Source organism: Meles meles, chromosome 21 (genome assembly GCF_922984935.1).
Source record: "Meles meles chromosome 21, mMelMel3.1 paternal haplotype, whole genome shotgun sequence".
Lineage (NCBI taxonomy): Eukaryota > Metazoa > Chordata > Mammalia > Carnivora > Mustelidae > Meles > Meles meles.
The window spans coordinates 35,849,068-35,921,156 of record NC_060086.1 but is presented as its reverse complement, the minus strand read 5'-3'; the positions used below and the strand labels follow the sequence as shown (position 1 = coordinate 35,921,156).

At 39.8% G+C, this 72,089-nt stretch overlaps 1 protein-coding gene across 2 annotated transcripts; it reads left to right on the top strand.

The window, feature by feature from the left end:
- The first annotated feature begins 22,918 nt into the window (after positions 1-22,918).
- Positions 22,919-62,567, top strand: ATF7IP2 (activating transcription factor 7 interacting protein 2). 2 transcript variants are annotated; one of them, XM_045994000.1, is made up of 10 exons: positions 22,919-23,744; positions 24,811-24,935; positions 28,658-28,792; positions 29,547-29,645; positions 33,211-33,371; positions 50,948-51,021; positions 52,129-52,190; positions 52,776-52,830; positions 61,461-61,546; positions 62,117-62,567. In XM_045994000.1, exons 1-10 carry the CDS (start codon positions 22,919-22,921, stop codon positions 62,528-62,530), a joined length of 2,037 nt encoding a protein of 678 aa, XP_045849956.1. In that variant the 3' UTR covers positions 62,531-62,567. The 2 variants fall into 2 exon arrangements, with proteins under 2 accessions (XP_045849956.1, XP_045849957.1); XM_045994001.1 differs by lacking the exon at positions 52,776-52,830 and having other exon boundaries at positions 52,129-52,184; positions 62,117-62,160.
- The last annotated feature ends 9,522 nt before the right edge of the window (positions 62,568-72,089 follow it).

Below are 72,089 nucleotides of genomic sequence, written 5' to 3'. Positions count from 1 at the left end.
AGAAGTCTGTGCATGTATGTAAACAGGAAAAAGTCTGGAAAGTCAAGCTGGAAGGTTAGAGTAGGGGTGTGGGTAAGTTCAGTGGTGAAGAAGGGATTTCAATGTTTTATCGTATAGAGTGCTATTTGGCTTGCATTTCATAAGGATGCATATGAATAATAACTGGGTACTTTAAAAAAATCAAAGGCATAAAACGGACTTGTAGTGGTTTTAAAATAAGCCTACGGGGTGCCTGGGAGGCACAGTTGATTAAGCATTCAACTCCTGATTTTAGATCAGGTCACGATCTCATGGCTGCTGAGATCAAGCCCTGTATCGTCTCTGTGCTGGGTGTGGAGCCTGTTTGGGATTCTTTCTCTCCCTGACCCTCTCTGCCCCTCTCCACGCACTCCCTCTCTCTCCCTTACTCTCTCTCTAAAGAAAAAGAAAAGAAGCCTACAAATTCTAGAATATTCCATTTAAGAGGTAAAATTTAATTCCCGTCATGAATATCGGATGATCCAGGTTAAAAGATACTCTCCTGGATAGATGTGGAATCAGCTTTTCTTCCAAGAAGCTCTGGTTTCTTGCAGTGGAAAATTAAAGAATAAACACTGGATTGATGATGTTCGTTCTAGAATGCCACCGGATTGGTCATTGTTTCTTGGCTTTTCTATGGGGAAATTTAGAAATACATTATTTCTTTTGTTTTCAAAAGAAAACATTATGAATTCAGAGTGTACAAAAAGCTATTTGGACGAAGGTGCTTTCATGAGGTAGATGAATAGGCAGTTCCCTATTCTTTTCTCAATGGTATTTTTAAAGTTTAGTTGCTAAGGACACACCATCAAATAATTTTTTCTTGTGGTAATGAATCTTCTATTTTAGTTGGAAAGACAGAAACAATTATCCTCTCTTTTTCTAATATAGTTACTTGTCTCTGAATCATTCAAATTAAATTGAGCTGTTGCATAACCAAAATTAGTATCTTTTTTTGGTCTAGCTAAATATTTTTAAAATAATATTTTTGAGACAGAAAAGTAAAAAGAACAAAAGTATTCTATAATCCTGGCACTCAGAGGACCACTATTACTATTTTTAATAAAAATTATACATATACATGATAAACAGTACTTGTCAAAGCATTAACTACTTATGGTTGGAAAGACTCGATATGGTTAAGATGTCAATTTTCCCATATTTGCCTATGTATTCAAAACATCAAAATCAAACTCACTGCAGTTTTGTTTTTTGGGTTTTTTTTTACATAAAGTAACAAGTGGATTCTATAATGTTTATGGACCCAGAATAGGCAAACGATTTTGAAAAAGAAGAACAGATTTTTCAGGATTTATACCTTCTAAATTTGAGGCCTATTATAAAGTCATAGCAATCAATGCCGTGGGATATTGGCAGGAGAATAAATACACTAATCAATAGAAACACAGAATCCACAAATAGATCCATACACATGTAGTCAATTGTTCTTGATAAAGGTGCCAAGTAATTCAAAGAAGAAAAGAACAGTGTTTTCAACAAATGTTACTGAAACACGAAAAAACAGTCTGAACAAAAAAATGACCCTTGATCCTAATCTCACACCATCTATAAATATTAACGGAAAACTGATCTAGATCTAAATACAAAGTTACAGCTATAAAATGTCTAAAAGAAAAGATAGGAGTGTATCTTTGCAACCTTGATTGCCAGGGTTCAGCAAACTATGGACTACAGACCAAATCTGACCCACTACCCATTTCTGTTAATAAAGTTTTATTGGGACACAGTCATGCGCATTCAATTCTGTACTGTCTATAGTTGTTTTTACATTACAATAGCTGACTTGAACACTCATAACAGAGACCATACGACCCACAAAGCCTAAAAATATTTGCTTTCTGGCCCTTAGAAAAAACTTTTGCTGACCTTTGAAGTTAAGCATATATTTATTATATGACCTAAGAGTTCCACTCCCAGACAGGAAAAAAACAACCAAAAAAAACATATTCCCTGAAAGACCTGTATGCAAATGTTCAGGGCAACTGTATTCATAATAGATGAAACTGGAAATAATCCAAATGCCCATCAGCAGGTAACTGGATAAACAAAGTGCAGTTCGTCCATACAATAAATGCTATGCCCCATTAAAAGAGAAAAAAAATATTAAACACGAACAACGTGGATGAATCTCAAAAACATTATGCTGAATGATATAAAAGAGTATATACTATGTAATTCCATTTATATGAAGTTCTAGAATAGGAACGACTAATATATTTTTTATTGAAAGCAAATCAGGGGTTTCTTGGGACTGGGGATCAGAGTTAGGGTGTGACTGCAAGAGTATTCTCGACCATGGTGGTAGTTACGTATCTCAGAACTCACTGTAACTTAAAATGTATGAATTTTATTTAGTTATTTTTATACTCATAAAGTTGATTTAAAAAGTAAAAAAGGGGCATCTGCGTGGCTCAGTGGGTTAAAGCCTCTACCTTCAGCTCAGGTCATGATCCCAGGGTCCTGGGATCGAGTCCCGCATGGGGGTCTCTGGTCAGCAGGGAGCCTGCTTCCTCCTCTCTCTCTCTCTCTCTCTCTCTCTCTGCCTGCCTCTCTGCCTAGTTGTGATCTCTGTCAAATAACTAAATAATCTTTTTTTTAAAAAAAGATTAAAAAAAAACCCCAACATTGTGACTGACTCGAACTTGAACTCATACAACAGAAATAAATATTAAAGCAAGGTCGCACTTCAGTACAACACTTGCAATCATCTATGCAGAAATGGATTTCGGTTCTGAAACCTACTTGTGATAAAAGCACTTTGGAATTAACCTTCGATCGCATTAAGAAACTGGTCAGGAAGGCTGAGTTGGTTTGTGCCAGTTACTAAATGACAAGCATAAAATAACGTAAATGTTTTGGGTTTTGCTGTATAGATTTCTCATCAAACACATTGGAGATCAGAGACAGAAGAAGCAAATGGTAAACAGGCAGACGTATAATGTAAGTCTTTCTTCTAGGGAGGGCTATAAGGGTATAAAAAGTCTTTCAGGTCAGGAGAGGGGAAAAGAAAAGCCTGGCAGAATCCTCGTTCTAGTGGGGGCCTTATCATTCACAGCCGTACAACCACAGGAAGGCCAGGGAACCAACAGGTGGTATCTTTGCCTGTTTGCGTGTGTTTCCATAAACTTGGTCATCAAAGATACCTTACATTCTGTAACACTATCTGTGGGCATCTTTTAATCCCATCACTCTCCCTAACTCTGATACCCATGTGTGGTGAATCCCCCCCCAAAAAACGAGAACTTTGACAGGAATAGAATAATTTCGGAATTGGCAGGCTGAATGCATCCTAAACATATCTAAGCTCGTTCTATTTTGGTTGCTAAATGGATCATCCTTGATCAAGATTAGACTTGAAATATGTATGCTTTGTTGTCTGGGAAGTCAGTAGGAAAACACAAGAGTAAGACAATTCTATAGCCCCAATACCCTTGTATAATTCTATTTTCTGTTCTCTATTTCATCTATCTCCGCTCCAATTGTTATTATTTCTTTCCTTCTGCTGGCTTTTCATTTTAGTTTAGGAACTTCCTCCAGTTCTTTAAGGTATAAAGTTTGGTTATTTATTTGAGATCTTTCTTCTCTTTTCATGCAGGCATTTAGAGCTCTAGATTTTTCTCAAAGCCCTGTTTTTGCTGCATCCCCTAAGTTTTGGTATTTTGTGTTTTCATTATTACTCATCCCAAAGTGTTTTCTGATTTCTTTTCTGATTTCTTCTTTGGTCCATTGGTTGTTTAAGAACATGTTGATTAAGTTCCACATACGTGTGCGTTCTTCCAGTTTTCCCTTTGTTACTGATTTCTAGGTTTTTTTCCCACTGTTGCCAGAAGAGATACTTTTGTGATTTCAATCTTCTTAAATGTTTTTGAGGCTGGTATTGTGGCATAACATCTGGTCTGTTCTGCAGAACTGTTCCACATGCACTTGAAAATGCTTATTTTGCTGTATTGGTATGGGATACCCTCAATAGGTCTGGATTAGGTCTGGTTGCTTCATACTGTTGCTCAAGCCCTCTAATTAATTACTGACCTTCTTCTGGTTGTTCTATCCATTGTTGAAAATGGTGTGTTAAAGTCTACAATGATTCTTGCAGAATTTTCTATTTCTCCCCTCTGTACTGCTCATTTTTGCTTCATATATTTTTTAGCTCTGTTGTAAGGTATGAATATGTATATGACTGTCCCGTCGTCTGGATGGATTGACGCTTTTATCAATATATAATGTCCTCCTCTGTCTCTTGCAACAGTTCTTGACTACAAATCTATTTTGCCTGATATTATTATAGCTACCCAACTTCTCTTTCGGTTGCTGTTTGCCTAGAATATCGATTTTTATCTATTTTTAATCCACTTGTGTCTTTAGATCTCAGCTGTGTCTCTTAGACAGCATAGACTGGGATCATGGCTGCTATTTTCTAATCTGTTCTGTCAAACTAGCTCTGCTTTTTTTTTTTTTTTTTTTTTTTTGAAGACTTTATTTATTTATTTAGAGAGAGAGTGGGGAGAAGCCAAGTGAGAGGAAGAGGGAGAAGAGTCCCAAGCAAACTCTCTGCTGAGCACAGAGCCCAACCTGGGACTTGATCCATGACCCTGTGATCATGACCTGAGCTGAAACCAAGAGTTGGACACTCAACCGACCGAGCCCCCAGTCATCTACCACTACTATCTACCACCACTACATTTAAAGGGAGTTTAATCCATTTACATTTAAAGTAGCTACTGACAAGGAAAATCAATTTGCTATTCTTCTCAGCTTGCTATTTTTTTCTTTTTTTTTCTTATTGTTCTTCAATATCTCTATTCCCTTCTTCTGTGTTTATACGATTTTTTTATGGTGTACTATTTTTATTCCTTTCTCATTTCTTTTGTCTGGAAATGTTAAAAGTTATTTTCTTACTGGTTACCCTGGAGGAATTACAATTAGACTCATACCTATTACAATCTACTTTGTATTATTATCATCTTAACTTCAGTAGTATACAGAAAACTTGCTCTTACACAGCTCCTTCTTTCCCCTGTATATTAACACAAATTTCATCCTTACACCTTGCTCTTACACAGCTCCTTCTTTCCCCCTGTATATTAACACAAATTTCATCCTTACACCTTGCTCTTACACAGCTCCTTCTTTCCCCCGTATGTTAACACAAATTTCATCCTTACACATTGACTTTACATGAAGTCAACTAATTCATAGCTGTCATTAAATCTAAAAACATATTTACAGCAACATCTTGAATAGTATTTGACAAAACAACTGGGCACACAGCCTTGCTAAGTTGACACATAAAATTTAACCATCATAATAATCGTATTAAAAACAAAACTTCAAGATAATAAGAGATTGTCTAACTCCAGAGACACTTTTCACAATTGACAGTGCTGAGAACTATAAATAATCCTGACTTCCTTTTTTTTAAAGATTTATTTATTTTAGAGAGAGAATAAGAGAGAGTGATAGACCGAGAGCATGCCAGCGTGGGGGGAGGGACAAAGGAAGAAGAGAATCTGAAGCAGACTCCCCACTGAGAGTGGACCCTGATGCTTGATCTCACCACCCTGAGATCAGGACCTGAGCTGAAATTACCAGTCCAACATTTAGCCAGCTGAGCCACCTGGGCGCCCCTATAATCTTGGCTTCTAATGTTGTACTTTATGCCTGCTAAAACTCTCCAAAACACAAAGTAGTGACAATGTGTTTATGTCTTTTTCTAATCTTTTTTAAAAATTAAGTAGGCTCTACACTCAACGTGGCATTCAAACCCACAACTCAGAAACCAAGAGTCGCACGCTCTACCAATTGAACAGCTAAGAGCCCCATGTGTATATGTTTTTAAGGTAGGAATATTGATGGTAGGTTAGGAAAAAGAATAAACTGGTTTTGGTAGTACTCGTTTGGTAATCACCTGAATAGCCCTTGACAAAAAAAAAAAAAAAAAAAAAAAAAATTATTGAGCACCTACTGTGTGTTAAATGCTTTATTAAACACTGTACATGGACTCAATTCACACAATTTGATCCATGCAATAATTCTAAGGTTACCTTTTTTTTTTTTTCCTTTTTCTAAGAGGTTACGTTTTACCATGTTTGTGTTACTGGTAATTTCCACTCTCCAGATAAGGAAACTGAGACATTGGTTAGGGTACAATCATGAAAATAGAAACCCATGTAGATATTTCGAGCATAATGTTATTTAGTACAGAGAATTAGGGGCTTAAAAGCCGCTTAAAAGCCTTTTGGGCGGGGGCGAGGGGGTGGAAACCCTATGGAAGGGCTGGAGGAGCTATTGTCACAATGGTCTTCGTTTGTGCCATGGCTTCTTGGGTCCAAAAAGGAGGGAAGTTGCTACTGCTGTCAGAAAAGTTCAGAAAAAAACACTGTTGATTGTCACAGCTGCCTTATATCACTGAAGCAGGGACGGGCAAGGAAGAGAGCCAAAGCTCAAACAAAATACACAGAACAATAATTTATGTCTTTCTTCTTCCAAACCTCAGGAAGTACATCGACTTGGCAAAATATCAATGAATCCAGAACACTGGCCATAGGGCATCTGGGAAACGTAGCTCCCAGGATTCCAGGCCAGCCTTAGGAATTGCTAAGAGGAGTATGAGAAAGAATGCTAGGATTCATTTTCTACTTTTTCCACAACCAGTTTCTACAAAGTTAGCAGCTTAAAACAACACTCAGTTGTGTCATAGTTTTATAAGTCCAAAGCTCAACGGCATGCAGCTCCTGACCTTGGGGTTGTGAGTTCAAGTCCAATGTTAGGCATGGAGCTTACTTTAAAGGGAAGGGGGAAAAAAAGCCACACAAGATATACTATTACCCTAAATGAAAATGACATTTCTAAAGTCTACTTCTCACTGGTATTAAGTCTAAATTCTCATCCGACTCCAATTCACTTGCCTCCTACACCCTTTCTCTCAGCAACTCTATGTACACCCCTCTACCATGTTAGAAATTATTTTCCAAGCAAAAAACCTTGTGTAAATACTGGCATTTACATTTTTGCCTATTTCCTTAGTATTTGACTTCATACAGTTGGATTCGTGTATCTGTTTCTGCATTTGACATGCTGCAAGAGCACAATGACACTTTCCAGAAGTTTCTTGAAAATTCCACTCAACACACCTGAGACCAACAGAATGAAAAAGGCAAATAACGTCTATTATTAAAGTAATATTAACTTTGCGGACCCCTCAAAATCTCCAGACCACAGTTTGGGAACCCACTGGGTACGTTATTGTGTTCATGGCCGAGTTTTCTGGAATGTGTGGCCTCGTCTCATTCTTCTCATAGCCAACAGCTCTTACAAGGCCCACAGCGCTCCCCTCAGCAACCAAAAGGACTTTATCTCACAACTGACGGTTGAGTTCGTTCCCTGCCTTGAGCACAGAGAGGGCACTCGGGACTGACTGAACACACAGCAATCACTAGGCAGGCCATTATTTGCCTCACGAAATCTGACGCTGCCCAAGGCGACAGGATCCAGGACAATTTAGGAAAACTCAAGAAAACACAGCGGGGCTAGAACCACTCGCCTGGGTCGCAAAATTTAAGGAGTCGCCCCCAAACTCCGTAACTCAGGTAACTGAGATTTTAAAGGCAATATTCTGAAAATTCAAGTCGGTTTTTGCAAACAAAGTTTCCCTGGTCACGACTTTCGGAAAACTTTCCACCGCGTCGCGCGAGTCCCTCAGAGCAACGGCCCCGGCGCGCGGCGCCACCACCCGGCGAGCGCGGGCGACAGCCGGACAAAGACGCAGCGAAACCTCCAGCGGGATCTCCGCACCCCGCAGACGACAGCCACTTACCGGCCGCTTTTCCCCGCCCCCGCCCGGCCCACTCCACCAGGGCGCCCCTGATTGGCTGGGCCGCCTCATGTTCATTCTGCCATTGGCTGAGACGCCGGCGGGGGCGGACACGGGCAGACTTACCTCCACAGGTCCTCGCGGGAGCGTTAATGTGCGCGGCGGTTGCTGTTCGTGGAGCTTCTGTTGAGAGAAGCGGCCGGCGCGGCGCCGCCGGAGGTACGTCGGGGCCGGGCGAGAGCCCCGCGCAAGTGGCGGTTGGTCGAGTCGGCGGTTGCGCAGCGCCCCGCGCCTGAGGGCCGAAGCTCCGGGACGCGGCGCGAGCCAAGCGGTCGCGGCGGCGGGGCCGACCGAGAAGCGCCCGCAGAGTGGCACCGGGTCTGCGGCCGGGAAGACGCCCGCGACGGGCGAGAGCACGCGTCCGCGGCGCTTCCTAAGGGGGGCGGTGCGGGGAGCGACGGCGGCGGCGGCGGCGGCGGCGTGAGCCCTGCGTGGGGGTCTCGGCTGCGGAGGGACACGGCGGCGGCCGCCGCAGGGTTTTGTCCTTCGGGGTAAGTACGGGATCCGGGCCCGGCCGGACTACTTCTGGCGGCTCTGGGGTTAAGGGGGACCCCGCGTGGCGCTGAGCGGCTGGCTGAAAAAACGGGGGGCGGGAAGGCTGTCGTGGCGCGGGGGGCCCGGGGACAGAGGGGGGTCCCCAGAGATCCAGCGGCCCAGGTCCTGTGGGGCCCCGGCGCGCAAACGTGGGCCGGACACCTGTTGGCGCTTAGCGCCGGGGATGCTGTCGCCGAGTCGTCCTGGAGGTGGCTTTCCCTCTCAGGCCCAAGCTTGAATACACGTGCGTATCTACTTATGAGACCGTCTTCTCCTTCTGACCGGCTTTCCCTCCCATTTGGGCAAAGTTGGAGGATGTGTGCGGTAGAGGAAGCGTTTAGTTTGCTTCTGTCTCTCTGACTCCAGTCCGACTGTTCTTGGAAAATTGACCTCTTCCAGCTTTGCCTGATAGGCGGCCTGAAGACCAAGCCGCCAACGTGGTGAGCCGGCATCTGCCTTGGGCTCCAGGACGAGCTAGCTTTCACTGCCCTAAAGACGTCGCGTGGTCAAAATCCAGAAGAAGGAGGGTGCTCGGTGGCCCCGTAGAAGGAAAACGTTGGACGAATTTGCGTCCTGTCCACTGTAATCGGACTTCGTTTACGCCAGCCTGGGATTCCATACACCTACCGTGAGGATTTTGTCCTGTGTTTACCGGTAGCCAGGAACCGATCTGCAACATGGGTATTTGCAAAACACGGTAAAGAATGTTAAGACAAAGATAACTTGTGTCACAGGAGAGCTATTGAAAATGCAAAAATGAAGCCACCGAATCAAGGACGAATTACATCGAGTTCAGCTTTTGTCAAGATTGCCTTCGTAGTTTATCCTTCAGTCGGGCATTTAGAGACACCGAGTCTGACCCTAATCAAACTAATCTACTTAATTCTCAGTCTTACCTGCAGATTTGTACAGACCACATCCTAAGACTGACTTCTGCCTCAACAGAAATGCAAGAACAGTGTCATATTGGAAATGATTTACGTCTCAAGAACTGGTGTGTCTAGGTACATCTTGAATTTTCTGCTCTGTTTGACTCTTGAACCTCACCTCAGCTCTCAGTTCACTGTATTTCCTTGATCCTTGTATCTTGAATTTCGGTTTGAAAATACTGTGTGACCCTCCCATCTTTGTGCATATCCTATAATTCTCTTTTAGCGGGTGTTTACAGATGTATTCCATTTCATATAATCAGATTTTAAGTAATATACTGGGTAGTTGTTACCAATAAAAATAAACTTTATAACTTTAAATGTGCAAGAGTGTTCTCATTTAATTGAGTGAGATTACATTAAATATAAAACACTATCTTATTTTGTCTCATTGCACCATTTAAGTGCTGTGCAAAAAAAAAACAACTGAGTTTTTTTTTTTAAGATTTCATTTGAGAGAAAGAGCACATGGGGGGAGAGGAGGGGAAGAGGGAGAGTGACAAGCAGACTCCCTACCTAATGCTTGATCCTATGACATGGAGATCATGACCTGAGCCAGAGTTAAGACTCTTTAACTGATTAAGCCATTCAGGCAGCCCTGTTCTCTGAGTCTTAAACCTTGATAGATACCTTTAAAGGGAATTACAATAGACTCAGGTACCTAATTTTTTATCATTCTTCAGCTTTACCAATCTCAGTAAGCCAGAAAAATTGTAGTCAGGCAGTATTTGGAGAAACATAACTGACTCTCTAGGGCAGATAATCAGATGTAGTTGGCATTTTCGAACTTATGATTAAATTTCTTGGGATGTAAGGGATGTTCCTATGAACAGATCTTACTAAATTTAACAATTATATAGATGCACTAAATGTATCTACTAAATGCAGTACCATTAATATACGTCTGTGACACTGTATAGTGCTGCTGATACGAAATAGCTTAGAGATAACTATGGCAAAAATTGCTGAGGCCTGTTTTGATACTTTAAGGAAAGAATGACCCTGGCTGGCTTTCCAGAAGTTAATTTTTCTAAGTTGGGTATACATTTAAGTGGCATCTTATATAGCTGTATGAACATCCTCTTCCTGAGGATATAAAAGTAAACACACCACTCTGCCCTTAAAGCTCATCACTAAAAATATATGTTTGTAATAGGGTATTCAGATAAAGTTGTTCTCTTGAGAGAAAGCTTTTTTAAAGAGGTGATCTTTAAACATGACCTTGAAAGAATGAGGGAAAAGGGAAAACATCAATAGATGACAGTTCTGATGAATTTGAAAACAGTGAAAGGTTTATAGGAAATGATTATATATAAAATTGAATAGCTTCAGGAAAAAGAAAATATAGGAAGGATAATCCAATCATGATAGTCTGATTATGTAGAAAATACTTGCCTGTAAATATTGATTTTAGCTACAAATCTGATAAAAAGGTATAGAGAGCTAAATCTCATCTGTAAGTACAGAAATTTGATAATGGTTAGAATTTGTAACAAATAACTAGTGTGAACATATTACTTCAAAATGCTGAGCTATTAAAAAAAAACAAGTTGCTAAATTAGTTAAAATTGACTGCCACTGGACATTAAAGAGTGCTGACAAGCATCTACTTCATTTCATTATGAGCACTTTGTAATGCTTCATTTTATGGTATTACATTGATAAAAATGTTTAAAGTAAAAGCAAAATTGTACTAGCACTTAGAAGGTGGCTGATGTAGCTGGTCCGTGGACCACTTAGAGGAGTAAGGATTAGTTCATGCTCATTATGAGATGATCACCTGGCACACGATCAATTTTTGTCATTTTGTTGATCATTTATGTACCCCTGAAGATAACCCTGCCTCTTTCATAATTGCTTACCTGATTTGTACTTGTGGTACAAGATTTCTTTGTGTCTTAAGATCCTGAGTTTAAATGCTGGCTCCAAACTGTGTTTCCTGGAACAAGTTATATAACCTGGCTCAGGTTAGTTTGTTTTTAAGTTTCACTTTTAGTAAAGGTAAAGATTTGGTTCATTGGATTTTTTAAAAATATAACAAGAATTGCCATTTATTTAGTGCTTACATGTATTAAGATAACTGTCTCAATAGGAAGCATTATGAGAGATTTCAGAATGAAGAAAACCAGTCCATCACTAGGAATAGAGAAACTCAAATCACTATCTACTCAAAGCTTCAAACTACATAAAGAAAAAAGCACAAGGATTAAATCAAAAGAAACAGACAAACCCACAATCAGTGTTTTGAATAGCTGGAAGACTGAACAGCACAGCTAAAAACAATCTGAACTAGTTGGCATTTTCGTATAACACCACCACACCCAAGTGTTGAAAGACATGTTCTGCTCAAGCATACGTGGAGCTTTTGGAAAAACTGGCCATGAAGCGAGCCTCAACAAATAAAAGACTGAAATCATTTTGGAGGATATTCTCTGACTACAGTGCAATTAAGCTAACTTCCAATGAAAATACAAATGGGAATCTGCAATTGCCTGGATATTAATGCTTTAAATAATTCACAAGTCATAGAAGGAATTGTAATGGAAATTGGAAAATAGTTTGAACCAAATACTAAAATTGAGGTAGGATTTATCAAAAGGTATAGAATTCAACTAAAGCAGAACTAGAGGAAAATTTTATAGCTTTAAATGCAAAGTGAGAAGGGGAAAGGAACTGAAAGTTAAAGATCTGAGTTTTCATCTCAAGCTGGAAAAAGAACAACAAATCAAGCCTGAAGAAAATGGAATTAAAATGCCAAAAGGAAATGATGAACACTAAGTACAACAGAAAGTCAGAAAAGCCAAAAGTCAGTGCTTTGAAAACACTGATTATAAATGGACAAATTTCTAGTAAGAATGATGAAGAAATCACTAATATCAAGATTAAAAAGAGTACTACACAAGGCTCAGTGAAGCCTGGCTGGCTACAAGGGCAAAGAAGGAGCCGTGGTGGCAACAACAGTCCCTGAGTCCCTGTGCCAGGCAGCCTTGGGCCAGAGTGACTTTAGCCTCCTGGACCACTGGTGCCAGGCTTGCTGCAAAACCAACTTCCAGGGCCAATGGGTGCCAATATACTTCACTCACCATTCTGACATCTGCCCAGATGCGCTAAGAAGCTGGTGCAGGTGGTAAAACAGCTGGAGGCTGAGCCTGGCCGGAGCTGCCCCACCCCCATACATTTTTTTAAAAAGAAAAGTACTACAGATCTTGCAGATGTTACAAATATAATTAGAGAATACAATGAAGAACTTCATAAATTTGAAATTCTGTTGAAAGAGAAAAATAACTAAAGGTAACAAAGAGATGTAGAAAATATGAATGGTCCTGTGTCTATTTTTAAAAATTCAATTATTACTGAAAAGCTTTATCATCACTAAGTTAACGCCAAACCCAGATGGCATTATGGTGAATTATTTCTAACGTTTAAGGAAGAAGTAGTACCACTTGCAAACAAATTGAAAGAATTTCCAGTTTTCTGGGGCCACCATACATAACCTTGGTGGCAAAACATGATAAAGGAAAATTATAGGCTCTTCTCTCTTAATACTGATACAAGATTCCAAACAAAATTCAACTGAATTCAAAACTGAATCCAGAACATGGGAGAATATCTAGGAATAAGCTACATTAATATTTTAAAATATCAACATGATGCAAATTAATAGAGAAAGTGAGATTATGTGCTCTTCTAAATACATATGAAAAGACATTTGATTAACTTGAAAACAATCATGGTAAAATCTTAACTGAGAATGAAAGGATAATTATTAATCTAATAAAGTGTATCTAAAAATTATTACAAAAATCATATTTAGTGGGGATATAATGAAATACCACACCTTACCCAAGTTTGGTAATGAGAGAAGCATGTACACTAACAGCATACCTATTCATATACTAAAGGTTCTAAATGTAGTAAGACAAGAAAAGAAAAAAATAAGGATTAGCAAGAAAAATCATGACATTGCCTTCATAGAAAATTCAAACAAGTGAATCTGATGACTTAATTGGAGATGTGATCAGTTAAAACAGTGCTTATATTTCTCTGTAATAGGCAGATGTGAAATTTTAAAAATGTTTTATTCATTTGAGAGAATGAATTTGTAAGTAAGAGTACAAGTAGGGAGGGTAAAAAGGAGAGGAAGAGGCAGACTCTGCGCTGAGTGGAAATCTCAGTCCAGTGCTTGATTTGATCCCAGGACCCCCGAATCATGACCTGAGCCCAAGGCAGATGCTAAACCAACTGAGCCACCCAGGTACCCCAAAAGTATGAAATTTTAAAATGCCACTATAATGCATTTTAAGCTGATACCTAGGGCATTAAAGGAAGGAATAGAGGATCAAAAGATGTGAGGCATATAAAGTAAAATATAGACATAAATTGAACTATCAATAATGTCAAATGTGAATGGATTAAATGATCTAGTTACAGAGAGATTTTCGGACTGGAGGAAAAACAGCATCCAAGTATGTGCTGTCTACAGGAGATAACACCTTAGTTTGAAAAATACAAATATGTTGAAAGTGAGAGAATAGAAAAAGATCTGTCGTACAAAGAGCAACCATAAGAAAGAGTGGTTATACTGATGTCAAACAAAATAGACCTTAGAATAAAAATTTTACTAAAGGTAAAAGATGTTTTATAATAAAAGGACTAGTCCCTAAGGAAGTTGTAACAATTACATATATGTCCATAGGCGTGTGTGTATGTGTATATTATATATACCCAATAACAGCACCAAAATACATAAAGAAAATATTGACAAGAATTGAAGGGAGAAATAAACAATTCAGTACTAATAGTTGGTGACTTCAATACAACGCTTTCAAAATGGATAGAAAACTAGGCAGGAGATCAGTAAAGACTTGAGTAACACTGTGAACCAAGTAGACCTAGGAGACATCATGCAGTCAAAATAACAGCAGAAAACACATTCTTCTCATGTACGTAGAACATTCTCCGATATAGACATACTGAGCCATAAAACAAACCTCAGCAAATTTAAAAGGATTGAAATCAATGAAGTACATTCTCTGATTACAGTGGAATGAAATTAAGATTCAGTGCCAAGAAGAAATTTGAGAAATTCACAACTGTACCTAAATTAAAGAACTCCTAAGTAACCTATGGGTCAAAGAAAGTCCTCAAGAGACATTAGAAAATACTTAATGACATAACATTTCAAGACTTTGAAGTGAAATTAAAGCAATTGTTTGAATGAAATTTGTAGTCAGGGAGCCAGGGTGGCTCAGTCGGTTGAACGTCCAATTCTTGGTTTCAGCTCAGGTCTTAATCTCTGGATCGTGAGGTTGGGGCTCAGCAGCAGGCTCCACATTCAGCAGGGAGTCTGCTTGAGATGCTCTTTCTCCCTCTCCCCTACTTGTGCACGTGCGCTCTCTCTCTCTCTTGCTCTCAAATATTTTTTCTTAAACAGGAAACTTGTAGTGATGGACATCTATTTTAAAAACTAAAGTTTTGGGGTACCTGGGTGGTTGAGTGTCCAACTCAGTCTCAGCTCTGGTATTGATCTCAGGGTTTTGAATTCAAGCCCGGCATGGGATTCCTACTTTAAAAAGGATAAATAATAAAGAAATAAGATCTCAAGTCAATAATCTGACCTTAGGTCTTAATACAAAAAGAAGAGCAAACTAAACCTAAGTCAGAAGAATGAAGGCAATTATAAAGATTACAGCAGAAAGTAATAAAATTAAGAAAGGAAAAAAAAAAAAAACAGAGAAAACCAAGGAACCCAAAAGTTGTTTTTCAAAAAGACTGACAAACCTTTACCTAGACTGAATATGAAAGAGACTCAAATAACTGAAATCAGGAATGAAAGAGAGAGCATTTGTACCATCCTTCCAGAAGTTTAAAAAAATAAATTGATGAGAATACTACAGAACAATTCACTTCATACCAATCAAATAAATGGTTGAAATAGACAAATTTCTAAAGAGATCCAAATGAACAAAACTGACTCAAGAAGAAATAGAAAATCTGAACAGGCCTATAACAAGTATAGGGACTGAATTAGAACATAGAAAAGGCTATCAGATGGCTATATTGAATTCTACAAAACATAAAAATACCAATTCTTTTTTTTTTAAAGATTTTATTTATTTATTTGACAGAGAGAGAGATCACAAGTAGGCGGGGGGGGGGGGGAGCAGACTCCCCACTGAGCAGAGAGCCTGATGTGGGGCTCGATCCCAGGACCCTGAGATCATGATCTGAGCCGAAGGCAGACGCTTAACCCAGTGAGCCACTGAGATGCCCCCAAAATACCAATTCTTCGCAAATTTTTTTTAAGAAACAGAAGAGGAAGAAACACCTCCCTAATCATTCTGTGAGGCCAGGAGGCCAGTATTCTTCTGGAAACAAAATCAAAGACCTCACAAGGAAACTGCAGAACAGTATCTCTTACAAATATAGATGCAAGCATCCCCAGCAAAATACTAAAAATTTCCAGCAACCCAGAGAAAGGATTATACACCATGACTATGTGATATTTATCCCAGGAATGTGTATATGGCTGTTCTGTCTTCTGGATGGATTGACCCTTTTATCAATATATAATGTCTTCCTCTGTCGCTTGCAAAAGTTCTTGACTACAAATCTATTTTGTCTGATATTATTAAAGCTACCCCACTTCTCTTTTGGTTGCTATTTGCCTGGAATATCTATTTTTATCTATTTTCAATCTACTTGTGTCTTTAGATCTCAGCTGAGTCTCTTAGACAGCATATAGTGGGATCATGGTTGTTGTTTTCTAATCTGTCAAACTATCTCTGCTTTTTTTAAAAAAAGATTTTATTTATTTATTTAGAGAGAAAGGAGAGAGGAGCCGAGGGAGAGAGTCCCAAGCAGACTCTCTGCTGAGCACAGAGCCCAACTTGGGACTCGATCCCGTGACCCTGTGATCATGACCTTATCCCAAGAATGCAAGTCTGATTTCATATCCAAAAATATATTAATGTAATCTGCCATATCAATAGAATAGAAAACAGAGCCAATTTTGTTAATAGATGCTAAAATATTTTCTAACAAAATACAATGCTCCTTTACAATAAAAACATTAAACCAGGTAGAGATAGTTGGGAAATTCCTTATCCTGATAAAGGGTATCTGTGAAAAATCCACAGCTAGTGCCATACAGAAAGCTTAAAAACTGAAGATTTTTCCCCTAAGTTAGAACAGGACAAGGATGTCAGCTTTTGCCACCTCTTATTATACTGGGGTTTCTGGTCAGAATAGGCAAGAAAAATTAAATATAAGGCATCAAGACTGGGAAAGAAGAAATAAAACTACTGACATGTGACAGGCTCTTGTTTGTAGAAAATCCTAAGGACCCCCCCCCAAAAAAAAACTAGAGATAAAAATAAGGTCAGCAATGTTGCATGGAAGATGAATGTACAGTTTTCTGTTGTATTTCCATGTACTTGAAATGAAAAATCCAAAAACGAAATCAAGAAAAATAGTTTCATTTACAACAGTATCAAAAAGAAGTGCAAAACTCTAAAAACTACAATACACCTTTGAAAGAACTAAATTTCGAGGTAAATGGAAAGACTTCTGTGTTCTTGGATCAGAGCACTTGATAAAACTGAGGTAGTCATACACCCTAAATTGATCTGTCTAGGTTCAACAAATCCCTATCAAAGTCAAGTAGGCTTCTTTGTAGAAATTGTTAATCTGATCCTGAAATTCATATACATATTTAAGGAACTCAGAATAGCCCAAACAATCCTCAAAAACAAAGTTGAAGACTGATATACTAAATTTAAAACTAAACAGAAAGCTACAGTAATTGAGACCTACGTATCAGTGGGATAAAACTGAGAATCCTGAAGTAAACCTTAAGATTTAAATTAATTGGTCTTGACATGAGTGCCATAACAATTCACTGGGGGAAAGAGTAGCCTTTTCAAATGGTGCTAGAACAACTGTCCACATATAAAACAATAAATGGATCTCCACACTATTTATAATTAAAATGGATCAAAGCTATAAAACTTTGAGACAGGAGTAATCTTCATGACCTTGGATTAAACAGTGGTTTCTTAGATGTGACTCCAAAAGCTCAAGCTACAAATACAGAACTAGGGCACCTGAGTGGCACAGTCAGTTAAGCCTCCGATCCTTGGTTTCACCTTAGGTTGTAATCTCAGTGTCATGAGACAGAGCCACTTGTTGGTCTCCACACTCAGCTTAGAGCTACTTAAGACTGTCTCTTCCTCTTTACCCTCCCTAAGATAAATTAGTAAATCTTTTAAAAAAAATTAAAAACTAAATTTTTCAAAGCATATGACCAAGAAGTAGAAAAAGACCCACAGAATGTGAGAAAAAGGGACGCCTGAGTGGCTCAGTTGGTTAAGCAGCTGCCTTCGGCTCAGGTCATGATCCCAGCATCCTGGGATCGAGTCCCACATCGGGCTCCTTGCTCGGCAGGGAGCCTGCTTCTCCCTCTGCCTCTGCCTGCCATTCTGTCTGTCTGTGCTCGCGCGCTCTCTCTCTCTGAAAAATAAATAAATAAATAAAAATCTTTAAAAAAAAAAAAAAAGAATGTGAGAAAAAGTTCGCAAATCATAAGTGAAAAGGGACTGAAATCTAGAATATATATATATATATATAATTCTTACAAGTCAATAATAAAAAGGCAAATAATTCAATTTTAAAATGGGCAAATGATCTGAATAATTTAGACAAGTGGCCAATAAGCAGCATCATTAACCATCGAGAAATGCTTATCAAAATGACAGTGACATACCGCATCACTCTCACCAAGATGACTCCACTGGAAAGACATAATAATGAGTGTTGATGAAGAGATTAAAACAAAATCCCTCATACACTCCTGCTGTAAATGTAAATTGGTGCAGATGTTTTTGAAAACAGTTGTTCCTCAGAAGGCTAAATATGGAGTTACAGTATGATTCAGCAGTTCCATATAGTCATATAACCAAGAGAAATGATCACACAGAAACTTACAAGTGAATGTTTATAGCAGATTTATTAATAATAGCCTGTTTTGGCTCTGAAGGAGATTTAAATATCCAAAATTATTCTTGGAAGTATATCTAACATAAAAGTAAGGTAAAATCTGAGATGTAAAGTTCAAATCCTTTTTGTTTACTTAAGTAATTTCTATACCCGATGTGGTGATCCAACTCACAAGCCAGAGACTGAGTCACGTGCTTTTCCAACTGAACTAGCCAGGTATCCCTTGAACACTTTAAGATAATATATATTTAAATAATATTGTTTTACTCTTCAGTAGTTACTGAAACATTGGCTGAAATGTTGTTGTTGTTTTTTAAGATTTTATTTATTTACTTGAGAGACAGAGAGAGAGCATGAGAGGAGAGAGGTCAGCGGGAGAAGCAGACTCCCTGCTGAACAGGGAGCCTAATGTGGGACTTGATCCCAGGGCTCCAGGATCACAACCTGAGCTGAAGGCAGTCACTAAACCAGTTGAGCCACCCAGGTGCCCTGGCTGAAATGCTTTTAGAAAACTTTTAAATATACTAGAATTCATGGAATTTTGAAGCATATGTAGACCATATAAAAAGGACATTTTCATGTTTGGGTAAAATGTGGAGATAACAACCAATAGAAAGTAAAATATAATAGCTAAAAGCTGTAAAAATTATAAGGCATAACACCAAGTATAAGTTAAAGCTTTAGTGGCAATATTAAATGTAAATGGGTTAAATTCTATTAAAAGATTCGATAGGCTAAAATATTTTCAATAACTTTTATACAAGAGACCTCTAAAATTGATGGGATGGACAACAGTATGGTCAGCAAGATTTACATCATCAGATAAATGAAAGAAAACAGTTTTAAAGTCCAAACTAACAGGATTTAACTTCCCTTTTACTGGAGGTTTTACTTATTTTTCCCTAAGCATACCAATGCAGAGGTTTTACCAGTGAAAGACCTCTCCATAGTGCCCTGAGTTTTACCAACTAACAAGTTGTACGCTGTTATGACCAATTTTCTCATGTTTATAAACTTAAAAATAATTCTCTCTGAGCAAGTACTCCTATCATAGATTCACTCAGGTCTGCTTTTATGTATTTTTTATAATTGCATAACCATGGTGCAGGTCTGTGTCCTGAGATAACTTAGATCAGAAGAAGGCTTCTGTACCACCAGTTGGCCTCACTATTACCTATGTGTGGGGAAGGATTTCTCAAGAGAGATTAAACTTTAGCCGTTAAAGAAAAAAAAAGAAATCTCTCTATATTAAAGTTAGGAAGATCCAAAGACAAGCCACAAATGAGAGAAGATACTTGTAACTCATAGAACAAATGTTTGACAGAGGATTATTATTCATAATAAGTTCTCTTAAAATGTAAATGAGAAAAGATAACCGAATCAAAAAGAAAATAAGCAAGATAAAACAAGGAATTTAGCAGATAAGGAAATATGTATAGCCAATAAACATAGGAAGATGCTACTAATTAGGGAAATGCAAATTAAGACTGTGAGAAATGTATCTATATCCAAGTAGATTTGTAAAAATTCAGTCTGGCAACACCAAAGGCTTGAGAGGATGTGGATAGTGGTAACTCAAACATTGCCCATAGGGATGTAAACTGGTACACCTGCTTTGGAAAATAATTTAACTATCTTGAGAATTTGAACATTTGTATATCTTATTGCTACCCAACAAATCCACTCAAAAAATGTTTGTAGACATGCTCCTTGAAACAGTAGTCATAGCAGTAATGTTACTAAGAGAAAGAAAACTGAAGTGACTCAAATATACTTTATAGAGAACCAGATAAGTAACTTTTTTAATATTGGCTCAATGGATCATTATGATGCCATTAACATTGTATGAATTACTTCTATACACAATTTTATGAATGAGTCCGGGATATGTGTGCAGAAACATGTTAGGAAACTCTATAGTTTGCTCAAAAGTAAGCAGAATAAAACTTGATTGTTTACACATCACATTTATAATGAAACTAATGTAAAAAGTAATAGAAGTATAAACTCAAAATTTAGGACACAAAATTACCTTTGGCTGGGTAAGAGGGGGAGGAGGTACAGTGGGAAAACTTAGATAAATGCAAGTTACTGGTGGTATTTGGCTGAATGATGGGTGGTTCAAAGATATTCAGTGTTTTCATATGTTGTCATACTTAATAATTAGTGGACATTATATGTCTTGTGTGTGCATCAAATATAGAGGCATATCTACCCCAGAGTTTTCAGGGCTTTTCACTAGTTTGGGCTTTTCCTGAAGGCCCTGAGAAAGGACCATAGCAATGTATTCATAGGATTGGTAGTTTTTGTAAGAAAGTAAGATATTTCAACTATAATCATTTACAACTACTGTCGCTTTTCATCTTGATTTCTCCTTATTTTTGTATCACCTGGCAGTAGAATAGCTTCAGGCAGTTTGTGAGTGGAAATATATTTAGTATGGGTTTAATAGGATACATGTGTGGTTCACAGTCACTTTTCAATGTAGGTAATTATTGCCTGTTGGCCTGATTGTGATGGGAATATGGTCTGCAGTGCCTGGCACCTGCGATATATGAGGACTGAAAAAGCCACAAATTGAAATTTATGAAGTCCAGAAGGTAGTCAGGAAAAAAATTCCAATTACCTGATGTTTAGAAACATAAGTAGAAGATGTAATTCTCATGGATTTCTAGTCAAAAGAACTCTTTTTGTTAGAAAAATAATTGTATTAAAAAATAATAGCATATTCACTTAAAAATTCACTTTTATAGGAATTCTGTCTTTAAAATAAGAATTTTTATGTTTATAGGGCACATAGGTGTAGCAGTACCAATAAGAAGTATGTTTTTACATGAAGCTGACTGGTTTATGCATCCTCATTATCAGTTAAAATTTAATCAACCATGCTAATGGGGGCACCTGGGTGGTTTAGTTGGTGAAACTAACTCTTTCTTTCTTTTTTTTGTTTTTAATTTATTTGACAGAGATCACAAGTAGGCAGAGAGAGAGGGGGAAGCAGGCTCCCTGCAGAGCAGAGAGCCCAGTGCGGGGCTTGATCCCAGGACCTGTGGATCATGACCTGAGCTGAAGGCAGAGGCTTTAACCCACTGAGCCACCCAGGAGCCCCTAAGCATCTAACTCTTGATCTGGGCTTAGGTCTTGATCTCAGGGTCATGAGTTCAAGCCCTTCATTGGTCTCCACACTGCTGGTCATGGAGCATACTTAAAAAGAAAAAAATTAATCAACCACGCCAGAAGAAAAACTTAGTTTGTTCATTCTCTCTATGGGAAATACCGCAAAAATTGTGTTCATGAAGAGTCAATCAAATATGTAGTCCTAGAGGGGAAAACCTTATATTGAGTCAGGCCCTTAATTAATGAAGGTATGCTATTTTTTTGGATTTTGTGATTTTCTTTTTTAATACATGACAGGTCTGTTTTTGTTTTTCAGAGTTAGGCTACAAGCCCAGCGTGGAGCCCAACACAGGGCTTGAACTCATGACCTTGAGATCCAGTGTCAGTGCTAACTAGCTGAGTCATCCAGGCACTCCTAGACATGACAGACAGGTTTCTAAAATTTGAATTTGTTATGATTTTTTTTCTTATTCTAAATAAATATTCACCTCAATTTCAGGTCTCACAGATCTTAGAACTGTTCCTGATCAAATGACATGGTAAATTAAAAGGATATAGTAAAGGAAGCTTCAAGTAAGATATAGTGATAAATGAAAAAATTATTCAGATAGCCTTTGACTGGGTTATTTGTGCCTTCAAAAGTCCCAGACTCTGTCTTTTCAGTTTAGTAACTTCTTTATAGTTTGTTAGATAATTGGCCTATCATGCCTGTTCCTATGTATTTTTTTGTTGTTGTTTTTATTATGCCTTTGATTGCCTTATAACTTTATTTCCTTTAAACCATTTACCTACCTAGCTACAGCTTAGTTCAGACTTGATATAGAGATAAAGAGTAAAATAGTTTTCTCTGCCATGTAGATTTTTATTAAATTATGAAAAATAATTAAAAGCTAAATTGGCTTTCTTGTTGTGTATCTTTAAGCTCTCATTTTATACTCCTAACTATTGGGAATTACGCCTGCAGTACCATTTATTTTGGAAATTTGAACATTAGGAAAGCTTTATGAAGGTGCCACTAGGTGTAGAAAATGCAAAACTCTTCACAAAACCTTGAGTTTTGTTTTTATGAAGAAATGCAGTTAAATCTTTAGGTTATGCAAGGTATGGCCTGCTTGGATAATTGAAACCAGACTTTAATGGTTATGGCAGTAAGGTGATACAAAAAGTGGCCAGATAACATTAACAGGCTTAGTATCAAGTAGAGGCTTACTGGTGATATAAAGTTTGAATTTATATAGAATAGATTTTTATAGAAAAAAATTTAAATGACTTGCACATTTTCAGTGACTCAGGGAAATGGATGTAATTTTTAAGAAAAATAATTATCTAAATCTCTAGAAATAATCTGAACATTAATATTATAAATAAATAAGCTTTTGTCTGTTAGAGAAGTGCATTTAAATGTGGCATTTTAAATTCTAGGATATAAAAGATGGCAAGTCCAGATAGAAGTAAGCGGAAGATACTAAAAGCCAAGAAAACAATGCCTGCAAGTTGCCGGAAGCAAGCAGAGATGCTGAATAAGTCAAAGAATGCTGAAGCACTGAAAACAGCAAATGGGAATGGGTCAAGTGGTAATCAGAATTCAAGTACTGGTGTCATAAATAGCAAACATGGACATTCTGAAAATGATGCTTCTTTACTGGACTCTAACAAAAATTCAGTATGCTCAGAGAGAAGTAAAGCATCTTCTCAAAAAGTAATGAAACCACTGGAAATTGTTGATTCAGGAACAAGATTGGAATACATTGAAGAACAAGTCGTGTGCCCTTACCAAAAGCCAAATAAAACAGTAGAACCTTCCAAGAAACTCATCACACAAGAGGCAAAAGATTCACAAAACTCTTCTGAAAATGATACTGAATGTCAGACAGATGTAACAAAATCCTGTTTTGAACAACACAAAGAAGATTGTAATCTGAAATCCATTTGCTGTCCATCCAGCGTATCGAGTGGAATGGTTCAAATGCCCAAAACTACGGTAAAGAATACCTTGGATGATAAGAGAATTGGCAAGATAGTTTCCTATTTAGAAACAAATTCCAATTCTGAGTCATGTGATAAAAGACAAGGTGACATTTTAAGTTCAGATACCCGTTTTGTGTCTCTTGACAAAATACCCAAGTTGGTGAATTCAGTCATTTCCAGTAACATTTTGAGAAGTGAAGAATCCCGTAGAACCTGTCATTCCAACATTTCAAATTGTGAAAGTATAGACTCCACACGGCTGTCAGCCCTTGAGGCTGATAGAAATAACAGTAAGTGTATACTTAAGCATCTTTTGGGGAAACTAAAGTAGTCATAGTCAACTTTCCTTTTGGGGTTTGTTTTTTTAGCCTCAGATATAGAAACCATAGAGGATATAAAGCCAGGAAAAAAGTAAATGATGACAATAATCTTGTTTTGGAGTATCTTGTTTCCAGACCATTTAGGGTGAGGAGGGGGAAATGGTATCCTCCATATCTGAAGGGAAGTAAATTCTGCCAAAGAAAGAATCAGTCCTTTATCCCTTGAGAGTACAGAAAATCAAAACGTGACTTACGGCAATTGTTTGATTTATTTCATCTACATGTCTTCTTATTTTGAAGTTTTATTTATTATATTAATAAGGAGGTTAGCTGAAAGAGCAAGTTTTTTTTAACTATTAGTAAACTCATTTCTTTCCATAGAATTGACCTGTATCATATGCCAAGTGTAAGCTGATAGATATTATGTATACATATATGTAAACATACATACATGTAGGCTTGGAATGACAGAAACATCAAATAGTTAATGAAATTCTAGAGTTATAAAATCATTAAAATAGCAAAAATAAATTTCATTCAAAGTAGAATATTTTTTGTAAGTTAATGAAATATAAGAAAAAACACTTCATAGTATAAATTTTATTTGTGTTCTTGTCTAGGCTACATAGTGATTATTTAATAAGATGGATTTAAAATTGCTTAAAAATAACAGCATCACCTATTAAAAATATGTCAGACTGCCTAAGTAACTGTATAAAAATAATGTGAGAACACTTAAGTAACTAGAGATCTAAGTGCTATAATTTATTCAGTTTTTGTCAGAATTAAATAAGTATTAAATAAAGTTGAAAGGGAGGTGTATCTGATACCGGAATCCTACCTATGAACCTAAGATGATAATTTTTTTTAAAGGTTAGGTTTATCCCAATTTTTTAGACAATTACATTTCTAAAAAAATGCTGCCTTGGTCACATTTTAGTTTTTCTATTTCTTTAGACAGTCCCTGGATTAGAGAATTCCTGATTCCTTCCTTAGAAGGAATATTTTTACTTTCTGATCTTTTCATTTCCCCAAGGCCATAATCAAAAGAAGAGGATGTTTTCAGAAAACAAAGAAAGTGTTAAGCGCATGAAAACTTCAGAGCAAATTAATGAAAATATATGTGTAGCTCTGGAAAAGCAAACAGCATTGCTGGAACAGGTAAAACACTGGTGCTTATATATTTGCTTCAGAAACTTCTGGTTAGTATAAAATGATTAAAGTTCATCGATCTCCACGATGATTTAGTACAGAAGATTTTCACTTGGTGCAAAGGTGATACATGAGAACTGAATCAACCGATAGAGGTATTAAAGAAAGGTAATTGTTTACATTACCAACACATATACAGAGTAACCTAGAGAATCATGTCAGGGGGAGTGCTATAGGAGAAAGAGAATGGACTTCTTAGTCACTATTACATTTAAATCTCCCAGGAAGTCAGACACTGCATGACCTGAAGCTTTGCTGAATAATTTAGTCTCTTTTGTTTTGGTCTTGGGGTCCTCTGATCTGCAGCTACAGCCGTTTGTTTTGTCTATCTCATCGCAATTGACCTCTTACTTCACAGACTCAGACAACCCACAAGTCCTGCTGCATTCGGATTTGCTTATCCTAACTTCCAGGTTTACAGAGAGAGGTTGGATTTTCTGATACTCCACTTTATAGCATCATCAAATGCACATTTTGCTTTCATTTTGCCCTATTTTATTTCATTGTCAGACAACTTCCCATGTTCGATCAACTCTTGAGTTCAAGTGTAATGAACTTCAATTTTAATAGGTCCTGTAATGAGGACCCATTTTAATGATCATGTTTTGCTATTTTACTACCACTAGAATTATTCAACTGAAAGTTATTACATGGTAGATTAATGTCTTATCAACATTATCTAATGGACCCAAATGTCTGAAGCCAAACTATCCTGCTATTCAGAAACAGAAACACTACTGTTTTCTAAAGCAGACCATTACAGTTATATAGTTACATATTATATGAATATGTATTCACATAATAATTAAATGGAAACCTTTTTGAAAGAGTCATGCAGAACCAGCGTGAAAGGTGAGTCAACAGTTTTTCCCTTTCTACTTTTCTTTTCTTCCAGGAAGACCAAAGAAAACACTAATTTAAAAAGATGTAAATATTCTGTTATTGGCAGGAAAGGGGTAGCAGAATTATTGTGAGCATAGATTTAGCTTAAGAAAGACGTTGGGGATTCCAGCTGTGTCTTATTCCCATTGATTAGTAGTTGAATTTAGAAATAAGTCCTGATAGGGACATATAAAGACAACATTTAATCTTTGAGTATTTTGGTGTCACCGGCATGGAAAAATCACACTTTTCATTCATTACTTTAATCTGTCTCACAAACTACTTGGTCTGAGTTGACAGAGAAAATGGTCCCTCCAGCGAGGTTTGAGGAATGTGGTTTATTTTGTTTTCTCAACCACCATCTTCCCCGTCCTCGAAGTTTCTCGCACATTCTTCAGAGACAGCCTGGGTTTTAGCTAATTACTATGGTTTTACCTATCTCCAAATAGCTAGCTTTCTGTCATTTGATATTTTAATTCCTATGCAAAGAGTTAACTCTCTAAACCACATCTGTTTGGGTTTTGTTTTGTTTTGTGGTTTGGTTTGGTTTTTTTGGTTTAAATCCCAGTGGAATAAGGCCTACCATTCTGACATTATTGTTCCCTGAGAGAGTCCCAGAGCCGTTGACTCTTCTTTTTTAAGGTTTTTATAAGGATCTTGGCCTCGTTGATTCCAATTAAATTAGGAAGTGGAGGAATTTTTCTTGTAAAGTCCAAGTTACTCACTCTACCCACCATCTTAGAAAGTTGAGGCAGATTGAAAATAAATACTTGCTAGTCTTTCTCCAATCTTTAGGCTACTTTCACTGCCATCTGCAGATTATACCTAGGATTTCCATCAGCTACCATAATCTTGGAGACAGTACCATCAGCAGAAGACATTTATGAGGTATTTGGTGGAGGTTATTGTGTCTTCCTTCTTTATGAGTAACACTGCCACTAAATGAGAACACATGTCCACTCTAACCAAAAGTAACAACCAATGGTTGGAGACTTAGTCCTCTTAAATAACCCAAGTTTTAAGAGTCTGCCTCCATCTGAATCACCCGGAGTACTTACTTGTTTAAATTGTGGTTTATTGAGCTCACTAATAGTTGAAGACTGTTGTTTTAGGCTCCTCTTTTCTCAAACGTACCTAATAAAAATTACTGGTGGTACCTGTTAATTAGACAGCTTTCTACGCCTTTTTCCAGGAAATTCTGTTTGGTGAACCCAGGCTAGGGCCTAGAAATCTGTGATCTTAACAAATACCCCATGTGTTACCAGGGAAGTTTCATAAAAACTGTGTGATCTCTGCTTGTTAGCAAAACAGTATTTCCACATTCAAAATATTTAGAAAGTTTCTCCAAGATTCGTCTGAGTATGAGCTTTACATATTGACCCCAGGCACTGAACTGGCAAGCCTGTAGTAATCCATAAGAAACACACATGGGTCACAGGGGTCACCTGTCAGTAAAAATAGTGTGTTATTTTGAGCACTTAGTAGTTGAATCAAATACTTAAAAGTTTGACAATAAAAATGGTGATCATATCTAATGTTGAGAAATCACTGAAGAAATGTTAAGCGTTACAGAAAAAATCAAGTAGATGATAATGTTGAAAAGCAAGAACAGTTGAAAATGAGAAGGAAAAACCTGGGGAATACTCAAAATTGCTGAATAATCATCCCAATGATAACCAGTATAAAAGAGTCAGAAACTCTGTTCCAATTTCAAACACTGAGAAGCAGGAATTTAGGGGAAGGATACAAATATTGCTAATAAATACCTTGGGTGTATCATGACAGGTTTTGTTATTAAGAGACATTACCTACTATGTTACGAAAACAGCTTACAGGACAATACCAACTCAGCAAAAAATTACGGTGGATATTTCTGAATATATGGCTCAGGAGAGCTATTCGTATCAGTGGGCATTGAGATTAATTATGCTTCCTGGAAACAGTCCCGTCTGTTCTCTAAAACACAGCCAGCTAATGAAATGCATTAATGTTTCATGTGATCGCTACCACACTGTTAGAATAGCGTGCATTATACCAAATAGCATTAGTCACTACCTAATTAGTCCTGACTTCCCTCCATTTTAGCAGTAAAAAAGTCACCCCCTAAAAAAACCTACGCAAGTAAAGTAGATTATCTTGCACATTTATTTCCTTTATATTAATTCACTATTTTCTATTTTTTGGAGCTCTTTCCAATATTAACCTTTTATACTCTTATAAAAATCTTAACGAGCATCACATGTTCAAAATGTTGTATTACCTACCCATAGGTGGACAAGGAAGATGAAGCTGAGAGGTGTGATTTCCCAAAGGTCATAGAGCTTTGTTAATGGCTGGGTCAAGGCTCAGATTTTCATAATTTGCTTCATATCCACTATAGGCCAACCAACTATTTTCACTGGGCTTTGGCTTTCAGATAAGTGGAGCTCCTTTTGATGGAAAACTTGGTTTCAATTATGCTCATTAAAAAATACAAATGCAATATAGGCTTTAACCTTTCCTTTAATACGTATTATGGAATTAACTGAAACTGCTGCAAATAAAAATTAGTACTGGGAAAATAAATTTATGTTCTAATGTATCCGTATATTTAGATACTGGGTGTGTTTCACTAAATTTGATATTCAAACTTCTGGTAACATAAATATAAACATAAAAATGTGAAAAATGTCTATTTTATCGGTGACAGTAAATCCAGAAAAGAACAAAGCTATTTTTAAGGAGTAGAAAATAAAATTGCTTTTAAATTTGAAACATGGGGTGTTCTGGTTTTTATTTTAAAATTCTAGGTCAGACATTTGATTCGACAGGAGATCTGTAGTATAAATTACAAACTATTTGATAATAAGCTGAAAGAATTGACTGAACGCATTGGGAAGACACAGTGCAGGAATAAACATGAAGCCATAGCTGATGAACTCTTCGTAAGTTTCTGATTTCATTTGAAATAGAATCTCGTGCTATTTTACGTGTTAGGAAAGGAAAACAATAAAGCAGACCCACATCATCCTTGACAGCAAGCTTGATGTACTATGCCGTAGGTAATAGAGTCTATTAGCAATATTTTTAACAATACTTTTGGACTGTATTCTTCTGTTATCCATTATAATTGTTATCAATTACTCTGTGTCAGTTTAATAGGCTTAATATATAGGCAGTTTCTCCTAATTCAAAATATGTTCTATATTAGAGCTTGTACAGTGACTGGGGGTTTTTGTTTTGTTCTATGTTTCTAGGGCTACTCACTGATTAGTGTTTCCACCAACATTAATTTTATTATGGCTCAATTAAAAGTTTGATATCTTTATCTTTCATTCTTGTATATCATACTGGCATCAAACATTTAAATCTTTGCTTCTATAAGAATTTATTTTTTAAAAAGATTTTTATTTACTAGACAGAGAGATCACAAGGAGGCAGAGAGGCAGGCAGAGAGAGAGAGAAGGAAACAGGCTCCCTGTGATGCGGGACTCTATCCCAGGACCCTGAGATCATGACCCAAGCCGAAGGCAGAGGCTTTAACCCACTGAGCCACCCAGGCACCCAAGAATTTCTCATTTATTTGGGTAGATGCCTAAGTCGTAGAAGACTCCTTTGGCAGATACATAGATTTTTCCCCCATCTCTATGTATTATTTAGTACTCTGGTTTTGTATTTGTTTTTCTCTTTTTCTTTTAGGCAAAAATATCAAAACTTCAAAAACGTATTCAAGCAGTATTGCAGTCTCAGAAGAACTGCTTGGAACCAAATGGGTTAACCAGTAATACAGCCTGCAAGGTTGGTATAAACACAATAGAAGTTTTAATTGCCTCATTGACCCACCATTATAGGTTGTTGGATTTTAAGATATGAAATATATTTCCAAACTAAGAAGGCTTTAAAGAAAAATTTATATTCCGAATGTCCTGTGATGCTATCTCTGGAGAAGATCACCTTAGGTGGCCAAAAGTAAATGCCACTTGTATTTCTTTCAACAAGAGCGTAGAGAGGTGATTTGTGATTCCTACAGTTTTATCATGATAAAGTGTTTTGAACAGATACTACAACAAAGTTGACAAAATTTCACAGTGAACGTCTGTATACACAGCACCAAAATTCTACCTTTACTTTTTTAATATGTTTAATATTTTTGTCATATAATCTGTCAATCTGTTCATCTCCTAAGCCATCTTTATGTTTGGTGCATTCACAAGTACCAGTGTATTTTTTGTATCAAAATACACTTTGCAGCATACACTTCTAAAATATTTCAGCAGGGGTATTATTAGAGTTTGGTATCTGTTAATATTTTTATATAAAATTTAAGTAATCTTTAGTATACATTCACTGTTTTTTCTCATAGTGTCTTTATTTGCTTTGGTATCATATTTATGCTAGCCTCAGTAAATGAATTGGGAAGCATCCTCTCCCCGGTTTTTTGAGTCTGTGTAAGATTTTCTTACTTCCTTAAATGTTTGATAGAATCCATGTCTGAAGACTATCTGGGCAAAGAGCTTTCTTTGTAGGAAGATTTTTTCTTGAAATTCAGTTCTTTAATAGGTAAGGGGCAATTCGGATTTTTCTATTTCTTCTCGTATCAGTTTTGTAAATTATCTTCACAAGGAACTTTTATCTAAGTTGTTGAATTTGTTGACATAAATTACTGACAAAATTTTCCTCTCCTTTTAACATTTGTACATTATAGTGATACACTATTTCATTTCTGATACCAGTAATCTGTGTTTTCTTTTTTTCTTGATCAGTTTTGACTAGGGTTTTAAAAATCTTACTCTCTTCCATGTGTCTTTCTGTTTTTTATAATTTCCTTATTTTTACTTACATTGGATATGATTTTTCTTTTTCCAGCTTAAGAGAAAGAGCATTAATTTTTAATCTTTTCTACTAGGAAACATTTAAAGCTATGAATTTCCCTCTAAGCACTGCTTTTTCTAAGCATTTTCTAAGCATCTTCTCAGTGATTAGACATTGCACCTTTTTTTATTTTTTAAGATTTATTTATTTAGAGGGATGCCTGGGAGGCCCCGTCAGTTAAGCGGCTGCCTTCAGATCAGGTCATGGTACCAGGGTCCTGGGATCGAGTCCTGCATGGGGCTCCTTGCTCAGCAGGGAGCATGGTTCTCCCTCTGCCTGCTATGCCTACCACTCCCACTGCTTGTGAGCTCTCTCTCTCTCTCAAATAAAATCTTTTTAAAAAGATTCATTCATTTAGAGAATTCATGAGCATGTGTGAGTGGGGGTAGGGGCAGAGGGAGAGCACCTCAAGCAGAGTGCATGGTGAATATGGACCCCAATTTGGGGCTCAGTCTCACAGCCCATGAGATCATGATCTGAGCTGAAACCAAGAGCCAGACCGTTAACCACTGAGCCATTCAGGCACCCCTAGACATTGCACTTCTGACTACAGAGATTATAATCATTGATGTACTGTTTGTTTTTTTTTTTTAAACATTTTACTTATTTGAGAGACACAGCACAAGCAGGGCGAGGGGTAGGGGGAGAGGGAGAAGCAGACTCCCACTGAGCAGGGAGCCTTACATGGGGCAGATGCTTAACCAGCTGAGCCACCCAGGCATCCATTTGGTTTTCTTCAGTTAAAAATAATTTATAACTTCCCTTATGGTATTGTTCTTTGACCCATGAGTTATTTAGAAGTGTGTGTTTAATTTCCAAACATTTGGAACCTTTTTAAATATCTTATTTTTATTGATACCTAATTTAATTTTATTTTGATCTGAGAACATACTGTGTAAAATTTCTGTGTTGAGAATTATTGACACTACTTTGTAGCCCAAGATATGCTTTCCTTGGTGAATGGTCCTTGTATCCTTGACTGCTGCATATAATGTATAAATGTCACTTTTGTGTTAATTTTGCCACAGAGGTTGATAGTGGTGGATAATGACCCCCAAAAGAAATCCATGAATTAATCCCCAGAACCAATGACTGTGTTCCTTTATGTGCTAAAAGAAGCTCACAGATGGGGAGATTATCCTGGTGGGCTCAGTGTAATCACAAGGGTCCTTACAAAAAGGAGTCAGGAAGGTCAGAGACAGAAGAAAGAGATGGGACAGTGGAAGCAGAGGTTGGGATGACTGCCCTGAAGACAGAGGAAGGGGCTATGAGCCAAGGAATTCTGGCAGCTCCTAGAAGCTGGGAAAAAGGAAACACTTCCCTGAAACCTCCAGAAAGGATGCAGGCCTGCCGACAACGCTGGTACTTCAGTAGTCCTTGCCCCTGGCTGTCCCAAATGAGGGATGATGGTCCTACTGCTGTTTCAGGTGTGGAGTCCTGGGGCTTGGTCCCTGGCTGGGCTTGGCCGATACTGCTACGGCAGCCGGTTACGTCCACAGCTGCCCCACGTGTCCGGCGGGGACCAAGACGACACTAGTACGGCAGTGGATGTGCAGTGTGGACCCTGCTCTAGGTCTGGGGGGCAGAATGGGTCCCTGCATTTGTGGCACCTGGTGTAGAAGATACATGGACGACAAAAAGAAAACGAGGGAGCTCACTGTGCTTCCTCTCCGCACTCTCAGGACCCTCGGGCAGTCTGCCCTTTTCTTCCCACCTTTCAGAGGCATTTTATGATTATCTGTTGAATTATTTCCAGGGTTTTTCCTTATGCTTAGATGAGAATAGCAGGGGAAAGTGAGCCTCTTTGTCCTGGCACTGAAAGGATACCAAATATTTTTTGCTATTGTTTTCCAGTGTTGTTTGAACCTATTTCTACACATAGAATCTGCAACCTTAATAATATTTCAGAAGTCGGCCTTTGTGTACAGGTGTCTTTGTTCACATTATCCACCAGAAAAGCTCATGAGTTGGGCAACCAGTTTGACCCTTTGGTATTAAGATACACATATTCTTTAAATACTGCACATTCTCAAAGCAAGCATAGACTAAAACTTCCAAGTTTTAAACAAAACTCAAATGGAAGAGCAAGTTGGAAGTCTGAGTACTTTCTGGTCTTCACTCATTATTAGTATAGTGAAAGTGTGCTTATTACAGTCTAATGCTTCCGAGTTCCTCAAACAGTCTGATAGGAACAAAGTGTTGTCTAACTACGTCAGTATTTGTTTTTCCTTTCCACCCAAGCTAGGAAGTTGTTTTGTACTGTCATTATTTGTATAATTTGTATAAATATTTTTAAAATTCATTTTGGCAAAGACGCTGCCAACATTGTTAAGAGCCATTGAAATACATATAATGTAACATATGTTTTGCCATATGTGTTCAAGAATATTTTGAGGACATTTTGCAAGTGAAATTTTCCCTATCAATTTTGTGTGGAAGAACACAAGTGGTAACAGCCCCTTTAACTGCATTTTCTTCACCCAATTAACAGGTTACAAGTTCAGAGACGATGAATTTGGATAAGAATTCAGAGTCAGTCAGTAGTCCAGATAAAGGGAAGAATTCTGTGAGTGCTGAACCTTCTAACCCTTCAGAAGAAGCAAGTGAAAAGGTTAATTTATCACGGGATCATGATGAGGCTGTTTCGGAAAGGTAGGCATTTCTACAAAAATGCATAAAGTTTCCTGACTGTGTGCTTGTAAACATACCATTTCTCAGTTAAGAATGAAACAGTTTAAAGGTTCATGTTCATTCTTGTCTGTTACGAAGGAATGGAATTGGTTGTCCCGAGCTTATATCATGGTGGTTTTTAATAGTAGCGAATAGAGACGCCTGGCTGGTCAGTCTGTAGAGCATGCGACTCTTGATCATCTGGGCAGTGGGTGTGAGCCCCACACTGGGGGTAGAGTTTCTTAAAACAACAACAACAACAACAACAAACCCCCCAGTACTAAATAAAATTTTGAATTGGCTAGGGGATTGGGTTTTCCTCTGGTGTCTTCCAACTTTGATATGGTAATCAGAGTGATCCCTTGGTCATTCCCATGGTTTGTGATCTATACGTGGAAAAGTCAAGGTCCTATAATATAGTGGCTTACAAAAGTTAGAGGAGAGTGAGGCTAGGAAAGTAAGGGTAGGAAAAAAGTGCCTAAAAGTATTTGATTCTTATAGGTTGAAAGCATTATCATGAATCATAACTTCAAATTACAGTGAACAGGTTAATTTATTTGCTTAATTGAGTCAAAAAGCAGCCAAGACCCCTAACCTCTGATCTAGTCTAAAAGATCCAGGGCTGTTAGGGAAGAAGTCATTTAGTTTAAAAAAGAAATACGAGTGGTGATTCCTGCCTTGATTAATGTTGGGGGAGGGCCATTTTAATGAGTTCTTTCCTTTGGTCTGGTGATTTGCAAGTTTTGGAGCTTTAGAGTATTATTTTATTTTTTTATTCTTACTATTAACTCCTTAAAATGTCCTCAGGTTTTCCTTTTATGTGTTAAATTATACTCCAGCTTTTAAAAGGGGAAAAATACATAACTCAAAATAAGAAATTGTTTGAAGAACACCACCCTTTCCCCAAATAGCTATGCATACTCAAGGAGGCCACAAAATGAAGGAGAGGCATTACACACCTGTACCATTTGCAATGGATCCTTGGTTTGGGGGAATTTACATGCAGTTTTGACTCTTCGAAGAAGCCCTAATATTGCATGATAGTGAGTCCTGCATTTTAGTTTTGAACCAGGAAGCTGCTATGAAGAAGGCGTTTATTCAGTGTGTGAATGCAAGAGTCACATTTCGGTGGCTCTTTGTTGTCACCACTCTTCATGTGTGTGCTGAAACTCATGAAGTGGCAAAAAGGAAAAATAAAATGATAGTGATAAAAGTGAAAAAGTGTCCTGATGATTCACGGGCCTGTACCTCTGGGGCAAGTAATACATTATATGTTAATAAAAAAGTAACGACAGTAATAGCTTACCAAAAAAAGTGAAAAAGTGGGGACCCCATTAAGATAGCATTATTTAGACTACTAATAAGTCAAATTTATCAATGGCTTCTATCTATGACCTGAGCAATCTACCTCATGTTCTATAATGAAGGAAGAATTTATGAAACTTTTCCCAGGCAGCCACGCTAACAAGTATATATAACTTGACCCTGATGAGTGGATTCAATGGTGAGTTTTACAAAACACAGAATAAAGAAACAACACCAGTTTTAAACACATTTCCAAAAAATAAAAGAATATTTTCCAGTTTGTTTTATGAGACTAGATACTTGTGATATTCTGGTATTAAAATCAATTTTAACATTTTACAGAAATGGAAAATTACAGTCCATTTTTACCCATGAAATAGACGCAGGTATCCTAAACAAGATACTAGTAAAGCCAAGTCCAACAATCTATAAAAGTTGAGTTTGTCTCAGGAGTGCTACAAGGTTAGTTCAATAGTTTAAAATATCAGTTACTGTAATTTACCAGAATAAGAATCATTATTAACTCACAACAGAGGCAGGATTTGATAAAGTATCCTGTTTATGATTAAAAACAAATTCTTTGAGGGGCACCTGGGTGGCTCAGTGGATTAAGCCGCTGCCTTCGGCTCAGGTCATGATCTCAGGGTCCTGGGATCGAGCCCCGCATCGGGCTCTCTGCTCTGCAGGGAGCCTGCTTCCTTCTCTCTCTCTCTCTGCCTGCCTCTCTGCCTACTTGTGATCTCTCTCTCTGTCAAATAAATAAATAAATAAAATCTTAAAAAAAAAAAAACAAATTCTTTGCAAACTTGGAATAGGTAGGTAACTTCCCTAATCTGATACAGTATCTACAAAAACCCTAAAACAGATCTGATGGCCAAATATTGGAAGTATTTTCTTTGAGATACAAAATAGAATGATGCCTGCTCTCACCACTTTAACATTATACTGGATCTCTTGGCTAATGAAACAAAAAGAGGTCAGTATAGAAAGGATTGAAAAAAAAAGGAAGAAATGTTACTATTCTTGGATTATTGGGGTAAGTATATAAGGTAGGAAATCCAAAGTAACTTACAGATAAATTATTAGATTTAACAAGAAGTTAATAAGATTGCCAATCTCAGACATGTAAGAAATTATATCCTTGTATACCAGATACAAACAATTAGGGAATTAAAAATATTTTTAAAAATATCTTAAAGATAAAATATCTTGAAGATATTTTAGAAGATATGATACCCATCCAGCAGCACCAAACCTAGGAATATATTTAATAAGATGTATAATAACTGAAGAAACTTATAAAACTTTGAGAGTAAAGAAGAATTCAGTGGAAAATGAACAATGTTTATGGGTTGGACAATGCAGTATTTATAGACTGTTTTCACTTTTGTTCAAATTAATTTATAGAATGCAGTTTCAATCAGTTTTCCAGTCTATAATTTTGTGGAACTTGACAAGCTGATTTGATTCTAAAATGTGTATGTAAATACAGGGGATTAAGAGACCAAAATACCCATCAACTAGAAAAACAAGAAGGAAGGAATTTGCCATCAGGTATCAGGGCACTACAAAACCGCCGTAATTACAATAATGTGATATTACTCAATTCGAGTGACAGACAAATAGAGCAGTGTCACAGAGAATCCAGAAACCCATGCATATATGTATATGCGATATGTGATGGAGATTTTATGTCACACCATCTGGGAAATGATTGACTTTTAGTAAATGGTGCAGTTACTCTGCTATTCATGTCGAGAAAAATATGAAAGACATTGGCTCTCTGTCAGACGGCACATAAAAATCAATCTCCTGTGGATTAAGGAACTCATTATCTAAAGGAGAATTACAACGCTTTTAGAAGGGAATATAAAACGTCCTCATGAACTTAGGGTAAGGAAGGATTTCACAAATTCACAATTACCTTCGCAATAAAATAATGAAGATCTGTTTTACCATATTAAAATTAGAAACTTCTCTCAAGCCACTAAAATTTTAGTGAGAAGACAGTCCATCAAGTGGGAGAAAACACTTGCAGCAGACAGAACCACTAGGGGCACAGTACCAGAGTATATAGAAAGAACTTCAGATCAACGAGCAAAAGCCAGATAATACAAAAGAAAAATGGGCAAAAGACTTGTACATCTACTTCACGAAAGAGGAATTCCAAGTGACCAATATTAAACATAGAGAAGGTGCTCAACTACATTAGTAATCAGAGAAATGCAAATTAAAGCCACAAAGAGATACCTTTTCCTATCAGGTAAGGAAAAGTAAAACATTTTAAAATCTGACAATACTAGGTGTATTGGTGAGGTTTTGAAATAAAGGGAATTGATTTTATTTAACATTTTGTTGTTATAAGGGTAAATTGGTATAATGCTTTAGAAAAAATCTTGGCATTATCTAGAAATACTGAAGATCTGAATATCCTTTGACCTCACTGCCCCATCCTTTGATATGTACCCTCTAAATGTCCAACGGGATACATGTAGAGGAATGTTTATTAGCGTTTTCCATAATAGTCGAAAACTAGAAGGACAAAAAGCCCATCTACAGTTGAAAAGAATACACTGCAGTAAATCCATATAGTGGAATTCTGTGTATTAGTAGAAATGGACAAACTGCAGTCTCATGCAGCCGTACAAGGTAGTCCCACAAAAATATTACGGAAGAGCAGACGCAAATAGGTTTCCATTCAAATAAAGCTCAGAAATAGCCAGAGGGGGAAAAAAGTGTAGGAAGTCAAGGGTAGATGGTAAATCTCAAGACTAAAAGAAATTAGCACTACAAATGCCATTTATGGAGGAGACTTACGATATAGGATAGAGGCATGTGGGTTTCTGAAGTGCTGGTCATATAAAATGTATTACGTGAGCGGCGGCTGCAGCCTTAATAGTTACTTATTAATACACTTTTTTTTTAAAGATTTTTATTGATTTATGGATTTGAGAGAGAGCACGCATGAGAGGGGAGAAGGTCAGAGGGAGAAGCAGACTCCCCATGGAACTGGGAGCCTGATGTGGGACTTGATCCTGGGACTTGGGGATCATGACCTGAGTGGAAGGCAGATGCTTAACCAACTGAGCCACCCAGGTGCCCTACACATGTGTTTTTTAACCTAATTCGAAAATAGCTAACTACTTATTAGAAAATTTAGTGTTTTTTTTTTAAATTTGACAGATAGAGATCACAGGTAGGCAGAGAGGCAGGCAGAGAGAGAGGAGGGAAGCAGGCTCCCTGCTGAGCAGAGAGCCCGATGCAGGGCTCGATCCCAGGACCCTGAGATCAGGACCTGAGCCGAAGGCAGAGGCTTTAACCCACTGAGCCACCCAGGCACCCCAGAAAATTTAATTTATATTTAATATAACCCTACTAAAGCACGTGGGTTCATAACTACAATCTTAACTTTCTTTTATCCCTTCTATTTTTAATGGACCTTTTCCCCTATTTATGTCTGTGTATCTATCTCTATTTTAGCCTTCTTTTGGATTAATCTTTTTTTTTCTTTCCCCATTACTTCACTAATTATACATCTTTCATTGTTTCTCCTAAAGATCATGATTTAGATTCTTGACTCTAATAATTAGAATCCAATATGAATTAGTACTTTTACCATTTTTGTAGGTAATGCTTTACCCTAGAACCCTGTAACTCCACTTAACACTCACCCTCCCTCTTTTGTGTTTTCACACATTTTAATTTTACATTACAGTTGACTGTCAAACAATGTAGTGTTGACCCCATGCATGGTCAAAAATTCACACACGACTCTTGACTCCCCCCAGATTTAACTATTAATCGTCTACTGTTGACTGGAAGCCTTACTGATAACATAGTCAATTAAACATTTTGTATACATATATTATATACTGTATTTTTACAATAATGTAACCTAGAGAAAAAATAGTTAAAAATCATAAGAGAAAATACACTTAAGAGTACTATATTTATTGAAGAAAATCCATGTGTAAATGGACCTGTACAGTTAAACCCTTGTTGTTCAAGGTCAGCTGTACTGTAATCTCACAAGATGAAACTACCATCTTGTAGAGTCGTTATTCACTGAGAGCTACCCACATATTCCCCCCTCCTGTTGCTCTTCATTTATTCCTGTATTTCCATCTTCCCATCTGGGAAAATTTTCCTTCTGCCTGAAGAACTTTGTTATTTCTTTATTTAGTTTTGCTCAAGAAAAACTGTCAGGTTTTTTTGGTCTGGAAATCATTCCTTTTTGTCTTTATTTTTAAAGGATATTTTAATAGGAGCATTGAATTGTAGGTAATTTCCTTTCAGAACTTTCAAGATGTCATTACATGTCTTTTGATTCCTGTAATTTCTATTGAAAAGTTAGCTTCAGTCTTATTGTGGCTTCTTTGAAGATAATGTCTGTATTTCTGCTTTTAAGATCTACTTCCCTTTGGTTTTCATTAGTATATTATATGATGCTAGTTGTGGAGTCTTGGGTTTAGTGTTTGTTTTTTAAGTTATCTTCATAGGGGCTCACAGTTTTTCATGAGTCTGGTTTTATGTCTTCCATTATCTTTGGAAAATTCTTGGCCATTATCTCTTAAGAATTCCTTCAGCACCATTCTCTCTCTTCTCCCCCGCAGTTTTCCCATTACGTGCATTTGGTACACACCATCCTCCAGTCTGGATGTTCTCTACCAACCTATTTTCCAGTTTATGAATCCTCTCTTCAGCTGGATCCAAGGGGCCGTTAAACCCATTGTATCGAACTGTTAATTTCCGTTTGCTTAATTTTCAGTTCTCCCCTTTCCTTATTTTTTAGAGAAAAAGGGCATGTACATGCATGAGCAGTGAGGGAGGGACAAATGGAGAAGGGAAGAAGGATTCTTAAGCAGGCTCCCACCCAGTGCTGAGCCTGACACTCGGCTCCATCCCCCAACCCTGAGCTCATGATCTGAGCTGAAATCAAGATTCGGACTCTTAGCTGACTGAGCCACCCAGGCACCCTGCCTTTGTGTTCTTTTCTGTAGACAGAGGTGGTGAAATTCTTTATCTTGTTGTCCATGTGTTGAACATTTTAATCACTGTATTTTCTGATCCATTTCTCATGACCCTTGTATGCAGGTCACCTTGAGCTCTGTTTCTATTTGCTGTTTTTTCATTTTTTCCCTGTTTGTTATCGTAATTGCTAATTTTATGTGTGAATCTTGGACACTGTGTATTGAAAATTTTAGAGATTCTAAATGATGTTATCTTCCATCAGAACAGATTCACCCTATACTCTGGCAGGCAGCAGAGAGAGGGACATAGGGTCTGTTGATGGTTTTAAAATATAGACACACATTCTTCAATATACTCTTCCTTTAAAAAAGTGGAGTCTAATTTTTGTCTTGGGCTACACTTAGTGACAGCAAATAGAATATGGCAAAAGTGGCAGTATGTAACTAGATCATAAAAAGCATCATAGCTTCCTTTCTTTCTCTTGGATTCCTTGCTCTGGGGCAAGTTAACTGCCATATTAACATGGCAGCAAGCATACTTGAAGAGGACATCAAGCAGCCTGTGCAGAATCCCATATGGTAAGGCGCCCTGCCAACAGCCATGTCAGTAAACCATTTTGGAAGCAGGAACTTTAGCCCTCATTGAGCTTTCAGATGACTGCAGCTCCTGCCATCATCCTGACTGCGGTGACAGATCCTGAGCCAATACCCCCAACTATAGTGCTCCATACTGCCTTACCCACAGAAACTGAGATAATAAATGTTTATTTTTTAAACCATTTTGTTAGATAATATACTTAAATCTAATCAGGAATTGAGCACAACTGAGATTTATTTGTAGTCCTTATAAGACTCGGTCTGTTTTGATTTTACTCCATCTATGGCATAGCCCTCTAAGACTTCCACCAGAAAGATTGAAGTGTTTCCTATGGTTCCTTTTGCTGGTTGCATATTTCAATTTTTGTCTCCCTGATACAATCCACTGTGCTATCAGCCACCTTCTGCTTGGCTTCTCAGTATTCCCGAAAGGTTTCATTGACAGATGCCCTAAGAGGAACACCGTTGGCAAGTGTCTAGCCTACTTCTGTATACCCTCTTTCTCTCTGGGATCTCAGTTCCCTAAGTCCTGCCTTCTACCACAGCTTTCTGATGTCTGCAAAGATATATATATCAAGCAAATATATATGTATGTATATATTAAATTTCTTAAAATTTTTAAAAATAATAGCTTCTCAAGTTGTTCAAGTGTGGGGGTTCTGTCATAACTGTTCTACGTAGCAGTTTATGTACTTCTTTATACATATAATTTATTTAAAATTTTTCAAAAAATATTTAAGAAATAAAGAACTTTATTTTTTTTAAAGATTTTATTTATTTATTTGACAGAGAGAGAGAGATCACAAGTAGGCAGAGAGGCAGACAGAGAGAGGAGGAAGCAGGCCCCCTGCTGAGCAGAGAGCCCAATGAGGGGCTTGATCCCAGGACCCCGAGACCACGACCCGAGCCAAAGGCAGAGGCCCTAACCCACTGAGCCACCCAGGCGCCCCAGAAATAAAAGAACTTTAAAAAAGAAAGCAAAAACATGTTGCTCCCACTATTATTAAACCTCTAAAGAAAGCCAGGAGGTTTTATAATTGTTTTTTTTCTGTTAATCCCAAGTATTGAAGGAATTAGTGCCACAACTAACTTTCTATGTCTATACTAATGGTTGGATTTAGAAGTTTAAACATTTTTCTTTTGAGAATGTGTAGGAAATGGGAAAGGCATTAACAGCGGAGCTGAACAAGTTCATAGAAGAGAAGGCTTATGCACCAGAACACATGTTTGAAGAAAAGGAACTTGTTTAAATAGGAAGAAAATGCCGTTATGTGCAACCATTTCCAAGAGGGAAAAGGAAACTTCAAGTTGTAAGGCACCCAGGAACAGACTATTTCACCAATCGTGATTGAATGAAACATTAATTATGCCTAAAACATAAGCCTGGCTTTGAACTTCATGTGAAGAACTATTTGTCGAGATCGAAGGGGGAAACGCAGTGAGCAGCCACGGTATTTTAAGAAATTTCCTACAGTGTTGCATGTGCTCCTTCCTACTCATTCTTCATTAACATTAATTTAATCTTATAAAACTTCTCCCTCTCTTATAGATGAAGAAACCAAGGCAGAGTTTCTTGCCCCCAAAACCCTGTTAGTAAGTAACCAAGCCACTAAAGCCACCAGTGGAATTTAGACCCAGACCCAGACAAGTTTGTCTCCAGAACCCATAAACTGAAATTACTATATTATAACATTACCTGGAGAATTATAATTAGTAATTTTAGACACAAATTTTTTTCCAAGGGTAAAATGCATGTAGAAAGCATAGGTTAGGTACATCCAGATGAACATGAAAATCATCGATGTCTTCAGTTTCCTCTCAGACATGGTTCATTTAAAAAACAGCCATCATTGGGGCACCTGGGTGCCTCACACTTAATTTTGGCTCAGGTCATGATCTCTGGGTCGTGGGACCTTGCCCCGCATCGGGCTCCAAGCTCAGGAGGGAGTCTGCTTGAGATTCTTTCTCTCCTGTTCCTTCTGTCCCCCTTCCCCTGCTTGCTCTTGCTCTCTAAAATAAATTTTAAAAATCTTAAAAAACAAAACCCAGCCATCGTTGGCAGCAACCAACGGAACAGTTTTATAAAAGTAATGTATCAGGGCACCTGGGTGGCTCATTGGGTTGAGCCTCTGCCTTCAGCTCAGGTCATGATTTCAGGGTCCTGGGATCAAGCCCCACATCAGGCTCTCTGCTCAGCGGGGAGCCTGCTTCCTCCTCTCTCTCTACCTGCCTCTCTGCTTACTCGTGATCTCTCTCTGTCAAATAAATAAATAAATCTTTAAAAAAAAAAAAAGATAGGAATGATTCAAAAAAAAAAAAAAGTAACGTATCAATAAATGCTCACAGTATTTCAATCTTTAGTTTGCAGATAGATGAATTTTTCACGGTAAGTACTAACAACTTTACCTACACAGACATGCCCTATATATGTATATATAATTTTTAAGTAAAGGTAAATGACATAATGCCCCCTGAGAACTGCACAAACAAGTGTATTGCTTGGCAAATTTGGACAAAGTAAACACATTTTGTAAATATCTTCCAGATCAAATCAGTGGCATCCAGTCCCCCTCATGCCTCACCCTTGGTCACTAATCCCACCCCTAACACACCAACCTGAGGAATCACTATCTGAACTTTTACCACTATAAGTGGTTTTTGTTTGATTTTCATGTTTATAAAATGGAGTCATACTCAGTGAACTCTTCGGCGTCTTGCCTCTTTTGCCACCATTACGCATTGTGAGGTTCATCTGCGCTGTTGCTTAGCGCAAGTTTATCCATTCTTGTTGCTCTGTGGTGCTCAACACACGAATGTACCTCACTCTACTCACAACTGTTAATGGGCATCTGGGCTGTTTGCAGATTGGGGAAATTATGAGTAGTACTGTTATGAACATTCCTTTACATGTTTTTTGGTGAATGTACATACACTTCTGTTGAACATTTGCCTGGAAACAGAATTGCTAGGTCACAGAGTGTATGTATTTTCAGGTTTAACAAGATATTACTAAAGACTTGCCAAGGAGGTCACACCAAAGCTACATTCCCATTAGGAAGTATAATGAGGTCTTTGTTCTTCCATATCCTTGTCACCACTTGTTAATATCTGCCTTTCTTGCTTAACCACACGGGTATGTTTATAGCATCATGTATTGGTTGAAATTTTGTATTTCCTTCTAATAATGAAGTTAAGCACATTTTTATGTTAGCCATTTTCATACCTTTTATGAAGTTTCTCTAAGACTTTTGCATGTTTTCCCTTTGAGTTGCCTGTCATAAGTTTTTTGTCAGATATGTGTACTATAAATATCTTTTTCCATTCCAAGTCTTTCCACTTTTGTAGTAGTGTGTTTGTATGAATTGACTTCTTAATTTCATTACAGTCTTTTTTTCATGGTTTCTGCTTTTCTGATGAATGTTCCATCTGGTTTAACTATATCCATCTTTCCTCAATATTCTTAAAAGCATCAATCATAGTTCTTTTAATGTTTTTATTTTATAACCCCAGCATCTGGGTCATCTATGTAACTTTCCATTGTTTTTCTGTCAGTTTCTGATCATTTGGCTCTGTCTTTTGGCCTGCTTGCTAATTTCTGAAGAATTGGTGAGGCTCTGGAATAATATCATCTTACTGTAAACAATATTTATTCTCTCTGGCTGAGCAGGACCTGGTCACCTGATCTACTCAGAGATTGGTAGAGATTGAGGCTTGTTAATGTGGTAAGGCTCCTTCTGTCTCTAGTTAGTTCATGAGTCTCTTAAGATACAGACCTCTACGGATTCCCAGCTGAAAGCTTGGAGTGTTCACTAGGTTCCCTCCACCTTGGTGGGTCCCAAATTGTAATCTTTACTGCCTCATCCCAATGAAAAGCCAAAAATTCCACTCTGCTTTTTAAAGCCTTTCTGCTTGGTTTCTTAAACTCCTGAGTAATGCTATATTTGAGGTACTATAGCAGCAAGGAGAAATACTTAAAATATTAGAAATATTGGGATGCCTGGTTAGATGCCCGACTGGCTCAGTCGGAGGAGCATGTGACTCTTGATCTTCAGGTCATAAGTTCAAGCCCCATCTTGGGGGTGGAATTAAATACATGAACTTTTTAAAAACAAAAAGAAGTATTTTAGAAATGTTAAATGAAGAATTTTGAGATTGATAAGAGATTTTGACTCTAGTGTAGTGAACATCTGAAAAGAACTGCTTATGGTTAAGTAACAAACTAAATACAGTTATCAATCTATGATGACTGTTACTAGTAGGAAAAAATATACAAAATAAACTCTTTAGGTTTTGTTACAGACAAAAAATGGAAAGAAGAATGAAATATTCTTGATAAAATTTAGATCTGAACATTTGTTTTTGTTTACTGAACTTAGTAATAATGGCTGTTAGAATCTCTTATTGATAAATTTGGGAAAAATTGTTGAATTAAATCTGTTCTAAAATGTACATTAAAACAGTTCTAAAATGAATGTGTAGGAAATGTCTGCTTCTGCCCATGAAGTATGAATTGCTACAGGAATTGTTCTTTCATTGTCAACAAACAGAATACCAAACTAAAAAAGAAAAAGAATTGTGTGCGGACATTGTTCAACAGGGAGCATAAGACTCTTTCCCTGGGAGAAGGGAAACAGGTGAAATGCACCCTACCGTTGTTCAAGCTTAATGCCTGGAGGCATTTTGCAGGTAAAGGGCAGGGGCAGGAGGAGCCCAAACAGCCTCTAGAGGTCTTGCTACATTTAGATCAGAGATTGGGGGGTCTGAGTTGGCTAGAATTTGTGAGGCAGAACAATAAAGAAAGCAAATTGTGTAAAGATAGAGCTCTGATGATCCGCAGAGGGAACCTCTTGAATCATAGGCTGAATGCAGATCTGTGCCTGCAGAGGATGAAACTACAAGAGGCTGGGGAAAGACCCACTGGAAAGAAGACCAAACATTTTTGGATATTGTACAGGGCTGGGAACATTTTGCTTTCCCACTGACTATAATGAACAATGGAATAACAGGTAGAGAGTCCTTAGGTGGTTGTAGCTGTAGTGAAGCTGGCTTCATCCTAGACTAAAAACTTCAGTGGGCCTGCTCCCAAAAAACTAAAAGGATACAAAGGATGTGAGTAATCCTGAGTAATTTAACTGCATTCCACAGTGGTCCAGCACTGTTTTTCTTTTCAAGATTTTATTTATTTATTTGACAGAGTACAAGCAGGGGGAGCAGTAGGCAGAGGGAGAGGGAAAAGCAGGCTCTCCACTAAGCAGGGAGCCCAACTAGGTGCTCAATCCCAGGACCCTGAGATCATGACCTGAGCCAAAGGTAGACACCTAACCAACTGAACCACCCCTGTGCCCATGGTCCACCACTCTTTGAAAGAATGAAACATCATCCATCATTCAACAGTGTAAATTTTACAATGTCTGACATTTAATCAAAAATTACCAGACATGCAAAGTAGCAAAAAATATAATTCATAACAAGGAGAAAACTAAAATGCTAGAAACTGACTTAGAAACAATATGTTTGATGGACAACAACAACATAAAACAGCTATTATCATTGAGTATTCATGTCCCAACAATATAAAGGAAAATGTGAAAATAATAGATGTTTAAAAAAAAAAACCCAAGGTGAATTTCTAGAAATTTGAAAGACAATAACTGAGTGTGAAGAGTACACTGATTAGGATTAACATTAAAATTAGGATAATTATTGATTTTAAAAAAAGACAGTAGAATAGCAATAGTAACTATTCAAACAAAGGCATGGGGAGAAAAAAGACTAACAAAGAAGATGAACAGAGCATCAGAGACCTTTGGAACAGAATTAAGTGGTCTAATATATAGATATATATATCGCTGAAGTTTCCCCAGGCTGTGGGGGTGGGGAGGGAGGAAAGATGTAACATCTAAAATTTTTCCAAATTTGGTGAAAATTCAAAACCCATAAATGTTTAAAAAGGGGGAAAAAAAGGTGAAGGTAGTGCCTAGAAAATCTTAAAAACAGCCAGAGGGAAAAAACCTCATTACACAGAAAGGAACAAACAAATAAAATCAGGAGGCTTCTTGCTGTGCACTATGCAAACTAAAAGGCATCTCTAAAGCTCTGAAATGCGGAGGCATCTCTAAAGTGTTGAAAGAAAAACTACGTATTAAAATTTCTACACTCTGTGAAAATATCTTTCAGATTTTAGGGGAAAACAGACATTTTCAAACTAAAAAAAAGTTGGGGTGGGTGTGGAAAATATATCAGCAGCGGACCTGCACTGCAAGAAATGTTAAAGGAAATTTTACAGGCAGAAGGAAAATAAAACCAGAGGAATTTTGGATCTGTCCAAAGGTAAAGAGATGAAAGTACTGGCTATAATAAATATGTGCATAATATAAAATATTTTTCTGTCCTTCTACATAGGGTACATATGTGTATATGTCTCATACTATTCTCTCATGTTGTACATGTGTGTAAGTATGTGTGTGTGTGTATAATAAAATAAAGTCATACTATTTATAGTGTGTCTGCATATGGGCAACAAACAGAATTTCAAATTTAAAAATCAATACTGTTTACAATAATGTCAAAGAACATGATATACAAAGGGATATGATTACCAAAACATCTGTAAGACCTAACTTCAGAACTACGAAGTACATTTCAGATTCATGATCTAGCATGTAAGGAGTCATCACTCCATTCTAACAAGTAAAAAGCTCAACAAACTGAAAAAAATCAACACCTCTTCTTAGATCCATTAGAGAAGTAAGGCCACAGAGCAAAATACTGTCGCCCAAATCCAGAGAGACCAACAGGCAGAAATGGTAATCATGACACTGGAGAACTGGAGCAGAAACCCAGAAGCAGAAGCTTCCGTGGGAACCAATGCCAGTTTAGGAAAATGTAAATTGTAATTGCTGGAGGCTCGGAATAGACAAATCAAGAGTTAAAAACTACAGGGGGACACCCATAATTTTGTGTTTTACCTCCAGGAGCTCTACCAGGTCCTAATGGTGAATATTGGAGAAAAGTCCCTTCATGCTTGCAGCAGCCAGTTGGCAAAAGGAACCTTTTCAAATGTTCCAGACCACTCTGTTCTTTTTTTTTTTTTTTTTTTTTTTTTTTTTTTTAAAGATTTTATTTATTTATTTGACAGAGAGAGAGATCACAAGTAGGCAGAGAGGCAGGCAGAGAGAGAGGAGGAAGCAGGCTCCCTGCGGAGCAGAGAGCCCGATGCGGGACTCGATCCCAGGACCCTGAGATCATGACCTGAGCCGAAGGCAGCGGCCTAATCCACTGAGCCACCCAGGCGCCCCCAGACCACTCTGTTCTTAATAAGGCCTTGTCCTAGGGAGACACTACTACTAAACCCACCTGGCTGAATGAAATCCCCAACTCCTGCTCCCTCTAGCTTTCCATATGGAGGAAGTGAATACCCAACTTCAGCTGCTCCAGCCATCTGTCCCACCTAAAGCGGGTGATTGACTAAGAAGTGCTACTGAAATTCACACTCCAGGGGGATAGGCTTACTTGAAAGACTGAGAGCTAGTCATAGTATTAGTAAAACCACATCGTTACTAAAGGCTTGTTTATCACGGGTCCTTTTATGCAGTACACCATGTCCACCTGTCAACAACAAAAAAAATCACAAGATGTACTAAAAGGCAAGAAACACGATTTGAAGAGACTAAATAAGCATCAGAAATGGAGTCAGATATGACAGAAGTGTTCAACTTAGGGATTTTGAAAAACTATTTGCTAAAGGCTTCAGTGAAAAAAAAGTAGAAAAAATGCAAAAACGGGTGGATAAATATGCAGAGAAATGGAAATGCTTGAGACCAAAACGGTAACAATGAAGAATGCCTTTGATGGACTTAGTAAATAGATACCGCTGAGGAAAGCATCACTGAGCTTGAAAGTCTGACAACAGAAACTTCAGAAAAGTAAACAGAAACAAGACAACAGCAAAAATAATACAAGAACGTGGGACAAACCACAAAGGAAATAACTTAAGCATAATGGGAACACCAGAAGGGGAACGGGTGCGGATGTGCAGAGAGAAAGGAACAAAAACTGTTTGAAGCCATAATTACTAAGAATTTCGCCCAAATTAATGTTAATATCAAGCTCAGAGAACACTAAGCAGAGTAAATATCAAAAAACTGCATTTAGGCATAAGATATTTAAAATTCAGAAAATGAAAGAAGCCAGAAGGAAAAACACCTTACCCACAGTGGAGCAAAGGTGAGCATTGCATCCAGCTTCTCCTTAGAAACTACGCAAGCAAGAAGAGGGTGGAGTGAAATATTTTAAAGTATTGAGAGAACAAAACCACCAGCTTAAAATTCTGTATTCTATGGCATTGTCCTTCAAAAGCAAAGGAGAAATACAGACTTTCTCAGACAAACAAAAATTTAGGGTATTTGTTGCCTGAAGACCTGCCATCCAAGAAGTGTTGAAAATTCTGCACAGAGAAGGAAAATAAGTCAGAAAATCAGATTTATATAAAGACAAGAAGATCTTCAGAGAAGGAATGAATGAAAGTAAAACAGAAATACATTTCTTGATTTGACAAGAGTTTGTTCAAAATAATAGCAACTGTGTGTGTGTGCGTGTTTAAATGAAATGAATAACAGCAATGATACAAGGAACAGGTAGGAGAAATTAGGAATATTTTGTTATTGTAAGGTACTTCCACTACTTGTGAAGCAGTACAGTATTATTTGAAAGTGGACTTGGATTAGTTGTAAATGTATATTGCAGACTTTAAGGGAACCACCTAAAAAAGAAGTACAATTGATAGGCTAAGAAAGAAGAGAAAATAAAGTCATATGCAATGCAATTTTATTCATAATTGCCAAAATGTGGATGCAACCAAGATCTCCTTCAGTAGGTGAATGGATAAATAAATCATTACATTCAGACAATAGGAATATTATTCTGTACTAAAAGAGAAATGAGTTTTGAAGCTAGGAAAAGAACAGAGGAAACTTAAATGCGTATTACTAAATGAAAGAAGTTAGTCTGAGAAGGCTATATATTGTATGATTCCAACTACATGACATCCTAGGAAAGGTAAAAACATGGAGACAGTAAAAAGGTCAAATACTGCCAGGGCTGATGAGTAGGGATGAATAGGCAGAGCACAGGAATTTTTAGGGCAGTGAAACTATTCTGGACGATACCGTAATGATGGATATGTATCATTATATGTTGTCAAGATGCATGGAATGTACACCATTAAGAGTGAACTGTGTTGTAGACTGCGGACTTCGATCGTGATAATGATGTGTCCGTGTAGGTTTATCCTTTATAACAAGCATACCACTGTGCTATAGCATTTTGGTGGGGAGGTGTGGGTGGGAAGGCTGGTTAGGGACGGTAAATATATGGGCAAATTCATTATTAGTGTCACTTCACCCAAATCATTCTGTACATTTAATGCAGTCTCAATCAAACTCCTGGCAGCCTTTTTTATAGAAAATAACAAGCTGATTGAAAACTTAAGTGAAATGCAAAAGACCTAGAAGATGAAAGCAGTTTTAGAAGAACAAAGTTGGAAGACACACATTACCTAAGTTTAAGACTTCTATAAAGTTATAGTAATTAAGACAATGGTGTTGTCTTAGGATAGGCCCATAAATTGGTGGCCAGATTAGAGACTATTATATATTGTCTGTTGGTTTTCAGCAAAGAGGCCAAGGTAATTTATTGGAGAAAAGACCGTCAACAACTATTACAGGAATAGCCAGAGGGGAAAAGTGAACCTGCTCTTTTTACCTCACACCATATACAAAATAATTTGAAATGGAACACAGGCCTAAATGCAAAAGCTAAAAATTAAAATAATCTATAAAAAAAGTGGTATAACTGTGCATAGAAAATTCATTTAGACATTTTATGGGCTCAAAGAAATTTGTGTCAAGATCTTAAGAAAGATTTTGATGTAAATGTCAAACTCATGAAAGAGGAGTCAAAGTCAAGTGGGAGCAATAAGCATGATGGGTGTCATTTACCATCTTTTTAAGTTTAGTCAATGTGTGGTCAATTTTTTTACTACAGTGATGTAATGTAGAATTGTGGCAAGACTAATTTTTTTTTTTAAGATTTTATTTATTTATTTGACAGAGATCACAAGTAGGCAGAGAGGCAGGCAGAGAGAGAGAGGGAAGCAGGCTCCCTGCTGAACAGAGAGCCCGACAGGGATCCCAGAACCCTGGGATCATGACCCGAGACAAAGGCAGAGGCTTTAACCCACTGAGCCACCCAGGTACCCTGAGGACTAATTTCTTAATAGCCTTATTTGTCACAGTCCTATATCTGTAAGAGTCCAAGTGTCTTACTGGTGTTTTTTTTTCAGTTACTTTTCATTTTCATCAAGGCAAGTATATGTTCTAGAGTGACATTTACATATTGTATATTTATGTATATTGTATACTTACAGGTTATATATTTGGGTTCATTGTAAATGGGTCTTTAGTAGGTTTTAAGGATCCATTATTGGACACTTAACGGTCACGTGACTGGCAACACACGGGGTTTCTTGGGTATTTGGTTTTATCTCCAGTTGCCTGCCACAACTGTTAGATTAAACATGTCAGTTATGAAATGTTAAGTCAGAGAATTCTAACCATTGATTGCATGTTTCAGCCTGATAATGCATGTTTAGTTTATTTTTGTTTTTAATTTTCTTTATCATTTTAGTAACAATGATGATGTTATGTTGATTTCTGTGGAAAGTCCTAATTTGACAACTCCAAATACATCAAATCCAACAGGTATCTTAAGTTGATTAAAATATGATCTATGAAATTAGAAAGCCTCAAATCAGTATTTGTATTAAAATGGAGAATTGAATATTATCTTTCAATAAAATAAAAATTTTAATTCTACTTTCAAAAATGTTTTTATATCCATAATTAATATTATCTGAATAAATAAATGTTCCTTAATTTAACTGAGGTTTCTTTTTAACCTCGTGATTTTATTTATTTTATTTTTATTTTATTTATTTTATGGCCTTTTGTTTGTTTTCTGTGTTTAATGGATTTGTAAGTTACAAAACTCCTAACTTTTCATATACTTCATTACATGAAATATTTATTTGCCCTGGCATGTGTTGGTGGTAGTGATTTGGGTTTTGTCTTTTTGTTTTATCTTAAGATTTAAAGTTTGGCTATTCTTTAGCATCTTTGATTTTTTTAACTTTTTGGTTTTTTGAGTTGTTCCTCTTTAGAGTTTCTGTCTTATTCAACTTAGGTAAAAATCTTTGCCCTCAGATCTCAAATAAAGTTCCTTTCTCTTGAAATGGCTATCTTCTTGGCCTGTAAGTTCTCATTCAAAACTCCCCCTTTCCTTTTCATATTTTACTATTTTAGTGTATTTGCATCTTGATTTCGGAAAGCTTTGCCTCCACTTACATAGCCACTCAGTTGCCCCCAGGGCTCAGACTGTTCAGATTATGAAGCAGATATTTATAAGGGATAGTAAGCATTTATCTGAGGTTTTCTCCTGTTCTGAATTGAATGCTCCTCAGTCATCTCCAGAGTCTGGGTTAGAGGTACTGTGAATAAAGAATCAGTACATTTATTTCCATGTCTGTTTCCTCAAATGCCATATCAATTTACAGGTGGAGTTTCAAAAAAGAGTTACTAATAGTTGTAAAGTTACAGAAGGACAAAATCTTTTGAACCCAAATTGGATTTTTTTTTATTATTTGGTTCCTCGGTCTTTGGAATGGGTCATGTCAATTGAGTTCCTTTTTTGTGATTATGTAATAAACTGTTCATGAGCATCCTCATTGTGTTTGAGCATTCATATGTTACAAAGTTCATAAATATTTAATAGTTTAATACATTTGTCAAATGTTGGTATTTTTCTTTCAGATACTGGAAAAACCACATCGGGAAATTCTAGTACTTCACCTGGTGCTAAAACAGAAGTTACGGTAGGTAATAAATGTTGTCTCTGAATGTTGTTCATCTGAGTATGTTAGTTCTGTGAACTTAGTGTTGCTGCCTGGTGGGGGTGGGGGGGTGACTTAGTTTTGTCATTCATTCTCTGTGACATTAATGCCTGATTCGTTAGCACACCCAGATTTCCAGTCTAGCTTAAATATTAAAACGGTCAGTGACAAACATATTTCACAATCCTACTTATTTACCAAACTAACTACGACTTTGCTTAGTCATATTCTCAGAAACCATGTAGTATTTCCTCAGCCCCTCTCTCCTAATAATAGAGTTCAATTAAGCTATAGTGTTTTCTTTTTTTAAAATAATTTCTGCAGGGCACCTGGGTGACTCAGTGGGTTAAGCCTCTGCCTTCTGCTCAGGTCATGATCCCGGGGTCCTGTGATCAAGCCCCGCATCGGGCTCTCTGCTCAGCAGGGAGCCTGCTTTCTCCTCTCTCTCTGCCTGCCTCTCTGCCTAGTTATGATCTCTGTCAAATAAATAAATAAAATCTTTAAAAAGAATATTTTCTGCTATGGAGGCAAAATCTTCATTTTCTAACAATTTTTCAGGCTGTAGAGAAGAAGAAATTCGATTCTGTGATTGATCTGACGAAAGAAGCCCTATCAACAACAGGTAAGGGATTTGTCCTTCCTTTTTTTTTTTTAATTAACATATTAATTTGCCCCAGGGGTACAGGTCTGTGAATTATTAGGCTTACACATTTCACAGCACTCACCATAGCACATACCCTCCCCAATGTCCATCACCCAGCCACCCTGTCCCTGCCCCCCAACCCCATTCCTTTTAAGAGGGAAAGGAACAGTCCAGAAAGCGTTTGACCCATTTATAAAGTCTGTTTTAGTGTGTTAGTGTGTGTGTATATCTCTATGCAATTTTATCATGTATTCATGTGTAATGGTCACTACAATCAAATTACAGTTACGCATGGGTGTTGGGCGATGATACAGTATGTATCTTTTTGAGACTGACTTCTTTTACTTAGCTGATTCCCCTGCGGGTCATCAAAGCTGCCTACCAGTAGTATTGCTTTTTACGGTCGAGTGGTATTCCATGATGCAGATGTATAATGGTTGTTTCACTCGCTGAAAGATAGCTGGGTGGTCTGGGACTATTACGAATCTCTCTTCCAGTACACACCTTTCTTCTTGGTACCAGTAGCCCTGTAAGAGGGTACTAGGGCAGAGCGTGGAAGTGTCGAGGAAGAAGGACAGCAGTGCCCTCTTTCTCAGATTTAAACAGGAAGAAGTAAAATGTAGTCATCTGGGGCTAGTCATCAGTTACAAACAAGTTTCATCTCAATAACTGCACTTGAATGTTCTTGTTACTCTTTTTTTTTTTCCAAAATATTTTATTTATTTGACAGAGAGAAATCACAACTAGGCAGAGAGGCAGGCAGAGAGAGAGGTGGAAGCAGGCTCCCCACTGAGCAGAGAGCCCCATGCGGGGCTCGATCGCAGGACTCCGGGATCATGACCCGAGCCGAAGGCAGAGGCTTTAACTCACTGAGCCACCCAGGCGCCCCTGTTCTTCTTACTTTTAATAAAATCTGGGAATGTAACTTATTTAAACATTAAAAAATTATGTACTATTTTAAAATGGGGAGTAGCATAGTAAATATATAGCCAGTTCCTTCTCCCCTTTCAACTGGGATCCAAGCAAAGGTTAGAACGATTGGAATCTCCAGGTACCCCATGATAGAACTAAAAAGCCCTTCATTTCCAGTTCCAAGATGAAGATTAGAAATATAAATTTGAAAGATGAATTGGGAACCTATAATAATCGTTACTTTTTAATTAAGATTATTAAGTCATTTCTAAACTACAGGGTGCAGGATTCGAGATACAGTAAAATAAAAAGAACACAGACTCATTCAGTGCTTTAGAGAGTCAGTCAGACCTCGAAGTTGGGGGGGCTTCAGTTTGAGATCTAGCAGGTGGACAGATGGACCATGCTCATTACGCTGCCGGCTCATGATACTATGAATCTGTTCATCTTGTAGAGTGTCCAGTTCTGAATAAAGGTATCAGGTCAAACCTGGACTGTTTCCCATTATTCCCAGCCTTAATGAATGGAATCACCAGCTCACCCAATTTCCCAAGCTAGACATGAGTCGCTTTTGACTCTTGGGTCTGCCTCATTCTACTGTGTCTCCCAAGGTATGTCTGCTGACCCCACTCTTCATTCTTTCATATTCACTTCAGACTCTTTGGCTGGACTTTTCCTTCCAGGCTCCCCTTACCATTGGTATTGGGGCACACCTGTATTATAGCTGTATGGCATTGCTCTGTTGCTGTTTCTTTCCATATCACTTCCTGAAAGGACTCCATTCTCTCCGGCCAGCGTCAGGGGCTTTATTAATCTGTAAGTCTCCATCCTCTTAGCACAATGCTCAGCACGTAGTATACATTCCCCCCACAATACTGAATTAATGCATATTTTCCACTGAAGAGTTTTAAAGGAAATGAAAGCTCACATACTGTGAATGGGAGTGTAAATCTTTCTGGGAGACCTTTTGTCGACATCAAAAGCTTTACAAATATGCAAAATTTGACCCCAAAATTCTGTGACTCGTTACGTAAAGAAACTAAAGTTAAGTATATAGGGAAGTATGAAAATGTTCATGGCAGTGCTGTTTGTGAAAAATCAAAGTCTGAAAATCCTTAAATGTCTAGAAATAAAGGATTAATTGTGCAAATTAGATTCATAAAGTATAGCGTATTCAGCCATTAAAAAGAATGTAGTAGAAGAAGTGTGTGCTGATGTAACGTCTTAGAAGTGTAATAAGAAACAGGTCATAAACGTATATAGAGAGAATAGTGATAGAGTCAAGGGCCCAGGCTTAACTTTTAAAAAATTCCAGATACTGCAGTATAGGACTACAGTCCCTTAGAGAGGGGAATGAGTGGGATGAGCTGTACGGACTGCCCCAGCTTTCCTCCTAGACTGCGGTGCAGCGGAGGAACTCCCAAGCAGAGAATGGCTGTCTTGCCATTCCAGGTGAGGAGACAGAGACTCATGCAGAGAGGCAGAGGCCACCAGAATGAAGGGGAAGAATATAGTGGCAGAATGAGGAAGCCACTCAGAGAAAGGGCTCCGGGACTCTAGCGCAGAGTCCTCTTGAGTCCTTACTGAAGTATCACGCCACACATGCATAGAGTGAAACCCCACAAGCCTTGGCAAAGAATGACCAAAGAGCTTTATGCTCGGAGGTGGGAAACGTTTCAGTTCTGACCAGCTGTAGTGACGGCTGTAGTGACAGTTTCTTGCGGACCATCTGGGTATAAACTCATCTTAGAACAAAGGCAGTTGTAGCCTTACCCTAATAAAACTGAAAAGCTTTGAAAGGATTGAGCTGAACTACGTATAACTTGATAGCTTATCACACAAAGCCCACTGTGTTCTATTAAAAGAAGAGAATGGAATTCAACACATAACTATTTAAAGTTTATAATACCCGGGGCACCTGGGTGGCTCAGTGGGTTAAGCCTCCGCCTTCGGCTCAGGTCATGATCTCAGGGTCCTGGGATCGAGCCCCGCATCGAGCTCTCTGCTTGGCGGGGAGCCTGCTTCCCTTGCTTCCCCCAATCCCACCTGCCTCTCTGCCTACTTGTGATCTCTCTCTGTCAAATAAATAAATAAATTCTTTTTAAAAAGTTTATAATATCCATCATCCAGTAAGAAAGAAATCATGAGAGATACACAGACCAAAAAATGGAATCCATAACCAGGAGAAAAATCAGTCAATAGAAATAAACTTAGAAATGACAGAGATGACAGAATTAACAGACAAGGACTTTGAAGGAACTTACAGAAATATGCTCAAAGTGGGGCGCCCGGCTGGTTTAATCAGAAGAGCATGCAACTCTTGGTCTTGAGGTCGTGAGTTTGAACCCCACACTGGGGGCAGAGATGACATAATAAATTATTACATAATAAAATTTTTAAAGTTAAAAAAAAGGAATATGCTCAAAGATAAGAAGTGAACAGGAAAGAATAATAGAAATAAAAGATACAAAATAGAACCAAATTTTAAAAAAGAGAACACTTAAAGTTCCGTGGATGGAATACAAACAGCGTATTATACAGAGAAGAAGGAGAAAAAAATGGTACACTGGAGGAAACAGTACCTGACCAAATAGTTTGGAAAGAAACTACCCAAATTAAAGAAGGGTTTAAAAGAGAAGAAAAAAAAAAAAGACTGAGAAAAAGGAATCGGACTTTCAGTGAACTGTGAGATGATATCAAGTGGTCCGACATACACATATGGTCAGAAGTCTTCTAAATTTAATGAAAAGTACAAACCCACACAATTAAGAACTTCAGTAAATTCCAAGCAGGGTAAATACAAAGAAAACCGTATCAAGGTACACCATAATCCATTCATGAAAACCAGTGATTAAAAAGAAAAATCTTAAAAGTGAACAGAAAACAAAACAAAACGTTTTTTCAAGAAAAAAATGTTTTATATCATAAAATATAGAGAAGAACAAAGAATTCACAGTTTTCTCAGTTGGAACTATGCAAACCAAATGTCAGTCAAATGACATCATTGAAAGGCTGAGGTAAAAAATTCCTTAACCTAAAATTCTATATCGACCAAGTATCATTCAAAAGTGGAAACAAAATTAAGACTTTTACATATAAAAGTTGTTGTGGGCAAACCTTCATTATCAAAAAGGGAGGCCCCTGGGTGGTGCCATTAGTTGAACATCCAGACAACACTTTGCTATAGAAGACACGGAGACGGCGAATATTTTACATAATCTAAGAGAAGCCACAAGAAAATTCAAAGAGCAAATGAGGCTAATGGAGAACAGAAGCAAGATGGTAGATTTAGGGGCGCCTGGGTGGCTCAGTGGGTTAAGCCTCTGCCTTCGGCTCAGGCCATGATCTCAGGGTCCTGGGATCGAGCCCCACATCAGGCTCCCTGCTCAGCAGGGAGTCTTCTCCCTCTGCCACAGACCCTCCTCCTGCTTGTGCTCTCTTACATGCTCTCTCTCAAATAAATAAATAAAATTAAAAAAAAAAAAAGATGGTAGATTTAAACCCAACCAAACTCATAATGAGAAAACCATAAATGGTCTAACATGAAAAAGCAGACATAGTTGGACTGGATAAAAAAACAAGACCAAATTATATGATAATTATATGATGCCCTTTAAATATAAATATGTGGGTAGGTTAGAATTAAAAGGAGGGAAGAGGACAACTGTGCAAAAGCATGCAAACGCTAATCATGACAAAGCTGGAGTGACTGTATTATCGTAAAACCCTTCAGAAGAAGGAACAGTACCACAGGCAAAGAAGACCATTTCAGGAGGCCAAGAGACACATGAAAAAATGCTCCACATCACTTAGCATCAGGGAAATACAAATCAAAACCACAATGAGATACTACCTCACGCCGGTCAGAAAAGCTAAAATTAACAAGTCGGGAAACAAGAGATATTGGTGAGGATGCAAAGAAAGGGGAACCCTCTTACACTGTTGATGGAAATGCAAACTGCTGTGGCCACCCTGGAAAAAAGTTTAAAATGGAGCTACCCTGCAACCCACCAATTGCACTGTGGGGTATTTATCCAAAGGAAAAAAAAGTGATTCAAAGGGGTGCACTAACACCAATGTTTATAGCAGCAATGTCCATAATAACCAACTATGGAAAGAGCTGAGATGTCCATCAACAGATGAATGGATAAAGAAGATGTGGTCTGTATCTCCAATGGAATATTACTCAGCCATCAAAAAGAATGAAACCTTGCCACTTGCAATGACATGGATGGAACTCAGAGAGTATTATGTTAAGTGCAGTAAGTAAGAGAAAGACAAATACCATACGATCTCACTCATATGTGGAATTTAAGAAACAAAACAGATGAACAGAGGGGAAGGGAAGGAAAAATAAAATAAGAGGAAAATAGAGAAGGAGGCAAACCGTAAGAGATACTGAACTCTAGGGAAAAAACTGAGGGTTGCTGGAAGGGAGGTGGGTGGGGGGGAAGGGATAACTGGGTGATGGGAATGGAGGAGGGCACGTGCTGTGATGAGCACTGGATGTTACATGCAACTGATGAATGACTAAGTTCTACCTCTGAAATTAATAATAGAAAAACCTAGCATAAAAAACTTTATCATAATGATAAAGAAGCCATTTCATCAGGAGACCCAAGGAAACCTACATGTGTAGGCATGTTATTATAGAATTTCAAAATTCCTGATGCAAAAACTGATAGGATGAAATGATTAAAAAATAAACAGTTATATGGGGTGCCTGGGTGGCTCAGTGGGTTAAAGCCTCTGCCTTCGGCTCAGGTCATGGTCTCAGGGTCCTGGGATCGAGCCCCACATGAGGCTCTCTGCTCGGCAGGGAGCCTGCTTCCTCCATCTCTCTCTGCCTGCCTCTCTGCCTACTTGTGATCTCTGTCTGTCAAATAAATAAAAATCTTTAAACAAATAAAATAAACAGTTATAATTGGAGGTTCCGTCACTCCCTTCTTGGTGATTGATAGGGCATGTAGACAGAAACAGAAGTTGTAAAACCCGAGCAACACTACCAACCCAACAGAACCTAATTGACATTTGTAGACTGCTCAACCCAGCCACAGCAGAGTACACATTCGCATTAAATGCATAGGAAAGGAGCAGTGAGATAGGTTGGGTTCTGGACTGCAAAACTAGTCTCTCTCTCTCTCTCTCTCTCTCTCTCTCTGTGTGTGTGTGTGTGTGTGTGTGTGTGTGTGTTTACAGTGCAAGTGAGCCAGTGGCGGGGAGGGGCAGAAGGAAAGGGAGAGAATTTTAAGCAGGCTTCACAGCACTGATTTCAGTTGCAGGGCTCAATGTCAGGACTGAGGTTATGACCTAAGCCGAAATCAAGAGTCAGACACTTAACCTACTGAGCTTCCCGGTCGCCTCTAGTCCCAGTATATTTAAAAGGATAGTTATCCTCCAGAGCACACTCTCTGATACAGCAGAATTAAATTGGCAATCAGTAACAGAAATAGCTAGAACATCCCCAGGTATTGGGAGGCTAGACACATTTCTAAATAACCCATGAGTCAAAGCAGTCAAAAAAGAAAGTGAAAAATATTTTTAACTGAATGAAAATGGAAAAAGAGCAACATTTGAGGGATGTAGGTAAGGCAGTGCTTAGAGGGAAATGACTAGCATTAAATGTCTATAGTAGAAAAAAAATAGAAAGTCTAAAATGAACAATCTAAGTTTCTATCTTAAGATGCTAGGAGAAAAAAAGGACAGATTAAGCCTAAAGCAAGTAGACGACACTTTGCTATCAAAGATGTGGGGACGGCAAACAGGCACAACAAACCATCATCCTCATCCTTGTTACTCATGAGCGAAATGAAGACGATAGTGAGACACCAAAACATAGCTATTAAAATGCCTACAAGTGAAAAGAACTGAAAATACACAAAGTGTTGGCCGGCTGTGGAGCAAGCTGGCGTTCTGGTGCTTTGGCGGTAGGAACGTAACATGGTAACCACTTGGGAAGTGGCTCAGCAGTTCCTCCAGACGCTCACTGTACCCTCAATCATGAGACACGGTCATTGCAATCTTAGCTAGTCCCCCACGAGGAATGACAGCCTGTATCTCCACAGACTTCTACGCCACTGCCATGGCACCTGGATTCATAATGGTCCCAAACTGCAGAGTGCAAAGATCCATCAGCCGATAAATGGATAAATGGGTTGTGGCGTATCTGTACCAGAAGGTCCTTACAGCTCCAGCAGATTTTTTACCACCAGCAAAGAAACTGACTAATGAAATGACTTGGAAACACAAGGCAGAATCTCAATTATGCTTGTCAGAAGAAAAATACAAACAAGAGAAATTTTGTTGAGGGAGATTCAGAGTGTATATTAATCAGTTCTACCGCTGCACACACAGTAGATCAAAATGGTTTTGACGCTTCATAGATGCGCTCAAACTCGGGAATGTTTTAGCTCCCTAGCCCTACTACTTTGCACCAGGCGGCCCCGTTTCTTATCACCTCCCAGAGACAGCCTCTCCCCAGTTGTTTTCAGACCATTCTTAACAGCTGCTTACACCCTCTTCCTTTCGCTTAGCCCGCATTTCCTCTTTTTCCCTTTCCTTTCTTGCCTACACCACCTCTCTTTACTCCATCCTCCTGTCTGACCCCCCACCTTCCCCTCTCCTTTACCGCAGTCCACGGTTTACCGCTCACCCTGAACAGTGTGGGGATGATGATAAGACACCAGCCCCACGTGTAGCTGAAAATGCCGTGACTGTTACCTCCCCAGACTTAACTACTGACGGCCAACCGCTGACCAGAAACTTTCCCGACTACATGAACAGTCAACACCTGTCTTGTATGTTACACGTATGATATGCCGTTTTCTTACGATAAAGTGAGCTACAGAAAAGGTGCTTTTAAAATCATGAGGAAGAAAAAATAGATTTACAGGACTGTACTGCATGTAGTGAAAAACATCCGCGTGTAAGTGGACCCACGCAGTTCAAGCCTGTGTTGTTCAAGGTCAGCTGAGCATCTGATCTCCAGGCGAACACAGCCTCAGAAACAGAGAGTCTTTTAACCCCCAGACTGCCTGATACTTGGTTTGAATTCCCGGGACTTGCATGTGTCTTGTATTTATACTGGGTTGTAAATGGCTCTGTGTTGGCAAACGTCCTGCTGACCTAAGAGGGCACCTCAAAGGCCGCTGCCCAGCGATCCCTCTCCCACGTGTGGTTTCTCCTAGTTAGGAAGTCGTACGTGTTTATCTTAAGAGGGCAGTTTTTGTCACATTAAAGGGAAATTCTCTGTATTTGACACCTTTGGGTCTTGAAGTTTTATTTTAAGGTTTTATTTATTATTTATTATTTTATTCAATATTATTTATTATTTTATTATTTTATTTATTATTTTATATTCTTTTATTTATTATTTCGAGAGAGAGTGCGCGCATACAAGTAGGGGGAGGGGCAAAGGGAGGGGGAGAAGTAGGTTCTCCGCTGAGCATGGAGCTCGATACTAGGCTCAATCCCAGGCCCCTGGGATCATGACCCGAACTGAAGGCAGAAACTTAACCGACTGAGCCCCCCAGGTGTCCTGGGTCTTAAACTTTTATCAGAAGTTTATCATCTTATTTCACAGTTTTATGATTTTAGTTCATATTTAATTACCACCTAAGACGTAAACTAGTTTTGCTGAAAGGCTATGGAATTGATTACCGCAGATAGATTTTACTTCTCAAATCTTGTGTTCACAGGAAGTTCGGCATCCGCCGTGGAGTCACCTACAAAAGCTGCTTTGATCTCAAAGGAGACAACCCCCGTGGCACAAAATGCAGCCCAGGTATGGATCAGAGCCGCTCTGTCAAGGAATACGCATTCCAGATTGAGCGGACGTGCCCACTGTACTCGCACGGAAACACCTGGGTCACATTTCGGCTGGTACTTTTTCAAAGTGTGCTATTGGATCTCTACTTACTTGTGGAACCAAAATAATTTAATTGAATTTTCCAGAAACTCTGGAGGTTAAATATGTATTTTTTTTTTAACCCAACAAAAGATTTTTAAGAGTCGCAGCCATTGTCAATGAGGGTGGAGGGAAATGGGTGTTGGACACTCACACTTTTCATGCAAATTAGCGCAACGTCTGGGGACACAATTTGGAAATGATGGAATATTGATCCCAGAGTGTCCGGGACCTAACCCATTCTGGATCAGTGGTTCCAGAGCATGGAGATCCTAATGCTAAAAGAAGCCGATGCTTAAAAAGACGACCCAGCCCCACATAGTCTTGAATGTTCTCATGATTCCGGTAAAGGGGCCAGAGAACAGGCAGTGTATTTAGAACCGCAGTTAAGCGCTTTAATCAAAAACGGCCAGTCCAGCTTGCTAAACTTCATAAATGTCTTTCTAGGTTCTTGAGTCCTTTGAGCACTTGCCACCTCTCCCAGAGCCGCCACCACTACTCCCTGAGCTGGTGGACAAAATCCGGGACACGCTTCCTCCCCAGAAGCCCGAGCTCAAAGTGAAACGGGTGCTGAGACCCAAGGGCATTGCCCTGACTTGGAACATCGCCAAAATCAACCCCAAATGTGCTCCAGTGGAAAGCTATCACCTCTTCCTCTGCCATGAGAACCCGAGCAATAAGTTGATTTGGAAGAAAATTGGAGAAATTAAAGCTCTGCCCCTCCCCATGGCCTGTACTTTATCTCAGTTCTTAGCTTCCAACAAATACTATTTTACTGTCCAATCAAAAGACATTTTTGGGCGATATGGACCATTTTGTGACATAAAATCTATCCCTGGGTTTTCTGAAACTCTTCCCTAAAAAAAAAAAAAAGAGGCTTTGGTAATTATATATTGTACCGCACTGTTTTGTTTTTTTCTTGTTTGAGTTGTGGGTTTACGATGTTCCTCTAACACTGTTTGCCATCTTCAAGGGCCAGTCCAGATTGTGAACCCTTTGTATAGGGACAGTCCTCTTCCCTGTGTCGAAAGTGGCCTCGTGTCATGAATTTCTGATTTGCACCCCGTGAGTACTTCCAGTGGGTATGTTCTACAACACACTGTCGCTGGGCAGTGCTGGGCACAGTACCGCTGCCCACGGACCCTGGTGTATGAGCCGCCCCCAGCGCCTTGGCCGGCAGTCCGCTATCGGGCGCCTGCGTCTGTGGTCAGTGCAGGTCAGTGAAAAAACCCACTCTTTGGAGGCAGGCTCGTCTGTGGGGTTCATCTCCCCAAGATCTTATGTAAATAAGTGTCTTCTCATTCTGTTCAAAATCTAAGGGCCATGAATTTGCCCTCTCTCTTGTTCTTTTTTGGCTACCCAGTCACTTGGAAACGAGTCTGGAGGTTTTCCCTAAATCTGTTTGTATATTCAGGTGCGTAATAAAATCAGTTAAACACCGTGTGCTGTGTACACAAAACCTGGAGTACGACTTATGAAACCGTCATCCAACCCACTGCTGCAGCTCCGGACAACGGAGTTGCCTGCTGTAGGTTTAAGGCTTTCGTGGGTTGATTGTTCTGTGCTACTCTGTTCTTCTCCTGGTGCCGCCGTTCCTCGGACAATCAGAGCAGTAAAGGGGGCACGTCTGTCTGCGGCGCACGGGAGGGAAGCTGTGGCTAGCCCGGCTGGCCCGAGGAACTCAGTGGGCCAGCAGACTGGGTGTGAGTTGCGCCTCCGGGGAATGCTGAGCAAAGGGAAGTCACTGCTAGTGGGAGGGACAGTCTGCTCCCTAGAGGCGGGCTTTCTGGGTCCGTGGTGGGAGTGCAGGCCTCCGAGGCTCCGAGATTGCAAAAACTGAACAAGGAGCGCTTTTCCTTGGCATTTTATGAATGCCTTCAAAGCTTCAGTCCGAAGTAAAGCTGTTATTTTTCAGTCTTCTGGGTCTTTCTCTTCTCATACACTGCCCCTGGAAAAGCCAGATTCTGACTGAATGGAAGAGACGAGCTGCCCTCCGTGAGGCCCAGTTTCCAGCTCAGAGCAGTGGCGAGCCCCCTGCGGCTCAGGACAAGAGCTTCACTAGGCGGCCACTGCACCCGCAGCGGGGACGCAGACCAGACACTCAGGTATGAGCCAAGCGAAGCCCGAAGGCTTGACACCTTAAACAAGGTCTGGGTGTGCATCGCCAAAGTGGAACTCCGTCCCCAGCCGGCCCGCTTCTGGAATGGGGGTGGGCGCACAGGTCTTACGGGTTTTCAGGATACCAGGACGAGGGAGGAAGGCTGACAGTCAGCATCTTGGGGCTGGTGCCTCGAGCAGCACTGTTTCTTGCCTTTTGCCAAGTGTAGGGGCGAGATCCTCAAGTGTTACCCCTCGGTGGCACCAGCAGAGAGCCAGCCTAAGGACGACACAGATCCGGTACCTAATACGATCGCATCGTACACAGGGAAACGGATGCCCTGACTTTGGGCAGGAAGTGTGAAAGCACAGAGGTCCTTGGTGCCTGTTTCTCGGTGGCCTGCGACTCAGCGTGACCCTCATGCCCATGCACATCTGGATTTCCTCCAGCGCGGGTGGAAATATCGGGTAGTTGCATCTCCCCTGACAGAGCCCTCGTAGGAGGCCGGAAGACAGGAACCGACGCAACAGGATTGGCTGCATGACAGGCTTTCTTAAAGTTCAATTTCCCTCCATCGTCTGGATTTTTGCAGTAATGGGTCAAGCGTAAAAGGGTCGATCTCTGAATTTCTGTCACCTCAGCTTCTGTAGAGATTGCAGTAAGGCGGATCTCAAGGGACACAGCTGTGGTCTGCTGTTAGCAAGCCCTGCGCCAAGGACCCATCTGGAAGTCTCTTTTCCTTTCTTCAAGGGAGGGAAATAACGTCTGATCTGTGAAGATAATATTTCTATACTCAAGAGTAATAGTTAAAACTATTTCCAACCCAGTTCTCTCTCCCTGGATTAGTGTTTGCAGTTGGACAGGGTGGGGATGGAACGGATTTAGCCAGGATAACACAAAAGGCAGAGGATACTTAATCTTTGCAGTCGTGCGTTTTCACTCCTTGGATGCAGGGGAGTACTCAATTTGGGGGAGGGAGAACCTAATGGTAGGCACAGCCCGTGGGACTGATGTCCACAGTGGCCTGAACAGAGGGTACAGATACAGCGCGGGGCGGGTAGCCACACGTGGGGGTAATTACTCGGGGTCATGGGGTATTTTCTGGCCTGTCTGCAAATGAACCCGATCACCACAGCCCAAGGTCAGCTCCCATGGGTGAACTATGCTTTTTTTACCCATGAAAAAGGAATTGTCCCATAGCTAGGGACACACCTGTCTTTTGCTCACAGATGGGGACCCACGAGTGGCAGGCAGAGATACTTGGGTAGTTCAGCGGTAGGATATGACTTTGTTTCAGCCCAAATGGGCTCTGTATAAAACCAGTTCGGTAAATTTATGGGCAGAGGTTATTCCTCTGAGCGAAGCAGAGGGCAGACATAGGTAGGCTGGGCGATAGCCCAAGACAGAGCAGAAATTCTTAGCAGCCGGGCCAAGAGGTTCATGACATGGTAAAAAGGTTTGGGCCATGAAGCTCAGCCAACCCGAAATTGTTTTCACCAATTCATCAAATTTTCCCCGTGAAATACTCATGTATTCATTCAAGGAATTACTGAGCATTGCCGTATGCCAGACACCAGGCCAGGGACTAACAAGGAGAACGAGCAGATACCTTCCCGGGCGCCTGGCCGGCCCCATCAGTTGTGCTTCTGCCTGGGACTCAGTCATGATCTCAGGGTCCTGGGATCGAGCCCCACATCAGGCTCCCTGCTCAGCAGGAGTCTGCTTCTCCCTCTCTCTGCCCCTCCTTCCCACTCGTTCTACCTCTCCCTCCCTCTCCCTCAATCTCAAATAAAATCTTAAAAAAAAATTTTTAAAAAGTAGATACTGTCCCTGCCCTTTTGGAACTGACCTAAGGACATTAACAAGTAAAAAGTAAACACCCAAGATTTTCAGAGAGCAACACGGTGCAATCCATAAGGAAACTGAGCAGGAGATGCAGTAAAGCATGATGGTTGGGTGGGGGGGGAGGCTAGTCAAGGAGAGTTTCTTGGAGAGGGAGGCACTTGGGCCTGAAGGATTAGAAGGAACAAGGCATGAGGATGTCTGCGGGAAGGGTCTGTGCCAGGTCGAGGGGTTTAACCCTCACTCAAGGAAGTCTTCTAAAGCAAGAGAATTTGGGTGTAACAGGACCCCATGGGCCAGGGAAACCCACTGCATGATTCTTAGTGGCTCCTGATTCAGAAAAACAGCTCCAGAGGCCATCGTCTGGACAACAGGCAAAGCCCAGCTACAGACTGTACAGGTAATAGCGCCACGTCCATGTTAAATGACGGACATCTGACTCCATGCCTTGACACCTGTGACTCACAAATGGTTCAAAAAGATTTGCGTGCGTGCGCGCGCGCGCACACACACACAGAGAAAGGCCAAATTAAATACTGACCACAACGTTATTAGTTGGAGAATCTAAGTGGAAAGTCTGTGGGTGTCATGTCACAACATTTCTGTAGGTTGAAACTTTTCAGAATAAGTTGGGGGACAAAACAATGGGTCATTGGACTCTTACAGTCCATGGAGGGTCTGGAAATCCTGATTCAGGGGAGATCTGCAAAACGAGTAAAGCTCACCAGGTTAAGAGCACAGAGAAGAACATGGGCAAGAGGCGGGGCGTCAGGATCGTTCAGGGAGGCCCGCGGAGGCTGCCGGGGGCTAGACCGTGGACAGCAGAGCATAGAGGACCTCGCTGGTCTCCTGCAGCTCGGCCTTGCCTCCCTTCCCCACTCCCCCGGCTCCACACTGAGAGGGACAGTCTGTCTCTACCTGCTTGGCTCTGGGCAGGTCTGAACTGCTCTGACCAACGAAGCACGGGGAAGCGACGCTGTGGCAGCTCCGGGAGCTGGCCTGGCAGCTTCTACTTTGTTTCTCAGAAGCCAGCCACCGTCTAAAAAGTACAAGCACCCTAAGATCACCTTGCTGCAAGAAGCCCGTTCAGGAGACCATGGAGGACACGATGTCACATGGTAGCAGGTGGGAGGCCCCCCGTGAGTGAGGAAGCCGTCTTTGAAGCAGATCCTGGGTTTCAAACACCCCAGCGGAAGCCATGGGGATCGGACAAACACTTCAGCTGAGCCCCACTCACTCAAACTCCCACCCACAAAACTAACCAGAACGTAAGTTATTCTAGGCCTCTAAATTTGGGGCTTGTTTTTGAGGCAGCAATCGCACCTGGGACAGTGTTAGAGACTGAAGCTGGGTTGTTATTGTAAGTAATGCTGCTAAAACCTAGGGGTACATACATGTATCCCTTTGAATTAATGTTTGTATTTTTTAGGTAAGTACCCAGTAGTACGATTACTAGATCACAGGTAGTTCTATTTTTACCTTTTGGAGGAACCTCCTTACCATCACAGTGTTATTTTCAACAGCCAGACTGTGCAAACAGCCCAAGTGTCCACTGATTGGTGAATGGATAAAGAAGATGCATTATAGGTATATAACAATATTATTCAGCCATCAAAAGGAATGAAATCTTGCCACTTGCAAGGACACAGATGGAGATAGAGAGTACAATGCTAAACAAAACAAATCATCCCGAGAAAGACAAATACTGTAGGATTTCACTCATGTACAATTTAAGAAACAAACAAGCAAAGGAAAAAAAAAAAGACACCAATCAAGAAACGGACTCTTCTTCACTACAGAGAATAAACTGATGGTTCCCGGAGGGGAGGGGTTGGGGGGATGGGGATTAAGGAGGGCCCTTGTCATGATGACCACTGGGTGACATACGGCAGTGTTGAATACTACACTGTACACCCAAAACTAATACAACGCCATATGTTAACTATACTGGAATTAAAATTAAAACTTAAAAAAAAAAAAAAAAGTTGGTCAGTATCTTGGGTGTTGTGGAGAGCCAGCGAAGATTTCAGTCAAGATGGTAAAGGGAAGACAAGGTTGAGGAGATCACTCCGGTTGCCGGGTAGAAACTAACCTAGAGAATGGGTGCGGGTGAGGGTAGACCAGGGAAGCGGGGTCTTGTGATTAGTCAATTACAAGTCTATTGCCGTGTTCAGAACAAGAGGACAGCAGCTGGGCTGGGGTCGTGGAAGTGATGTCCAGGGGCAGGAGAACCAAGAACCCTTTCCTGGGAAGCTGGAAAGCACATAACCAGGCAGACCTCAGGATCCACTTATTCTGCCCTGAGGCCAGTAAGGAGGCAGAATAAACACGCACACAGTCCGTCCTCCAGGGGAAATAACCTGGCAGAGGAAAATGCCAAATGACCGTGAAAGAAATCACTGGAATCATTTCTCTTCCTTGGGGACTATCTGGTTATTAAAAAAAAGAATCTTGGGGCGCCTGGGTGGCTCAGTGGTTTAAGCCGCTGCCTTCGGCTCAGGTCATGATCTCAGGGTCCTGGGATCGAGCCCCGCATCGGGCTCTCTGCTTGGCAGGGAGCCTGCTTCCCTCTCACTCTCTCTGCCTGCCTCTCTGCCTACTTGTGATCCCTCTCTGTCAAATAAATAAATAAAATCTTTAAAAAAAAAAAAAAAAAAAAAAGAATCTTTACCAGACCAAATCAAATTGTTTTGGTTCATAATGAAGATTTTAGTTGAATACAGTGATGCATCTGTCCCAGGTCTAGAGCCAAGGTCTAGATGCCCAGGTCTAGGGCATTGGAATTTTTGCATTTCACCTCCTACATTCAATGTCACATATTTCTTCCCTAAAAGGCCCCAGCAAACAATTTGGAAAATTGGCCACCAGGTGGCAGTAGGCCTCTTTCCCGCCTTTCTGAAACAGACGTTAAACTTTTTTGTCCTTTTCACGTTGAGGCCAAGAGTCACAACACTACAAAATAACATACTTGAAATATGGTGCCAGTGTGGCAAGTCTCTTACTTAATATCTAGATACGACATGGTCCTTGCCTCCCAGACCTCCACATTGATTCTGCAGGGGTTCAGAGCAAATCTCCCCCAGAATGTGCCACTGTTTGTGGACTGTTTTGAGCTGAAGGCAATCAAGACCCAGCAGACTCAAGAGAAACTTTTACCTCTTCCTTAAACGATGTAAGAGAGTTTAGATAGGGAGCCTGGCCCAGAAAGAGAGCCACTACCAAGAGACAGCTTTGTAATGGGAATGACTCATCTGTACAGCAAGTCCGCCATCTAATTACCAGACATTTGCCCTTCTTGTCCTGTGAGTCACCCTCCTCCGCTTTGACGCCCCAGGACCCTAGCTCATGCCTTAGCTCCAGATGACATGTGGGCCTCAACTGCCTGGGTTGTCCTTGGGTCTGTCTTTGTGGGGCTCCAGTACATACTAATTAAATCTGTTTTGCTCCTGTTCATCTGTCCTATGCTCATTCGATTATTGGACCAATCAAAAACACAACAAGAAGGGCAGAGGGAAAATGCTTGCTTTCTGGCAGTTTTTAGTTGATTTCAACTTTGAACTTCATTCACAAATGACAAAAAAAAAAAAGCCAAAGTCAGTTGGTTTTTCAAAAGTCCATCCCTGTTTTGGATTTTAGAGCTTGGTTCTACCTAGAAACAAAGCCCTTGCTGGTGGTTTTTATCATCTTTCCCGGTCTCTTCCTTCTCGCCTTTTGTCACATTAGCATTGAATGATGTAGATTAAAACGAATTACTTTAAGCTGAACCCAACACGAGGGGAAGAAGACTCAACTGAGGAAGATTCTAGAAGCAACTTTATGTTGTCTGCCATGAAAATGGGACCCTCCTCCGGTGGACTACGTTGAATAGGGCAGAGGAATCGCGCAACACTGATTCCCGTTATCATAAGGAAGCTTTCCAGAACTTTGCAGCTGCGCCCAGATGGAGATAACAGAGAGAGACCTTCAGAGTTGTCAAGCAGATCAGAACTTGCGGAGGGGGATTTAGACCCACCTACAGTGGCTCAGTTGTGCAGTCAAATTAGGGAAGGCTCAGAAGGGGGTGAAGATAAGACCACCTGCTCCAGGGAACAAACACCCACAGGGTTTTCCACCCTCCCTCAGCCCCGGAGGATCCAAGAAAGAAAGGTTGATTGATCTGGCTTGGGTCCCGTAGCACAGGGCACCTCACTGACTTGCCCGTCAGATTTGCCCACAGGGAAGGAGAGATGATTCTCCAAAAGGAATTTGGGGTGTTATTAGCAAAGCAAGGGGGACTGCAAATTAGCCACCAAAAAAAAAAAAAAAAAAGGCAATAAATAGCCACACAGTTACTAGGTTTTTCCACCATCAGCAGATCCTGGATAGGAGGAGATATTTCCCTTTTTTTTCCCCTTTTTTTTTTTTTGATTTCTCAGTTTGGGTTGGACCATGCTGAAGTCAGGTCATGGCACCTTCCAAACCACCTTTGAGGCCCGCTCTGCATTTCTCCAGCTCAGTGAGAGCGGAGACCCGGCAGGGAAGAAGGAAATTCCGGGTGGGGTGGGCCATCTCACGGCCACGGCCACGGCGCTGGCTGCCTTAGCAGACCCGGCTCAACAGCCCGTGAAACAGCCCCAGTTGAGCCCCACCGCTGCCGCGCTGCCATCGCGATCCCTGCGAGCTGGTCAAGACAGTGGATTCCCGGGCCCCACCCCTGCAGGGACAGACTCAAAGCCTGGGGTGCAGCTCAGCACACCTCCCCCCCAGCAGGGAGTTCCAAGCTAGCGAGTCTGCGGACCCTTTAAGAAAGGCCCTTCTCCCCACACACCGGCCCCCCCACCCACGGCCATTATAAAGACCTTTTCCCATACAAGGAGACGGACATGAGGCCAAACTTGAAATCAGGGGAGCTGTGGGCACCATCCGGCTAGTCACCCATTTGGCCCCAATTGGCCCCCTCTTGCCTCCTGGGCCTCGGCCTCCCTTGCTGAAAACCAGCCGAGGAAGATGGAGGCTGGAGGGCGAGCCTTAAGCATCAGCCTTCATTAGATACTCTGGTTACTGTGTCAGCTCACCCAGAGGTGGGGAGGCCGGACCCGCAACTCTTCGGAGCTCTCACGTCTGGGTTCACACCGAAGGCTCCAGATCCCTGCTTGGAGCTCCCAGCAGCCCTCTGCTCCCATGAGTTCCCTGGGAAAGCTTCCACTCCAGCGGCTGCTCCGCATGGTGGCTCTCCGCTCTCCCGGGGGCCCCCTCTCCTCCCTGAAGGTCCATCTCCATGGTCAGCTCGGCCACCACCTCCTCCAGGAAGCCCCTTCCGATTCATTCAGTCCCGCTCTCTGGGGGCTCTGCCCACTCGGGAGACTTTCACACTTTGAACCACCCAACTGTTTAATCGTGGTGAAAAATAAAACACAGGAGATCTACCTCCTTACAGTTTTGAGTGTCCGCTATCATTCACCATAGGCACGCCGGCATACAGGATCTCTCTAGAACGTTTTCCAAGGTGCATCAGCGAAAGTCCGCACCCCCTCCCCCCAGCTGCTGGCGACGCACATTCCACTGTCTGTTCCTGGGTCTGACTCCTCCAGGTCAAGTGATATCAAGAGGCGGTAACAAAGTAAAGGCCCGTCAACAGAGCCCGGGGGATAAAGGGAAGACGGGGTGTACACGCGATGGAGTATAATGTGGGTGCCAAGAAGGAGGAGACACGGTCACAGGCCGCACTGTGCGTGAACCCGGAGGACGTTACGCTAAGTCCCATGAGCCGGTCGCAGAAGGTCAAATACTCTAGCATCCTGACTTACTGCGTCACACCTGGGTTACAACGTGGACCAGAGATAGGTTCCCTGCCCCGGGCTACCCGTTAGAATCACCTGGAGAACTTGAACAACTTCCACTCTCAGACCGCTCCCCCAGGCCAGCGAATGACCCCTTCTGTGGGATCCGGGCTCAGAAGCATCCCAGGGGGGCTCTGGCACATGGTGAGGGCAAGAACCTGGGATCCGGGGTCAAACAATCTAGGTTCAAGCCATGAATCCACCACGCACCGGGCAGGTGGCCCTGACAACAGTAGGGATTAACAGCCATCATTGAACACCGACTGTATGCCCCCTGCAGTTGCTGTCGCCACCAGTCCCATTTTCCAGGACGCAGAGGCCCAGAGAAATCCAGCAGCTGGCTGCAGGGCACACAGCACCGAGTGTCTGGGATACGACTGGAACAGAAGCACCCGACTCTGTGCGGTCACCCCAACCCTTGGTCCCAGAGAGCTACTTTCTCATGATCGGGTTGTCACACCTTATCTGGAAAACGGCTGGGGGGCTTTCAGGATCCTTTCTTCTGGACCCAAGTCCACCCATCCCAGGCAGCCGCGGGAGGACAGAGGATGGGGAAGGAGGGAGGTGGCTGGTCTCCTGGCAGAGCTCTGGTCTCCAGCAGCTCCCTCAGCCGTCACCCCCTCCTGGACGAGGCAGCAGCCTGTCCTGGCAATTTAACTTC

Bases quoted from the DNA above. Each gene is read 5' to 3' on its own strand.
- ATF7IP2 (XM_045994000.1), top strand. From the start codon at position 22,919: ATGGCAAGTCCAGATAGAAGTAAGCGGAAGATACTAAAAGCCAAGAAA. The intron at 29,646-33,210 runs GTTGGTATAAAC...CCCAATTAACAG, and splicing joins CCAGTAATACAGCCTGCAAG to GTTACAAGTTCAGAGACGAT. The intron at 52,831-61,460 runs GTAAGGGATTTG...TTGTGTTCACAG, and splicing joins AGAAGCCCTATCAACAACAG to GAAGTTCGGCATCCGCCGTG.